The sequence below is a fragment of the Canis aureus genome, chromosome 8 (assembly GCF_053574225.1).
Source record: "Canis aureus isolate CA01 chromosome 8, VMU_Caureus_v.1.0, whole genome shotgun sequence".
Taxonomy (NCBI): domain Eukaryota; kingdom Metazoa; phylum Chordata; class Mammalia; order Carnivora; family Canidae; genus Canis; species Canis aureus.
The window spans coordinates 36,371,207-36,421,773 of record NC_135618.1 but is presented as its reverse complement, the minus strand read 5'-3'; the positions used below and the strand labels follow the sequence as shown (position 1 = coordinate 36,421,773).

Genomic DNA, 50,567 nt, shown 5'->3' with positions numbered 1-50,567 from the left:
CTTTTGAAATTTCTACATAGAAAATGATATCATCTATGAATAATGATAGACTTGTTTTTGTTTCTAAATATACACTCTAAAACAAATTTAATCTCTTTTAAAAAACTTTCTGTAAGGGCTAGAATTTTATTTTAAGAGTTTTAAGAGTTTTATTTTTTTAATAGAACTCAATACTGTATTCATAACTAGGACAGGCACAATGACAGAAGATTCTGCTTTACTGAATCAAAGAGAATTAAAGGTAGAGAAAGTTCAGTACCTGGGACACCTTACTGGAGTTGCAGCTTGTTTTGGCAGTGTGGAAACAGTTTTATCCTAAAAATGTGAGATTTGTGTAGTTGGATATATCTAATTATAACATTATAGGAGAATTCTTGCCATTTTTGGGAGATGTGGCATTTTTTTTCTTGCTATATTCTTCCCTTGGAGCTATGGAATCAACTTTATAATTTCAGGCTTTCTTTGAAACAGGGGTCAATTTTGTAGACTAGAGGTCAGAGGCAAGGTGTTAAACAAAAGGAAGATGTCAGTAAATATCAACCAGCATCTTGGAGAGTAGGGACATTTTTGCAGGATTTTATCTACTTGCCTTTGCCCAATAGCAGCATTCAGATTGACATTTTTAGTTAGAGACTATTCTAGATGTCATTAGCTAGTTATATGTGATCTTAGGATGTTATTCAGACTTCAATAGCAACCTTGATAAAAACCTGTTTTCTTTCTTCCTCCCTTCATTTCATTCCTTTCTTTTTTCTTTTATAGTTATTTTCCATTCTCTGAGGGCACTATCAGAAAAATACTGATAAAGCAGAGGAGGCCGAACTTTTAATGGTCTTGGACAAGAACTGCCCTAATGATGTTTTGTTTCAATCACACTAAATGGGGCCAAGGTAAACAAGAATAGAGTTTTACATTAACTAGTGTTTTAAAAGATTAAGAGTCTTTTGGGAACCAGAGGGATATTTAAATAGTTTCTTTTTGTAAAGTAAGTTGGCTAATCATAATTAACAAGAGAAAAATCTAAATTCTCCCAGGAAATTAAAAAAAAAAAACTACAAAGGTCTACACATCCTTCCAAGTCATGTTGCAATGAGAACAACCTTATGATAAGTTCAGTGGATTGAAGAGATACAAACAAACCTGGGTCCTTGTGCTGTCTATGATACATGATATTATCTCTGGATTGCTTACTTCTGAAGATTTCACTATTTTTTAAAAAATTTTTTAAATTAATTAATTAATTAATTTATGATAGTCAGAGAGAGAGAGAGAGAGAGGCAGAAACACAGGCAGAGGGAGAAGCAGGCTCCATGCACCGGGAGCCCGATGTGGGATTCGATTCCGGGTCTCCAGGATCGCGCCCTAGGCCAAAAGCAGGCGCTAAACCGCTGCGCCACCCAGGGATCCCCTGAAGATTTCAGTATTAGAAGAAGTAAACCTAGAACTTTTTAAGCATTTAAAAAGGTTTCTCAAACTCATAGCTAAATACTTTCCTCTTAAGAGCATACGATAGCATGCAAGGGACACCTGGGTGGCTCAGTCGGTTAAGCGTCTGCTTTTGGCTGGTCATGATCCCAGGGTGCTGGAATTTGCAAACCAGCATTGAGCTCCCTGGTCTGGAGGAGCCTGTTTCTCCTTCTCCCTCTGCCTGCCACTCCCCTTGCTCATGAACTCTCTCTCTCTCTCTCTCTCTCTCCGTCAAGTGGATGGATAAAATTATTAAAAAAAAAATAAAGAAAAGGAACATAGAGAAGAGTTCAAGTGTTCACCCTAGGCTCATCTCCTCCCATGAACACAACTAGGTAACTATCAAAACATTCTAAATACCCCAGAAATTGATCTGAAGACTGACAGAACAAACTCTATAACTAAAGGGAGAGAAGAGACCATATCAAAGAAAGTAGGAAGTGTGGAGATGTGTTTTAGGAGAGAAACAGATTGTGAGTGCTGTGGAGGGGAGGGAGCCATGGTCACCAAGAAGGGAAAGAGAAAGAGGATCACAGAGGAATGCATAGGAGAACATTTCCTCAAAGCCATTGTCTTGGATATGAGAGGGGCTTGATTTTATGAATCTTGCAACCAACTGGGCTTAAAGCCTAGACTTTTAAAGGTCAATAGGCAAAAATAAATAAATAAATAAATAAATAAATAAATAAATAAATAAATAAATTTAAAAAAAAGGTCAATAGGCTTGGCTGGGATAGAACCTGGAGGGCACTGCACTTCTCCTAAGGAGAAAGCAGACAAACAACCCAGGAATAGATAGCATGAAAACAGTGATCTGAAGAACACCTGGGGCACACAAGAGGAGATTATTTGCTCTTCTTGAAGCTAGTCTTTGGGAGACAGCATTCACAGAGAGCCTCCCTGGGAACAAAGGAGCTGGTGGGCACCATTTCCCTTCCCTAACTCTCAGCATAAGCAGAGCCACTAGAGAGAAGCAGCACAGTGCTAACACTGGCTGCCTAGTTCTCTTACACTAAGCTCTACCCCTGTGCACTCTGGTGGGACTGCCCTTCTCTGTCAGGCTTGCCTCAGTCCTGGAGTGGTAGGCTTCTCACCAAGAAGACAGCACAAACCCTTGCCCATGCCACATCTCCCAACCAGAGAGTTATGCACGGCCTCAGTTCTGGTGGAAAGGGTGTCAGCTCTCATTTCATAAGCAGACCAGAGCACACCTAATTAAAACTGGCCACAAACATGCCAGGAACCAAACACTGCCACAGCAGGCAAAGAGAGCCTCTGCAGATGACAAAAGGACAAAGCAGACAAAATACAGCAGCAGAGTGCATGCAGCATACATGAGACATTCCCTGAAGCACCAGGCCCTAGACACTACATGACTTCTTTGTCCCAAAGCAATTACTCTCAGGAGCAAGAAACATAATAAGCTTTTCTAACACAGAGAAAACAGAGACTTAGGCAAAATGCAAAGATGGAGGAATTTTTCCCAAATGGAAAAATAAGATAAGGCTATGGACAGAGATCTAAGTGAAACAGATAAAAGTAACGTGCCTGATGGAGAATTTAAAACAACAATCATAAGAATACTCACTGGTCTTGAGAAAAGAATGGAAGGCATCAGTGACACCCTTACCACAGAGATAAAAGAGTTGAAAAACAACCAATCAGGGATGAAGAATGCAACAGACAAGATTGGAAACATATTTTATGCAATGAAAAAACAGGCTGGAAGAAGCAAAGGAATGAATTAGTAACATAGAAGACAAAACAATGGAAAATAATGAATCTGAACGAAATATAGAAAGCAGATTATGCAGCCTGCACATAGATTTAGGGAACTCAGTGACTCATTCAAATGTGAGTCATATTAATAGGAGTCCTAGAAAAATAAGAGAGAGAAAGGGGGTGGAAAATTTACGTGAAGAAATAATAGCTGAAAACTTCCCTAAACTGGGGAGGACACAGACATCCAGATGAGGAGGCACAGAGAACTCCCACCAAAATCAACAAAAGCAGGCCAACACCAATTCATATCATTGTAAAATTTGCAAAATACAGTCATAGAAAAAGAATCTTAAAAGCAGCAAAACAGAAGAAGCCCCGGGTTTACAAGGGAAGACCTATAAGGCCAGCTGCAGATCTCTCAACAGAAACTTGGCAATTCAGAAGGGAATAGCATGATATATTCAATGTGCTGAATGGGAAAAATCTGCAGCCAAGAATACTCTATCCAGCAAGGCTATCATTCAGAACAGAAGGCGAGAAATAGTTTCCTAACAAACGATATTGCCAGCCCTGCAAGGAATATTAAAGGGGACTCTGTGAGTTAGGAAAGACCAAAAGTGACAAGGACAAAAAAGGATCAGAGAAAATCTCCATGAACAATAAGAAAACAAGTAATAAAGTGACAATAAATATGTATCAATTATTACTTTGAATGTAAATGAAATAAATCCTGCAACCAAAAAACATAAGCTCCCTGTGGGGAGCCTGATATGGGACTTGAGCCCAGGACCCTGGGATCATGACCTGAGCCTAAGGCAGATACTCAACCACTGAGCCACCCAGTTGCCCCTAATAGAGGACTTTAACACTTCACTCACATGGATGGATAGATCATCTAAATAGAAAATCAACAAGGAAACAGTGGCTTTGAATGACACACTGGACCAGATGGACTAATAAATATATTCAGAACATCCCATCCTATAGCAGAAGAATACACACTCTTTTTAAGTGTACATGAGACATTCTTCAGAATAGATCACTAGATCAGGGCTCAACTAATAAAAAAAAGACTGAGATCATACCATGCATATTTTCTGACTATAGCACTGTGAAACCAGAAATAAATCATAAGAAAATATTTGAAAAGGCCACAAATGTTACACAACATGCTACGAAACAATGATTGGGTCAACCAGGAAATTAAAACCTGCATGAAAACAAATAAAAATGAGAACTCGACAATCCAAAACTTTTGGGATGCAGTAAATGCAGTCCTAAAAGGGAAATATAAAGCAGTATAGGCCTACCTCAAGAGGCAAGAAAAATATCAAATACACAACCTAGCCCTAAAAAGCTATAAAAATAACAAATGAAACCTAAAGCCAGTGGAAAAAGAGACATAATAAAGATTAGAGCAGAAAGAAATGATATAGAAACTTAAAAAGCAATAGAACAAATCAGTGAAACCAGGAGCTGGTTATTTGAAAAAACTAATAAAAGTGATAATCATCTAGCCAGACTTAACAAAAAGGAAAGAGAAAGGATCCAAATAAAATCACAAGTGAGAAAGAAGAAATAACAACAACACCACAGAAATACAAACAATTATAAGAGAATACTATGAAAAACTATATGCCAACAAATTGGACAACCTGGAAAAAATGAATCAATTCCTAGAAACACATGAACTACCGAAACTGAGACAGGAAAATATATAAAACTTGAATAGACTGATAACCAGCAAAGAAATTGAATCAGTAATCAAAAAACTCCCAACAAACAAAAGTCGAGGACTTCACAGGTGAATTCTACCAGACATTTAAGGGAGAGTTAATACTTATTCTTCCCAAACTATTGTAAAAAATAGAAAGAAAACTTCTGAATTCATTCTGAGGCCAGGATTACCCTGATACTACAACCAGATAAAGACTTTATTTAAAAAAGAAAGGAACTACAAGCCAATATCCCAAATGAACATAGATGCAAAAATTCTCCGTAAAATACTAGCAAACTGAAACCAACAGCACATTAAAAGAATCATTCACCACAATCAAGTGGGATTTATTCCTGTAAAGCAATGGATGTTCAATATTTGCAAATCAATCAACATTAGATACCACATTAATAAAAGAAAGGATAAGATCCTTTCATATCATCCTCTCATATGATCCTTTCAATAGATGCAGTAAAAGCATTTGACAAAGTACAGCATCCATTCGTGATTTAAAAAACTCTCAACAAAGTAGGGTTAGAGAGAATATACCTCAACATAATAAATGCCATATCTGAAAAACCCATAGCTAATGTAATCCTCAATGGGGAAAACTGAGAGCTTTTTCTCTGGTCAGAAACAAGACAGGGATGTCTACTCTCTTCTAACATAGTACTAGAAGTCCTAGCCACAGCAATCAGACAAGAAAAAGAAAAAGCATTCAAAGCAGCAAGGAAGAAGTCAAATTTTCACCATTTGCAGATGACATGATACTCTAGGTAGAAAACCCAAAAGACTCCACTAAAAATTGCTGGAACTCAGCAATTCAGTAAGGTTGCAGGAATCAAAATCAGTGTACAGAGACCTGTTACATTTCAGTATATCAATAATGAAGCAGCAGAAAGAAAAATGAAGGAACCCATCCCATTTACAATTGCAGCAAAAACAGTAAGATACTTGGGAATAAACCTAAACAAAGAGGTGAAAGACCTGTACTCTGAGAACTGTAAAATAACACTGATGAAAGGAATTGAAGATGACACAAAGAAATGGAAAGACATGCCATGCTCATGGATTGGAAGAAGAAATATTGTTAAAATGTCTATACTACCCAAAGTAATCCATACATGTAATGCAATCCCTATCAATCTACCAACAGCATTTTTCACAGAGCTAGAACAAACAGTCCTAAAATTTGTATGGAACCACAAAAGGCCCCAAATAGCCAAAGCAACCTTGAGAAGGAAAAGCCAAGCTGGAGGCATCACAATTCTGACTTCAAGTTACATTACAAAGCTGTAGTGAACAAGACAGTATGGTACTGGCACAAAAAACAGACACAGATCAGTAAAACAGAATAGAAAACTCAGAAATGAACCCACTATTATATGATCAATTGATTTTTAAAAAGATTTTATTTATTTATTCATGAGAGATAAAGAGAGAGAGGCAGAGACATAGGCAGAGGGAGAAGCAGACTCCCTGAAAGGAGCCTGATGTGGGATTTGATCCCAGGACCCCAGGATCATGCCGTGAGCCGAAGGCACATGCTCAACTACTGAGCCATGCAGATGCCCCCTTTCCATTCATGATTATTTAAATCGAAAAAAAATTAATTTAGGAAAATGAGATTTTTGTACTCAAAGGAGTTTTTGGCATACATAATCAATGTCAAAAGACCTGCATTTATAGTCAATTGATTTTTGACAAAGCAGGAAAGAACATCCAATGGGAAAATGACAGTCTCTTCAACAAATGGTGTTGAATGCAAAAGAATGAAATTGGACTGCTCTCTTATACCATACACAAGAATAAATTCAAAATGGATTAAAGACCTCAGTGTGAGACAGGAAACCATCAAAATCCTAAAGGAGGAGACAGGCAGTAACTTCTTTGATATGAGCTATAGCAACTTCTTTCTAGGTATGTCTCCTGAAACAAGGGAAACAAAAGCAAAAAAAAAAAAAAACTACTAGGACATCATCAAAATAAAAAAGCTCTGTATAGCAAAGGAAACAACAAAACTAAAAGGCAACCTATGGAATGGGAGAAAATATTTGCAAATGATATATCGGGTAAAGAGTTAGTATCCAAAATCTATAAGGAACTTCTACAACTCAATACCCAAAAAACAGATAATCCAGTTAAAAAATGGGCAGTAGACATCAATTGACATTTTCCCAAAGAAGACATCCAGATGGCCAACAGACACATGAAAAGATGCTCAACATCACTTATCATGAGGGAAATACAAATAAAAACTACAATGAAATATCACCTCACACCTGTCAGAATGTCTAAAATCAACAACACAAGAAACAATAAGAGTTGGTGAGGATGTGGAGAAAGGGGAACCCTCTTGCACTGTTGGTGGGAATGCAAACTGGTGCAGCCACTGTGGAAAACAAGTTGGAGTTTCCTCAAAAAGTTAAAAATAGAGCTGCCCTAGGATCCAGCAATTGTACTGTGAGGTATTTACATAAAGCATAAAAAACACTAAATCAAAAAGGATACATGCTCCCTGATGTTTATAGCAGCATTATCTACAATAGTCAAATTATGGAAACAGCCCAAATATCCATTGTCTGATGAATGAGTAAGGAAGGTGTGGGATAGATAGATAGATAGATAGATAGATAGATAGATACATATAGATATATGTACACAATGGAATATTATATAGCCATCAAAAATAATGAAATCTTGCCATTTGCAATGACATGGAGGGAGCTAGAGAGAGTACGATCCTAACCAGAATAAGTCAGAGAAAGACAAACATCATATGACTTCACTCATATGTGGAATTTAAGAGACAAAACAAAAGGGAAAAGGGAGGGAGAGAGAGAGAGAGAGAGAGAGAAGAGAGGCAAACCAAGAAACAGACTCTTAACTATAGAGAATAAACTCATGGTTACTAGAGGGGAGATGTGGGGGGGGGGGGATGGATTAAATAGGCGATGGGAATTAAAGAAGGGCACTTGTGATGAGCACCAGGTGCTGTATGGAAGTGTTCAATCATTATATTGTACATCTGAAACTAAGATTACACCGTATGTTGACTAAGTGGAATTTAAATAAAAAGTTTTTAAGAAGGATTATAGTCAGTATTGTATAACTGTGTTCATTGAGCATTTATTTATTATTTACTTTCTATATGCTGGGCATTGTGTAACACCTAAAGATACAAAGAAGGTTGTTCTGAGTTTCTGAAGTGCACCTGCCTTGTCTCTTTAACTTTTGGAAGGCTGTGATGGAAGAGATATTCCTTTGTCATATCAGTCCTTTTGTGGTTGCAGAGAAAAACAGAGTTCTGTGAGTTTGGGAATTTTAAAGAGAGGTTACTTATTCTTGTCACAAGCATTCTTTTGTGTAGTAACAAGGAATTGACATACCATAGTGGTAAGGAGTATGGACTCTGGAGTCATAGAGGTTCAAATTCTGGCTCTACCATATACGACTGAAAGATCTTATTAGTAAGTTAACCTGCTAAACCTCAGTTTCTTCATCTATAAAATGGGAATAACAATAGTACCTACCTCATGGAGCTCTTGTGTGGATTAAATGATGTAATGTATACAAAACACTCAACAATGTCCCTTTGAGTTAAGTGCTCAAAATATGAGACATTATTATTACTGTTATTTAGAAACATAGACACATAATTGTCTACATGCATGAGAGAAGAGATGGATCATGGATCATTCTAGAAAATGGAGATAGAGTGCATCAGGGAAAACTTCATGGAACAGCTATACTTAGCAGCACCAATCTGATATTGGGCCAATTTGACTATCAGCATCAGGGATCTAAATAAAAATCTGTTTATCCCCATTCCATGCTAGCCATCAACTAAGCTATTGGCTGTAGTGAGTGATGCACATCCCAGGGAGCTGGAGACCAGGCCTGAGACTCATGATGTCATGTCCTCAGTGCTGTGGCATCAGTATTAGAGGGATCAATCACCAAGCTTTCTGCCACGTGTCTATGTTTTGTACTTACTGATGGTGTCTATATGAAATGTGAGTTACACTCTGTCTCCTCAAAGAAGGAAGGTCCTTAACTGGAGCTGCTCTATCACTCACAGTCCCTTGGGAACCCATATTTTTGTAATTTTAAGAACCTGCCCTTGAAAAACTATGCTTAATAATAACTCCAGTAGTGTGTAGGAGAGGAGTTGATTCTTAAACCTTAATTACATATATAATCATTGGGCCACATTTTTTCATGAAAAGCAGGGAAGTCTAAGCAAATCTACATTCCCTTGGTGTTTAACACTCTTGACTTTTAATGAAGTCCCTCAGGCTTTCAGGTCAATTTAAACAAAGAGAAAATCATGAAACTTTTAAACAATGACTCACAGAACTCATTAAATTAATTATCTAATTCCAACCCTCTCCAGTTTACCAGTGTGTTTTGAGATAATCAGTTCTTAAAAGCTGTCCACCCTGCTCTCTTCTTAGACCAAGGTATTCCAGGTTGGGAGGCAGAAATACTTGGAAAAGATCCCCACCCTCCGACAATCTTCACTGTTTGTACAACCTTCCCTTTCTGTTCCATAAGCATGAGGTAAGGATGTTCTGGATGATTATGACATTATCCCCTTAGGGTAGAGGTAAGTAGTTGTGGGATTTCTTCAGCAGTTCAGCGGTGTCAGAGCTCTGAGATGCCTTCTCAGCAAGTCTTTGGATCTTTCTTATTGGTTGTAAGATTGCTGTAGTAGCTCCACACGTTAAAAAAAAATCCCTTGAACAAGTATATACACAAAAGCAGAAATGGAGATGGAAGGTCTAGCCACATTCCTCATCAGGGAGAAAAATCTTCCTAGAATTCCTCCAGGAGACCCCCTCCTACTGTCTCAGCTGCAAGTAGGTATATCCCACATACACAGCTTTGGCACATGACTCATCAACGTAATTTTATCATTTTTTTGTATATTCTTTAATTGGAATTTGATTTGCCAATATATAGTATAACACCCAGTGAACTTTTATCATTTTATGAAAACTTCAACATCAAAACATCCTAATTTCTTGACCTCCATTTTCCTTTGGCCACTCCATCCCTGACCACATATTGCTCTTCATCATGATCCATCTCCAAAATGGTGAATGTTGATAATGAAAGCCTAAAGAATGCCTAGTCCTCTCCCTCTTACTACCATCTCACCTAGGGGCTGATCATGACATCCCGATCACTGTGCCTTTGTTTCCACTTGTCCTCAAGGTTTAACAGTGCCCTGCAATTTATACCTTTGCCCCTCTCCAGTTGAGACACCTGCTGTGTGACAATGAACCCTCTATCTGTAGCATCCTCAACCCTCTTGTCTCATAGTCTTTATGTGACATCTGCCCAGCATGGATTAGTCTAACCATCTGGCCCATCCACTCCCATTTGGACTCATAGAGAACATAACACAAACATGCAGATTGGTGTCACTTCAAAAATATGGTATCAGTTCTCCACTGCACTGCTTGGCAATTCTCATAACCACCAGAAGTCAGCTTTTACTCTTATTTTCAATAGCTATTCAAAATATTTACTTCTCTCCTTAGCCCCCAAACATCAGAACTATTTCCTATCTCTTGGCAGATAGGCTTGCTTCCATTTCACAGGAAAAGTAGGAACATCTTGTGTACTGAATAACAGTAATTATTCATACACATAATTATTTTTTTTAATTTTTTTAACTTTTATTTATTTATGATAGGCACACAGTGAGAGAGAGAGAGAGGCAGAGACACAGGCAGAGGGAGAAGCAGGCTCCATGCACCGGGAGCCTGACGTGGGATTCGATCCCGGATATCCAGGACCGCGCCCTGGGCCAAAGGCAGGCGCCAAACCGCTGCGCCACCCAGGGATCCCCATACACATAATTAATAAGATAATGTATCCACAAGAGTCTTCACTTGGTTATAGGGAAATTTTTGACACTTTTCTGAAAGAAGGTAATATACATTATATCTCTATCAGATCTCTCTCTCTCTCTCTCTGTATATCTATCTATAGTTGTCTGCAATTTACCATGAAATGCATAAAGAATAAGAAAGTTGCTAAATAAATAGATGAATAGACACAAGATAAAACAAATATTGTTATTGATAGATAGAAACTAGGTGGTAGATATCCAGATGTTCACTGTAAAAGTTATTTCAACTTTTCTGTATGTTTGACAATTTTCCTTGTAAAATATTGGAAACAATTTGTATTTTCAGAAATCAGAGATACCCATTTGAATATTATCCAAGGGTTACTGATTATTGAACAGCATGTAAAAGCAGATTTTAGGTTATATTTTATAGGACATATAGCACTAATTTCTGAAATAGGCTATCACAAAAATATCTCTAGTTTATGAACAATGGAAGATCACCTTTCATTTGTAAGTTAGTTACTAGTTTTTTTTTTTTTTTAGGATTTTATTTATTTATTCATGAGAGACACAGAAAGGGGCAGAGACACAGGCAGAGGGAGAAGTGGGCTCCATGCAGGGAGCCCAATGTGGAACTTAATCCCAGATCCCAGGATCACATCCTGAGCGGAAAGCAGAGCGCAACCGCGAGCCACCCAGGTGTCCCACTAGTTAGTTTTCTAACAGGAAAGGTAACAGAATGATTGCAAATTTAAATGTTAACACAAGTCCCCATATTGGACAAAATGGTGGGTTCAATATTATTTTAAGGTCTTTGGTCCCCAACTTTTATTTAAAGATTTTTTTCTTAGGGTGCCTGGATGGCTCAGTTAGTTGAGCATCCAACTCTTGATTTTGGCTCAGGTCATGATCTCTCTCTCTCCATAAAATAGAAAGGAAGGGAGGAAGGAAAGAAGGAAGGAAGGAAGGAAGGAAGGAAGGAAGGAAGGAAGGAAGGAAGGAAGGAAGGAAGGAGAAAGAAAAAGAAGAAAGAAAGAAAAGAGAACAATGTTTTCTTAAATGGCTTTACTGTTTGGAATTCCACTTGATTTTACATCTGCATCAATAGCTCTTCCCTTCCTCCTGTTGTTTCAGAATTTCCTTCACATGGAGCTGCTAATTAGATAGGCTGTATTCTCAAAGTTATGCCCAGGAATGAAGTTTGTTAGCCCTGGATGAAAGAGATCAAGTTTAAGGAAAACTAACTGACAAATAAATGGAAGAGGGCAGCCCTGGTGACTCAGCGGTTTAGCGCTGCCTTCAGTGGGAGCGTGATCCTGGAGACCTGGGATCCAGTCCCATAGCGGGCTCCCTGCATGGAGCCTGCTTCTCCCTCTGCCTGTGTCTCTGCCTCCCCTCCTTGGTGTCTCTCATGAATAAATAAATAAAATAAAATAAATAAAAGGAAGAAAATGAGATTTTTAAGAGATGGGATGGGGGTGGCAAATAATATTCTGTCTTCACCAGTTGGGTCAGGTCTGGAAGCAATGAGTGAAGAGGCTCCTGGGAGAGGGTGGAGGAAGGGACAAGTTTGGAGAAAGAGAAGACAGGCAACACTTTACCAGATGGATCTAGAATGATAGCTAAGCCACCCTAAATTATTTGGAGAGTAAGAACACATAGAAATAGTTGACCTTCACATTTAGTTTTGCTCTTGAGAATCTGATTCTATGAGACATTGTGCATCGACAGTGAGATCCCTTGGGTATTAGGAGTCATGGGTCATGTTAAGACAAAAAGGGACAGAATGGTCAGGAGGCCTCCCAGGCAATAATAACCTGTCCTTTCCCTCCTACGGGTGGACTTTTTGTAGAATGGAATAATTAGCTATTAGATCAAACTCCTTAATCTGTATCCTTGGGTTTTCTTCTTCTCATCTTCTATGTATACTTAGGAAAAACCTAAGGTTTTTTTTTTTAAGATTTTATTTATTTATTCATGAGAAACAGAGAGAGAGAGAGGCAGAGACATAGACAGAGGGAGAGGCAGGGTCCCTGCAGGGATCCTGATGCAGGACTCAATTCCAGGACTCAAGGTCACAACCTGAGCCAAAGGCAGACACTCAACCACTGAACCCAGGTGTCCCAAAACCTAAGTTTTTATATGGCAAGAAAAGTGGAAATGACTTAATTTCTCTTGCAAGTCTACACATTTGCAGGATATTCAGCCCTGCCCCCCACCTTGACTCTAACAAGGCTCTAAGGAGTACATCACAGTGGTTAGGAGTCCAGAGCTGAGAGCCAGACCACCTGGATTCAAATTCCAGGTCTACCACCTACTGGCTGGGTGACCTTAGGCAAGATACTTAACCTCTCTATGCCTCAATTTCCTCTGCAAAATGGCAATGATACTAGTACTTACCTCATTAGGGAGCTCTGAGGTTTAAAAGCACTCAGGTCAACAGTTGGCCATATAAAGGCTATCTGCTGTTGTTGTCTTTCTCCCCAGAAGATATATCTTGAATCCCTCAGTCCCATCACCATTTCTCTAGGGAAGAACTCGTCCAGAGTGAACAGTCTGAGGATTTTATTCCTATTATCTTAATCCTTCTCATCCTTCTGACCTAGAAGGACAGCAAGCATGGTGGTTAGGAGACTAGACCCTGGAGACCTATTGCCTGGGTTAAAAGCCTTACTTCATCCTCTGAGTGACCAACCACAAGAAAGTTATGTAACCTTCAATGCCTCAGTTTCCTTATCTGTGAAATGAGAATGTAATAATAATGATGGTACTGCACAAGAATGTAGTGAACGTTACATGAGATCATCCGTGTAAAGCCCCTAGAAGACTACTAGGCATATTGTGGGTTTTTCTTAAGATTTTATTTATTTATTAGAGAGAGTGTGTGGGAGGAGGAGCAGAGGGAGGGGGAGAGAATCTCAAGCAGACTCCCTGCTGAGCAGGGCCCCATCCCATGACCCTAAGATCATGACCTGAGCCAAATTCAAGAGTTGGACTCTCAGTCAACTGAGCCACCCAGTGCTCCTATTGTGTTTATTAAATGTTAGTCCCACGAATATGTATGATGCACCTGCCAAGTGCAAAGCACTGCTAGACACTGTTCACTATTAAAACAATTCCTATCCCCAAGGAACTTAATAGCTTCTAAGTTAAAATTTGTCAACCCTTCCTTCTTCTTGTGGAAGCTGGTCTCATTTGGAGACAGGCCCTCAGGGAGGTCCAGCTCGGATGACACTTCACTGCAGCTTCTGCTTCAGAGAGACCACCCAGCCTTGACTTTTTCCCTTGGTGGGATCCAGGAATCCTCCTGTTTGGTCAGGCTGTTCCTAGTCTCTAGCTCTAATTACTTGTGTGCATCCAGGCTCTCAGCCTCTGCTGACCTCCCTCTTTGAGTCATGATAAGTAATGGAAATAGGATAGCAGGGGAATTAAGAGATGATCTAAGTTTGAACCCCAGATCAAACTTCTGCTTCAACCTGACAATTTATTTAACTTCCCGGAGACTATGACCTCTTCTGTAACTTGGGAGTAGAGCCTCACCTACTTCATAAGGTGTTGTGAGTACTAAACGTGTAAACATAGGACAATAGCCTTAAAAAAAAAAAACAAAAAACTGCCTGGCACAGAGTAAGTAGGCACTGTGGAAGAATTTGCTGTTATGGTTTGTATTCACTATAAAGAGGGTCAACATAGCATGGAATCTCCCTGAGCAACCTGGAGCATTCTTCCCCAAAGTGTGGCTGATGACCATGTCCTTCCAAACTACGAATAGTTTTCTCTGACACTGACTGTCTTGGCAAGTCCTGGTCCTAAGAGACAGGAGAAACCTAGAGGACCAAGCAGATGAGGGGGAGGTAGAAAAAAGCCATATTAACACCGTGAGCTAGGAACATTCACTGTGCCTCTGTGGCACCACAGGACTTAGGGGGCCTACTTTACAGAAAGCCTGCCGCTGTTTCTACAGGATCAGCGCTGTACGACCAGGCGCCCACTGCAGCTCTCCCCACTGTCGCCCGCATGCGTCTCCTGTCTTGGCCTGTCTGCAGGAAGCCAGTGGGAAGAGGGCCCTGTTCTGGAGGCTGAGAGAACTCAGCTCAGGTCTGGGACTCGAGTCAGACGCTCTGGGAGTGAGGCTGCCGAGACACGGTCCCTTCCACAGATCTAGCACTGGAGGGCAGAGCTCCACCGCAGGAAGTCTGCGGTCCGCAACGGCCCCGCCCCGCCCCGCGCCCCGCCCCCATCCCCGCCCCTCCCCGCCTCCCACCGTCCCTCCATCCCCGCCCCCGCCCCGCGCCCCGCCCCCATCCCCGCCCTTCCCCGCCTCCCACTGTCCCTCCATCCCCACCCCCTCCCCGCACCCCGTCCCCTCCCCGCCCCCACCGTCCCTCCATCCCCGCCCCTCCCCGCGCCCCGCCCCTCCCCGCGCCCCGCCCCCTCCCCGCGCCCCGCCCCCACCGTCCCTCCATCCCCGCCCCGCGCCCCGCCCCATCCCCGCCCCATCCCCATGCCCCGCCCCATCCCCGCCTCCACCGTCCCTCCATCCCTGCCCCTCCCCGCCCCCACCGTCCCTCCATCCCCGCCCCCCCCACTATCCCCGCCCCTCTCCCCCGCGGTTTCCCTGTGGTGTAGCCCAGGGTCTTGGAGCTCTCTCTAGGACTAAAGGCCTGGGTGGTCCCCCAGGCGCCGCGCCCGTTTCCCGTCCCCGCTGGCCCCGCGGCCCCGCAGGAAGGCACAGGGAGCAGGGAGCCGGTCGGGCCCCAGCGTCCTCTTGCCTCGCTGCTTTCTTGGGGGGAATTACTTAGCTTCCTTTTACTAAGTTTTCCTTTCACACATCTGAAAATGACAGTTCCTCTTGAAGGGCAGTACTGATGGGCAGTGTTTGATTTTGTCTCATTTTTTAAATCTGGCATTGGTCTATCCCACTTCTAAATGATTCCTGCTCAAGCCTAAGGACCGCGTGAGTGAAGGATGAAGAATCTCGATTGGCAAGGTCACGCAAGAGGGTGAACTGTCATATCAGGTTGATTTTGCTCTCTGGCCGCACAGGCGCACGGACGCACACACTCACGCGCGCGCGCGCACTCACACACACCCTCACACTTCCCATCTCGGGACTGTAGTTTCTTCTGACACAGGAAACGTGGCACATCTGGAATATTGTTGGCTGCTATGCGAATACCTCATGTTCAACATATTATTCACCTGCTGTGGGGCTCCTCTTGTGATAATCACCTTCGCGATGTCTCATGGCAGAACGTCTGGCAGATAGTCTGCAGAGAGCAGTGTTTTAGCCATATTCACGCCCACTTCACCCATGACATGGTTCTGGGTCATTTTTTCCCCCAATATGATCTTGGGCAAGTCACTTACCCTCTCTGATTGCCATGGTGGTTATAGTATTTTTATACTGGAAGTCAGAAGAAAGTTCTTTTCTGCTCCTTTGCTTCTCTGCATGATTCTATGCTCCAGCTGTTCCCAACTACTTGTCTTCCCTGATGCAGCCTTTTTTTTCCTTTTTTTTTTCAGAGAGAGATAGAGGGGATGGGAAGGCGCAGAGGGAAGAAGAGAGAGAAAGAATCTTAAGCAGGCTCCATGGCTAGCCCATTGTTCAGTCTTACAACCCTGTGATCATGACCTGAGATGAAATCAAGAGTCACGTGCTTAACCAACTGAGCCACCCAGGTGCCCCTGATGCGGCCATTCTTTTGTGTCCTAGATATATGCAGTGCTCTCTGTTTCAAATTCCATTTCTTAAAACATCTATTTTCCCTCTAATCCCTACTGACTCTTCAGGTCTCAGCTTTGACATCACCTTCTCCAGGAAGAACCCTCAGCTGTCTCCACACCACCCCCTCACCTGGATCAGATGTCCCTGTTCCATGCGCCCATAGCACCTACATGCCCTCCATCAGACACTGACCTTCTCTAACCTTCCATCTGAACCATCAGCTTATTTTTGCCCAGCCAATATCAAGCACATGCTCTGGTCTTCATCATACCATCTCTCCTGCCGGGTTCAGTCTTTAATATAGATTTGCATGCTTCTCACCCAGGCCCTGCTTTGGATGTTAAATATGAAGTCATGGCTATGCTCTTAGGTATTCCTGCCACCATAGCAGAACTATATTCCTGAGAAACCAGTGCTTTTGGTCTCCATCCCAAAGGCTGGAGGTATTTATAAATGGTTTCTGTTGAGCACTGAGACCTTCCCACAGAAAGGAAGCCCGCACCCACCTCCTGAAGTTGACTGTGTGCAAAGAGCTTCCAGGTACCCTCTACTACTCCAAGCTAGCCTCAGATACCATTGTCTTCTTTGATAGATTAGGAAGCCGAGGCCCCGAGAGGGACTGACTCAGGGTTCCAGAGGCAGGAAGTAGTGAAGCTGTGACTAGAAGTCAGGTGGCAAAGATCTGTGGACTTCAAGCCAGAGAAAACAGTGCTTTCTCATTCTTCCCTCCATATTGCCAACACCCCCACCCCATCCCCTCACCGGTCTGTTAGATAACTGTATCAGCACCATGCCTGTAGATGCCCCAGGGAGAGTCACAAAGGCAGGATACTAAAGCAGACATCTCTGAAAGGGCCTGCCCTCTGCGGTCTCAGGGAAGAACACTGTGTACTCTTCCCCACCATCTCAGCAACACATCGATCCCACACTGGAAAAATCAATGTTGGCAAGGATAGGAGAAACTTGCTTAGACACATTCGTCATTTGAGGTGCCTTCAAACATACCCACACAGCAGTAATAGCCCTCAGCCTCTTGCACCCCCAGCAGAGCCACCTCCTGGACCAGCGTACCTGCTATGGGCAGGGCTGGTTGTAGGGAGTCTGGATCCTAGAATGTCAAGGTCAAGGGATTGTCAAGTGGGGGCAGCTTTCCACTGCCCAGGTGAGGAGTCTGAGGCCAGGAAGTGAGTGATCTGCTCAAGGTTATACACTGGGAGGTAACGGGGCCAGGATAAGAATTCAGGTCTCCAGATGGCATTCATATGCCCTCAAACCTTAATCGCATTATGTGCGAGATGAGTGCCAGGAGGCCTCCCTCCCTTCCCTACAGACAAAGCATCAGCCTGTCCTGCCTCCTGCTGCCCATCATGCCTCTATCGGACTCAGTGCCTTCATGGAGAGAGCATTGAGTAATGGTTAAGAACACAGGTTTGGGGTCAGGTAGACTTGCGATTGTGACCCATTCCTATAAGAAGATTATTTAATTTTACCTGTCTCATAGCTTCCATATCTATAAAAATCATGTCATGTGCCAGGAGTGTTTTAACTACCTAATCATTAGAATAGTCCCATGAGATTGATTCTGTTGCCTATGGTATTTTAGACACAGAGATATTCAGAAATTTGTCCAAAGTCACACGCCTGGGAAGCCAGGGGCTTCAGCAAGGGCCTTGAGATGGGGAGTCCCCACTGTTACTAGCATACTCATGCCGCATGCCATGAGAACTCCCATCTCCTGCACACCTGCCCCACCCAATCTGGCAAGCACAGGACCCGCCTGGGAATGGCAACATACCTCAATCACGATCACGTCTACTCAGCTGCATGCCAGATGGTTGGTCAGTTTGTCCCATTGTTGGTCAATAGGTACAGAGAGGGAAAACCATCAGTCAATTTGGCTTCTTTGGGGGTGGCACAGACCATGTTTCTAGGTTCTTCTATAAATGCACATTTCTGAGACATTCTTTTATCACCAGAGCCTGGTTTGCTTTGGGCTGGCTCATTTCTGAGGCTGAGAGATTGGTAGTGTTTGGGCATACCCAGGAAGGGCCTGAGAAGCAGATGGCTTTTGACCCCGTGGTAACTTGGTTCCACAGTGAGGATGGCCCAGGCTCGATATTCTCAACTCTTCACTCAGCATGTTAATTATTCATCATGTCCTTAAATACTCTTCTGTGACAAAATGCTTAGTGACACATTAAATATTCATCATGATGCACCTAGCACAGGGCCAAGGGTAGAATTAAGCAGAACAAATGTGATTTCTGATTACATCTCTTTAATTCTAGACACTGAACACCCCCAGGCAGCTAGGACTCCATCCCATTCTGAAAGAGAGCCAGGAAAGTAGATTCCACAACATCCCTTTATATGCTGCCAAACTGTCTTTAGAATCTTGGCAAGAAGTTCTTTCTTTTTTCTTTCTTTCTTTTTTTTTTTCTAACTTTTAAAAACTGAGGTATAACATATGTATGTATGTGTGCACCCACATAACCATCATCCAGATCAAGATATAGAACATTTCTAGCAGTCCAGAAGTTTCCCTCATGCTTCTTCCCAGTCAATACCACCCCTCCAACACACACAAGAATTCACTATTTTGACAAGAAATTATTTTTATATTTAAGTCTACTTTAGACCCTTCCTTCTGATTTCTGTTTGCTTCCTCTCATTTTTAATTTGAAGGCAAAGACCAAGTAGCTGTTGTCCATTGATTTGAAGTGCCCTGGAGTGAAAGTATAGACAATAGGAAGCTCTTGGGGCAGTCCAGGGAGATGACACTGGCCCAGTTTGGAGCAGGAGGAAGGTAGCTGGATGAGGGGACAGATTTGTGGGAAGTATTTTGGAAGAAGAGGTGACAGGATTGGAGGTGACAGAGAAAGAGTAGACTCAGGCATGATGAGGTGGTTGACCTGAGTTTCTTGTTCGAGGGTGCCACCATCTTTTGAAGTCATTGGCTGGAAGTAGGGAAGATGACAGAGGAGCAGATGTGGGGCTAGGGCAAGATCAAGGGCTCTGTTTGGACTCATTGAGATACCTGCTAGGTAGAATCCAAGCCACCTAGAGCTTGGGGAAAATGTCAGGCCTGGAGAGTGAGGTGTATTTGGAAGTCATCAGCCAATAGATGGATTTCAAAACCTGAGATGTCCTGGAATTACTCAGGGTAAACAGAGCAGAGGACAGAACCCAAGACAGAGCCCTGTTCTTGTTGATGCCAATACTTGCCTTCAAGAAGCTCTAGCTAACATTCAAGAGGGAAAAATAAGTGTTGTCTAATATACAATTCAGTCTGAAGGTTTAACAGATTTACTTCCAACCTGGAAAAAGTGTTTTAACAGTTTTTACATTTTTAAGTGTTCTGTAGCCTTTCATGATGACACAAGGGGATTCTGATATTGAATCCTGATCGATCAGTCATCCTTTTAGGGTCTCAGTGGTCCCTGGTCCAGTGAACACAGACCCCTAGATGATATCACAAGGGCTTTTCATTATTTCAAAAAGCTCGATTGAAACTGTATATTTGCCTACCATAAAGATATATAAGCTAACTGCAGCTTCAGATGTTTCTGCTCTGACTAGAACTGTATCGACTGGCAACACTGAATATTTTGAGATGATCACAAGTTTTGTTAGACAGTAACACATCTTCAGTTTTGCCTTCTTTTTTAACTGAGCAAATGTACAGGTGCCTAATCAATGCACTTTTGAAGGAAGAAAAAGATTTCAAAGATTCAGTTTATTAATCAGTAAAAATAAGAATGATGATGATTCCTATCTCTTTGGATTATTCTATAAAATTAAATAAGATAATGTACTTGAAGAACACATTGTAAGTGCTCAGTACATAGCAGCGGTGACTGTTATTATTGTGAATATTCTTGATACAACACAGACTCCAAAGGGGACAAATGACAAAAGCTGTCCTCTGCGTGAAAAGTGTGGGGGTCACACTACCATTCTGTTCTCTGACACATCCTTTCATGCCAACCATAATAATCCATTGCATGGAGTTAGGGACACTTGTTACTATTTTATATATTTCTGTTTATGTCTGATGGATGGCCCCATCTCTACTCAAGGAATCTTCCTTCAGGAAAACTGGCCAATTAGCATGACCACCTCTCACTTGGCTCCCAACCAGAGGAACAAATCAGTGGCCATATAAGAAAAAAAACAATTCAATCTTTCCCCAACTGGCTCAGATGGTTTATCAGAGACAGTGATAAGCTAAAGTCTTCTGGCCTTTTGAAGTAATTTCAGCTGACTGGCTATTTTGTTTGCCAATACCATTGCTTTCAATACTCAAAAATAACAACACCAATAATAATAAAAAATCAGGTGTTTCTGTTTCTGTTGTCAGGGCCATGCATCAAACTCTCTACACAGCTGGAAACATCACCCATAAAGTCTGAGAAATGGTATGGTAGGGTTTAATTATGCAGCAGAAGAAGGGAGGCGGGTGTGTCCAACCCCAAGATGACAGTAATGGCTTTTAACAAGAATATCTGATTAATGCTTTAAAGTGTTCGAGGCACTTTCACATAAATCATCCCATTCGATCTTCAAAATGGCCTTGCCAGGTTAATAGTATTACACTCATTTCAGAGATAAGAATTCTGATTCTCAGAGAAATTAAGAAACTTGTCCAACTGCTGGAGGCAAGATTCAAACCTCTGTTCCGAACCACTGCCCTCCACAGAAGTTCTCCTCAGTGACCTAGCAGCCTATGGATCTGCCTGGCTCCATCCAGAATGGGTCTGCATGGTCTGCTTCTATCCTGGTCAGAGCAGTGCTTCTATAATCAAAACAGGGGCAAAGCCTTCAGTAGGCCCCAGTAATCACTGAAACCATGCTTTCAATGTTTTTAAGGACTTGATGTCTGAATAAAAACATTTAGTCAGACAGCTGGTTATGTTACTCTGACTGAAGTCAACTACCTGGATACCTTTAAAAAATAGGTTTATATGGCCATCTCTGTTTTTGTTCTGTTTTCTTCCAAATATTTTGTTGTTTAGAACTAGAATAATTCTGTCTCGTTTTTATTTTGGCAAAAATGTAAGTGGAAAATTATGTCTGTTCACAGAGTTTGATTTGAACTATCGAATGACTGTGTGAGCTGTGGCAATCGACCCAACCCTCTCTTGACTGTGGTGGTCCAACAGAATCTTTGAAAATGTTCTATTTCTGCACTGTCCAATATGGTAGTCAATAGTCATGAGTCTGTTGATAAATTGAAATATAACTCATACAACTCAGAAACTGACTTTTTTGTCTTAATTAATTTAAATTAAAATAGCCACATGTAGCTAGTGGCTATCATATCAGATAACACAAGTCTAGGCTTATATCCTCACCTTAAAATGGTAGTATTTGTGCTAGAATCAATCCTGCAAAGATTCCTACCATAACCCTAGCATAGTGTCACATATTAGGCACTTAATAAATATTTCTGGAATAGATATTTGTAGAATGAAAGAATAGCTAAGTGAACAAGTAAATTACTAAATCTTAAGGGAACATCATAAATGGAACTACTTTAGAATACATTTCCTGGAAAATCTGGAGTTTTAAGGGATGAAGAGAAACACTGACACTGGCTGCAGCTGGGTGGCAAGTCTTGGCAGCTGTTCACATGGGAGCAGAACCAGTTACAATCCAGGTCACATTTGCTTTTCCATTTCCTCCATACCTGGAAATGCAGCTTCCTCCTTGGAAGTATTTTCATAGCCTAAGTCTCCTGGTGAGATGCAGTCTCTGTGTTGGAACTATGGGCTTAGAAGAATGTCAGGAAAGAGGGGACAATTGTCGGGAAACCCCAGGGATAGCTGCCAAGACTTCCCTTCCAACCCATGGGAAAGACTTCCTTCAGACACAGTCTAAAATAGCCACTGCCCCCAAAAGTGCTGGTCAAAATAAGTGGGTGAGTCCCAAGTATTCATCTTGGCTTTGACTCTCCTCTCCCTATTTCTGTTCTGAAATGTTTCTCCCTGTTCTCAGGCACACTTCCTCTTCTGAATGTGGATTATGGAGAGTGTTCACACAGTTTCTAGGGGGTTGCATGTTCTTTGTTGCCGGAAGACCCAGACTCCTGTCATGAGTGTGATGTGGGGTGAGAGCAAGGGCACTCCTCCACGAAGGGGCACTGCTCTCACAGAGCTCTGCTCTGAGCCAGCACTTGCCCCATTGGCGGGGATCATTCTCTTCATTCTCTCTCTCTCTCTCTCTCTCTCTCCCTTCCTTTTAGCTAACTACATGTTTCTCTGATTTATAAACTTCTTGTTTTTATTTTGGGGGTAGAAATTTTTTTTTTGATGTTTGAGCCTGACTTTTATTTTTTTTTAATTTATTTTTTATTGGTGTTCAATTTACTAACATACAGAATAACCCCCAGTGCCCGTCACCCATTCACTCCCACCCCCCGCCCTCCTCCCCTCCTACCACCCCTAGTTCATTTCCCAGAGTTAGCAGTCTTTACGTTCTGTCTCCCTTTCTGATATTTCCCACACATTTCTTCTCCCTTCCCTTATATTCCCTTTCACTATTATTTATATTCCCCATATGAATGAGAACATATAATGTTTGTCCTTCTCCGACTGACTTACTTCACTCAGCATAATACCCTCCAGTTCCATCCACGTTGAAGCAAATGGTGGGTATTTGTCATTTCTAATAGCTGAGTAATATTCCATTGTATACATAAACCACATCTTCTTTATCCATTCATCTTTCATTGGACACCGAGGCTCCTTCCACAGTTTGGCTATCGTGGCCATTGCTGCTATAAACATCGGGGTGCAGGTGTCCCGGCGTTTCATTGCATCTGTATCTTTGGGGTAAATCCCCAACAGTGCAATTGCTGGGTCGTAGGGCAGGTATATTTTTAACTGTTTGAGGAACCTCCACACAGTTTTCCAGAGTGGCTGCACCAGTTCACATTCCCACCAACAGTGTAAGAGGGTTCCCTTTTCTCCGCATCCTCTCCAACATTGGTTGTTTCCTGCCTTGTTAATTTGCCCCATTCTCACTGGTGTGAGGTGGTATCTCATTGTGGTTTTGATTTGTATTTCCCTGATGGCAAGTGATGCAGAGCATTTTCTCATATGCATGTTGGCCATGTCTATGTCTTTCTCTGTGAGATTTCTCTTCATGTCTTTTGCCCATTTCATGATTGGATTGTTTGTTTCTTTGGTGTTGAGTTTAATAAGTTCTTTATAGATCTTGGAAACTAGCCCTTTATCTGATATGTCATTTGCAAATATCTTCTCCCATTCTGTAGGTTGTCTTTGAGTTTTGTTGACTGTATCCTTTGCTGTGCAAAAGCTTCTTATCTTGATGAAGTCCCAATAGTTCATTTTTGCTTTTCTTTCTTTTGCCTTCGTGGATGTATCTTGCAAGAAGTTACTATGGCCGAGTTCAAAAAGGGTGTTGCCTGTGTTCTTCTCTAGGATTTTGATGGAATCTTGTCTCACATTTAGATCTTTCATCCATTTTGAGTTTATCTTTGTGTATGGTGAAAGAGAGTGGTCTAGTTTCATTCTTCTGCATGTGGATGTCCAATTTTCCCAGCACCATTTATTGAAGAGACTGTCATTTTTCCAATGGATAGTATTTCCTCCTTTATCGAATATTAGTTGACCATAAAGTTCAGGGTCCACTTCTGGATTCTCTATTCTGTTCCACTGATCTATGTGTCTGTTTTTGTGCCAGTACCACACTGTCTTGATGACCACAGCTTTGTAGTACAACCTGAAATCTGGCATTGTGATGTCCCCAGATATGGTTTTCTTTTTTTAAAATTCCCCTGGCTATTCGGGGTCTTTTCTGATTCCACACAAATCTTAAAATAATTTGTTCTAACTCTCACAGCAAATATCATTCTCAATGGGGAAGCACTGGGAGCCTTTCCCCTAAGATCAGGAACAAGACAGGGATGTCCACTCTCACCACTGCTGTTCAACATAGTACTGGAAGTCCTAGCCTCAGCAATCAGACAACAAAAAGACATTAAAGGCATTCAAATTGGCAAAGAAGAAGTCAAACTCTCCCTCTTCGCCGATGACATGATACTCTACATAGAAAACCCAAAAGCCTCCACCGCAAGATTGCTAGAACTCATACAGCAATTCGGTAGCGTGGCAGGATACAAAATCAATGCCCAGAAATCAGTGGCATTTCTATACACTAACAATGAGACTGAAGAAAGAGAAATTAAGGAGTCAATCCCATTTACAATTGCACCCAAAAGCATAAGATACCTAGGAATAAACCTAACCAAAGATGTAAAGGATCTATAACCTCAAAACTATAGAACACTTCTGAAAGAAATTGAGGAAGACACAAAGAGATGGAAAAAATATTCCATGCTCATGGATTGGCAGAATTAATATTGTGAAAATGTCAATGTTACCCAGGGCAATATACACGTTTAATGCAATCCCTATCAAAATACCATGGACTTTCTTCAGAGAGTTAGAAATTTTTTTGTTGTGGCATAATATATGCGACTTACCATGGGACGCCTGGGTAGCTTAGCTGGTTAAGCATCTGCCTTCGGCTAAGGTGTGATCCCAGGATCCTGGGATGGAGCCCCGCATTGCATCAGGCTTTCTGATCAGCAGCCTGCTTCTCCCTCTCCCTCTGCTCCTCTGCCCAGCTCATGCTCTCTCTGTCTCTCTTTCTCTCAAATAAAAAATAGAAAAGACTACCCTCGGTGCCTCATATAACTGGAGTCATATAGTATGTCATTTTGTGATTGACTTATTTCACTCAGTCTAGTGTCTTAAAGGCTTGTCTATGTTGTAGCACATGTCAGAATTTCCTTTCTGTTTAAGACTGAATAGTATTCCATTGTACGCACATACCATATTTTGTTTATCCACAGTTGTGTTGTTTCCATTTGGGGACTCTTGTGAATACTGCTGTTGTGAACATAGGTGTACCAGTATCTGTTTGCGACCCTGTCTTCAGTTATTTTGAGTCTATGCCTGGAAGTGGAATTGCTGGATCATATGGTACTTCTATGTTTAACCTTTTGAGGAGCTGCTTTTATTTTTAAACCATCCTAAATTCTCTTTCTTTTTACCCTTTAGCTCTTGAATTTTATTCCTAAACGTCAGGTCTCCTCTGCTTGTGTTTTGAGCTTCTCACACCTGAGATTTTAGCTTCTCATTTGAAATCTTAAACTCTTATTTCTTTTTACTTTTTAAGAATCTCAGTTTCTAGTCTTTTATCTTTTATTTTGAACCTTGTATATTTCATCCAGTTTACATGTGTTTCTCTAATTTGTATGATTTTTGCTTTAGTTTAGTTTAAAACTATCTCTGTATAATCCTTTTTATTTCTCTAATTTAATCTGTTTTGCCTAGGGGTTCATATGGCTAACTTCATATGTCTATGCTGTATTGTCACAACTTGATTATATTTCTGATAGCTGTACATGCTTCTTTTCTAGGATGCTGCATGAGCCGTGTTGGGAAGGATGCAGGGGAGGCAAGTGTGGTTGAGATATGATATGGGTCAGGTTCCCCAGGAAACAGACTCTGAGGCAGAGATTTGTATTCAGGAGGTTTATGGGGGAGGGCAGTCAGGAACAGTATTTGTTAAGAAGTGAAGGAAGCAGAACAAGGGAAAGAGAGAGAGAGAAGTTGAACTGGGATGAAGTTGATCTTGGAGACTAGAACCCTGCATGTGCCCAGAGGGGTAATATTGGGTGGGGAGTTCCTTCTCTCAGGGGAAATGCTGGGCTGATCTGAGGCTTGGATCTGAGTGTGCACTACAGCATCCACTCAGGTTCTTAAGAGAAAACAGATCACATCCAAGGGCCCCATAATCCAGTCTAAATCAAGAGATTTGTCAGTGTATTAAGATTATCTGGAGACGGATGCGTGGGTGGCTTAGCAGGTGAGCATCTGTCTTTGGCTCAGGTTGTGATCCTGGAGTCCTGGGATCGAGTTCCACTTCAGGGTCCCCACAAGAGGCCTGCTTCTCCCTCTGCCTGTGTCTCTGCCTCTCTCTGTGTGTCTCTCATGAGTAAATAAAATCTTTTAAAAATATATTATCTGGAGAGAAAATTTGAGAAGCCCTACCCACCAGATGTGTGTCATTTGAGAAAGCAAATCCAGTCATTCTAACAGTTTTGCAGCACCTCTACAAAGTGGAGAACCACAGGCCTAGGCCAAAAAGACAATACCCCAACTTCTTATAAATGGCTTTTATAAAGGTTGTGTTGAATCCATTTATATGACCCCTCAAAATGTGTTCTCTTCCTTAACTAGTCCTATGTAGGAGTAGATTCAGGTTTGGTGGGGCCTAAAGATTATATAATTTGGGGGACATCTTTGAAAAAAATAACAAAAAATTATTAATATAAAATTGGCAGATATTTCTCAGGGCCTTGGAAAGGTCCCATGTAAGTGAGCCACCCCAGAGCTAAGTTTCGTAGCTTCATCGTAAATCTCCTCTAGACTGAGGCCATTACTGCACACAACCTGGCTGACGGGTCACCCTCATAATTTTAGAGAGAGACACTTCCCAGCTGTGGAATTACCTTCTCATCCTAGGAGCACCTGACGAATTTTTCCTTGGCTGAGTCCCCAGGAAGTACCTTGGGGCGGGTGACCTCATCTGGACACCCTGACGAGTTTACCATTTCCAGGCACTGGTTGGAGGTACTCTACCTTAGACCAAAAGAAAGGCCAGGCAGAGGTGGGCCATGATTGTTTACTGGGAGGAAAAGGTAAATCATATAATAATAAAATTTTTAATGACAGGTAACAATTATTAAATATTTAGCATGTACCAGCCTTGGTTCTAAGCACTTTGTATAAATAATCAGATTCAATAGTCCTAAGTACACTAGTCGATATATGTTATTTCTATTGCCATTTTGCAGACAACAGAATTGAGGTTTAGAGAGTTTCAATAACATGCTAGAGACACAGCTAAGAGGCAGTGCAGTCATGAAGCCAACCCCAGCTCTGACTCCTGAATAATTGCCCTATAGATCCCGCTCCCTTCCCTGTGCTGTACTACTCTATGAGAAAGCTAGGGGTAGTGATCGTGATGGTGATGGTGGTGATGATAGGGTGTGTGTGTGTGTCTGTCTGTCTGTCTTGCTCCTTATTAACTAAAGGTCCTTATTTGCAACATGGCCACTTGAGGTCCTATGGGAAGGACTCTGGTGTATTTGATTTTCTGAGGGGTTTAAAGTCCTTTGCTGGAGATTTTTGAATGCCCAAGTCAAGTAAAGTGATCGGCACCACTCAACGGATACTTAAGAGGGAAGATGCTGTATATGGACCCCCCAATGGATCCAGAGTATAGTCTAAAGGATACTTTAAAAGGCCAACCCTTTGAGGGTGCCCGGGTGGCTCAGTCAGTTGAGTGTCCAACTCTTTTTTTTTTTTTTTTTTTTATGATAGGCACACAGTGAGAGAGAGAGAGAGGCAGAGACACAGGCAGAGGGAGAAGCAGGCTCCATGCACCGGGAGCCCGACGTGGGTTTCGATTCCGGATCTCCAGGATCGCGCCCTGGGCCAAAGGCAGGCGCTAAACCGCTGCGCCACCCAGGGATCCCGTGTGTCCAACTCTTGATTTCAGCTCAGGTCATGTAGATCTCAGGGTCATGATCTCAGGGTCGTGGGATCAAACTCTGGGTCAGGCTCTGTGCTCAGCTGGGAGTCTGCTCCAGATTCTCTGTCTCTGTCTCCCTCTGCTCCACATTGCCCCACACCCACTCTCTTTCTTTCAAATAAATAAATAAATCTTAAAAAAAAAAAAAGGTCAACCCTTTGTGTCCCACAAACTAACATGCCTATAGGCACCTTTCATTTTAGAACACTCTTTTTCCCTGAGTGTAGGCCATTTATTTTTGTGACTGTCAAGAGAAAGTGTGTGGGGGAGAGGGGGTTGATAGCAGTTATAATGGGCTACCCTTATCTCAGTCAACCTTTGCTCTGCAGCGTGGTGAACAGAATTCCTTTCATCTGGCCTTGATTCATTTCCCTGAGAAGATGAAGACGCTCTGGCTTCCTGTCTATACTGCCCTGTCTCTTCAAACAGCTTTCCCTTGATGATAATATGTATTTATTCTCCAGGCATAAATAGCATCTCTAGAGATCGAAACACCAGGATTGGCAGTGATTCCGGTGAGACCTTGTTTCAACCCTTTAGAGAATAGACAGATTCCCACAGGCAATTCTTTCAGGGATAGGTTTATTAATCTAAATTTTAAAAAATCCTTGCCAAACTGACTTTCCTTGAAAAATGGTGGCACTAAATGGTAGTTCATGGAATAAATCTTAGGGAATTTATATTTCTATCTATAGTGTATCTTATATGTTGTGATTAGCATTTTTTTGCTGTGGTCTGAGTAAGAAATACACATGTTACCCCTCACTTATACCCCATAGATTCCTTAGATCCCATTTGTATTTATGATTATGCTGGGGAGGCCAGGGAACTGGCAATAATGTACCAGCTATTACTATCAAAGGATCTTTTAAACCTTGGATGTCTCAGAGGAGAGGTTTCTCCTCTCCTCTGCTCTGAATGAATTGCTGTTACCTAAAAATGATTTTATTCACACTCTGTTCTAGCAAATATAGGACTTACCTTCTTGGTGTCTTGCTTGACAGGGAAAAAAAAAAACATGTAAAGCAGAAATCAGCAAAGTCTATCCAGGAATTTTTCAAATCAATTTATCTGAGACTTCTCATTGCCTAAAAAAACCTCAAAGCCACAGAAGAGCATCTAAGTGTGCTTCTTATATCCTCCATGAACAGGAATTGGTTACGAGTAAAGTTACATGATCTTGACATTGACCCCTGTCTACCGATGCTTGTGCAAAACAAGCCTTTCACTGCTCTAAGGGTTGGAGGATTTGGAATGTGATTTTGATAGATCTAATAGCATCATCCAAATGGAGTGAGATAAAGAGGGATGTGTTTTGGTCTTTGAAAAAAATTGCATACCAGTGATTTTATGACACTGGTGTGATTACTCACACATCCCTATTACAAAAAAAGAATGTAAAGTTAAAATGGGAAAAAGATATTCAACATCACTAGTTCTTAGGGAAATTCAAATCAAAATGATATCACCTCATACTCATTAGGATGACTGCTACCAAAATGAAAGAAGGGAGGGAAGGCTGGGAGGGAGGGAGGACAGAGGAAGGCAGGAAAGAAAGGTGGGCAGGAGAATAACCAGTGTTGGGATGATTTGAAGGAACTGGAGCCTTGTGCCATGTTGGTGGGAATATAAAAATGGTGCAGACATTATAGAAAACAGTATGATGGTTCTTCAAAAACCTAAAATTAGAATTATTATATGATCTAGAAATTCCACTTCTGGGTGTATATCCAGACAAATTGAAAGCAGGATCTCAAAGAGTTACTGGCACACCATGTTCATAATGGCGTTATTCATAATAAGCTAAAATATGGAAGCTACCCAAGTGTCCATCAGAGGATGAGTGGAGAAACAAAATGCGGTATGTACAGATGAGGAAATCTTATTCAGTCTTAAAAAGGAAGGAAATTCTGACACATGCTACAATATGGATGAATCTTGAGGCCCTCACGCCAAGTGACATAAGCCAGTCTTGAAAGGACAAACACTGTGCAATACCACCTGTATGAGGTACCGGGTAATCAGATCCACAGAGATGGGTAGAATGGAGGTTGCCAGGGGCTGCTGGAGCAGGGAACGGGAAGTTATTGTTTAATGGGTACAGATTTCAGTTTCACAAGATAAAAATAGTTCTGGAAATGCATAGTTGTGACGTTTGCACAACAGCATGAATGTGCTTAATACTACTGAAATGAACACTTAAAAACGGGGAAGGAGGCCCATTTTATGTTATGCAGATTTTACCGCAATTAAAACATTTTAAATGGCATTAATATTATGAATTAGGCGTACCCTTCATAGATGATTACCTCTAACATCTAATTACAGACTAAAAGAAGGTCACCTGTGCTACAACAAAAGTCACTGGTTTTGGCAGCAATCCTCTAGCATTTAACTGCAACTACTTAACCACATGTGCCAAGTTAATTCTTCAGTTCCTGAGACACATGGGCTTTACTGGAGTCCCCTCTTATCTGTGCTCTTGCCTTCTACAGTTTCTGTTACTTGTACTCAATTGTAGTCAAGAAATAGATGATCCTCCTGACGTACAGTCAGAAGGCAGGAGTAACCTAACGCTACATCATGACACCTACGTCATTCCCCTCACTTCATCTCATCACACAGGCATCTGATCATTTCACATCATCACGAAAAGAAGGATGAGTACAGAATAAGATATTTTGAGAGAGAGAGAGACCACATTCACATAACTTCTATTACAGAATATTGTTACAATTGTTCTATTTTATTATTAGTTATGGTTGTTAACCTCTTACTGTGTCTAATTCATAAATTAAACCTTATCGTAGGTACGTATGTACAAGAAAAAGCATAGTATTTGTTGGGTTCGGTACCACCTGCCGTTTCAGGCACACCCTAGGGGGGACCTATGCTTCTCAGATAAGATGGGACTCTGTAATCAGTTTATCTTGAAGGATGTGTCAAGAAGAGTTCACTGAGCAGTTAAAGGCCCTCTGAATGTACTCTTGAGAATTGTTAAGGCTAGGGCTGGAGTGACACTTGCTTAATTTTTCCCCCCGCTCTGTTAAATTTATCATTGGCTATTCTCCATGGCACTGAGTCCTTGATCATTCTGTTGACGGCTCATTCGGACCCCAGATTGTTTCTTGTTAGCAAGGGGGTGTTGTGACCATCGCCACAGATGTTCCCTTGGCTCATCTTCTAGCTAACTTAGAGCAACCTTCTCTTCAGATGCACATCTAGGAGGGTTACTCGCTCTCATGACAAGATGTCAGTCTTGCCTCCATATGGTTGATTGTCTAACTGGGCCAGAAAATGCTTCTCAGAGAAGGTGACATTTAATCTTAAAGAAAAGAGCAGAAGTTTGTCAAGCATGCCAGGAAAAGGGGGCACTTCAGTCAAAGGAAGACATTGACATGAGACATTGACTCTTGAAAGTGCTTGGAACCTTCCAAAGGAGCAGATGGGGGCACCCGGGTGGCTTAGTTGGTTGGGCTTCTGACTTGATTTCAGCTCAGGTCATGGTCTTAAGATCATTTGAGCCCCGCATCAGTCTCTGTGCTGGTGGGGGAGCCTGCTTGGAGTTCTCTCTCTGCCCTTTCCCCACCCCTTACCCCCTCTAGAAAAAACCAAGTGATCTACTGTGGCTAAACCCCAAAAGAAGTCTGTTTAAGCAGTTCAGGTTCAGCCTGTTTAGAAGTTCTTGAGCACACCATCCCTTAGAGCCTCACTCTACTTCATTCCTTACATGAAGGAATGTCTGTCTCTTACATCACTCACTTAGTCTCACAGAGAGAGAGAGTGAGGAGGGGCAGACATAGGGACAAAGAGAAGATAAAGAGAGAGAGAAGCAGAGGAAAAGAAAGAGAGACAGATAATGAGACTATGTATTACAGATCTGTGATGGCTGGAATGTTCCTAGAGAGAAATGTCACAGTCTTCACGTGGCATTTAAAGAAAGGGAGCTGTACTCCACCAGGATTGTCCATAGACATGGACAGGAGCAACCTGCTTTCTGTTAAATTTTGGATGGGCTCCAAAGGTTACCTGGTCCACTGACTCCTTACTCAAGCATTAAGCCACTCAGTGACTGAGTGAAGTAGAACTCAGAGGGTTTGGCTTCAGGGAAGTAGGTAGGAACAGGTGGGTGTATGACTTCCCCTTCCCAAAAATATCCCTTCCCAGCCTGCCAGCAGATATCGAGATATCGATTTTTTTCATGTTATGTCATTTATTTTCCACCATTACCAAGTGGTATAATTCCCTCCATTTCACTGCTGAGGTTCAGACCCAGAAGGGTAAGTGTTGCAAGCTGGTATATCATTTAAGGGTAGGATTAACTAGCTATAACAAATACCTGAAAAGTAGAAACTTAAATGAGATAGAAGTCCAAAGGCAGGTAGTCAGGGCTGACATAACCATTGCATGGTCACCATAGACCCAGGATTTTTTAGGGTCTTTGCTCCATCATCCCTGGTATGTGGCCCTCATCTTTGTGGTACAAGATGGCTGCTGGAGCTCCAGATATCACACCTATGCTCCAAGGAGCAGGATGAAGAAGGAAGAAATGACAACTATTCCAATATACGAAACCTCCAGAAACTCTCAACATTTTCACCTAGCTATCATTGGCTAAAAGTTAGTCACATGAGAAAACAGTCTTTTAGATAATAATGTATCCATCCCAAAATTAGGTTCTTTTATTTCTGGATACAGGGAGAGTGGATATCCAGAAGACAACTCGCAATCTCTGCCATAACTGGAAAGAGACTAAACAGATACAGAGAAGTTTAATTCCAAATCACATCTATTTAGCCTCACTCTACTACTTTGCACTTTAGGATGAAGGAATGGCATTAGCCGAAGCCCAAAGGTGTGAGAATGCAGGGCACTTCAGAAGACTGAAAAGCTCAGTGTAGCAGGCACATCTGGTTTGTGGCTGGATACAGTGTAGATGACATTATAAAGGTAAGGAAGTGTTATGAAGAACCTTGAATACCAAGAACCCTGGATACTCTATCCAAAAGTCAGTGGGAGTCATTGCAGATTTTTGAGAAAGGGAGGAACCTCTGCTTCTCAACGGTTGCTGAGCATCGTGAGGCTATGCTAGAGAGTCTAGTGTTCAGGAGGGCCTGCCTCTGATATTTGGCCTGTCCCTAGTATTAGCCTAGTTGTTTCACCTCATTGTGCCTCATTTTTCTTATCTGTACAAAAATTAGTGTAAGTAAAGTGCTGAAAACGGTACCTGGCATAGGGTATGCTCTATAACCCTGGTTGGTTTGTTTTTATGCTGCTTTTGAATTCCATGAGGCCAAACAGCAGGTGAGACAGGAGCCCTTGGGGTTGACAGATACCAGAAGAACGTCAGATCAGGGCTTTCTCAACAGCCCTGAGTGGTTTTACAGGGTCTGGTCATGGTGAGGGGGCCTCCTCTGTGAAGCTAGAAAAAGAGATTTTGGTGATTTTGTAACAGCACGCCACTCCACCTTTTTCCTACTCTCAGATATTTCTTGCTCCTTCCTGGTTTCAGGCTCTCGACTCAATGCCCCCAGGCTCAAGATTCAATCTGTCTTCCCTGAAAGCCACGTTGAGTCAAGTTGAGACAGTACCACTTGCATGCCCCTGTTCTGTGTCTAGTTCCAGGGGAGCAGAAGTTCATTTTGTAGCTGGAGTCCTGCAGCAGGAAGCAGACTGTTTTGCCTACCTGGTCCCCTATAGCTAGTCCTCAGGGCTGGAAAATTTCCATGGGATTCTTCAGGAGCCTCAGAAGTCCAACTTCAAGAAAGTGGAGTCTGACCTGTCAACTTTATAAGAAAAACATATTCCTGGGGGCCTTGGAAATAATATATCTTTAAAAGTAAAATTAATTTTCAAGAGCATAGCCCTTTCCCCCAGAATACTTTGGTTAGTTTGAGGAGGGTATCACCAAGATGTAAAACTGGGTCCTGGGAAGGATTTCTTCTCCAGCAAGCTTATCACTGTATTTCACGAAAGCAGCAGCAGAGGAGTGCTGTGAGCTTTATATTGTTCTCACCTTTCTTTAGGTGAGGAGATAGCCAGGTGGAAAGCGTCAGAGCTGGGTTAGACTCAGGACCAGGGCTTCTGATGCCAGAGCCCTTGAAATCCCCCCCTCACCAGCATGTGGCGCTGTTGGCCACTACTTCCACTGGTAACGCTCCTTTGACGTCTAGATACCAAGTTACTTTCTTTTTATTTCTTCCTATTTAACTGATTATTCTCCACTGTTTTTACGGTCTCCTGTTCATCTGCCTATCCCTCAGAAGCTGCTCAATCCCAATGAGCATTTTCAAAAGTATGTCTCCAATCTGTACTGTCCTCTTTTTTTTATTTTAGGTTTTTAAAATTTAAACACAGAATTTTAAAAGCAAATAGGGCTAAAATGTTTGTCACTGGATAGAGTAGTAGTCCCCTGCCCCAGTGCCGGTCCTGCTTCCCAGAGGCAGAACTACTGCATAAGGCTGTGCAGGTTGTGCAAAACTTAACTTTGCGGTTACGACTTAAACACTCTGTGGGTTGTGAAATGCACAACGACCATATATACTAGCCTAGTTAAGTTGTAACCAGTCAGTTCTCTCAGCCATTTCTTGTACAGGGTTGTGAGAACCTGTGATTCTAAATAATAAGATTGTATTGTTTTTTCTTGATTCTCCAATATCAGTTATTATGCATTGATGTCCTCTGATAATGAATGATTACTTAGCTCTCTCAGATTCCTCCAACCTTTCTATGTGACTTTTCCTCTTTTATCTTCTTATCTATAGTTAATATCACAACTTCATTTCAGTCAGTATTCAGTATCTACCTTATTAAAACCATATAAAAGCTGTTTACTGCTGTGTCAAGTAGTGTACTATTACTATGGCTGCTTCCTTGTTCAACTTTGTTTTTACACATGGTTAATAGTTGCCTTCTTTTTTTCCATTTCTTTGTTCAACTTTAGTTTTCACGTGGTCAATAGCTGCCTCCTTCTTCCCCCCAGTTTCTTAGTATTCTATGTATCAATGAGTGGCTCAATCTCCCTGTTTCCTCCAACAACTTCTTAAATGCACTTTGCTATCATTTATAGTCCCCTACCTCTCTTCCCTGCCTCCCCCACCCTCCAGAGAGTTCTCTCCTAGAGCCTTAAGTCTTCCTGTTCTATGAACTGTTTACTGTCTAGGTCAGCTACACAGCTCTTATCCTGAGACTTCCATTTACCACTAACCTGGGCATTCCCTTTGCTTCTTTCCTTTCCTGGACCCCATGCTTCTTATTTTCTTGTTTGGTAGAACATATTGCCTAGTAGCTTCTTTAGACAGAACACAGTGGAATTAGGTTTGCTGAAATTTTTGTAATTCTAAAATATCTTTATTCTATCATCACACATCGTGATAGCTTAACTAACTGTATATTCCTCAAATGGAAATAATTTTTCTTCATAATACTGAATATAGTTCTCCCTCTCTTCTAGCTTCCAGGGTAGCTAGCTGCTAATTACTAAACTTTTGTATGTAACCTGTTTTTTGTGTGTGGAATATTTTTCTATCAACTCTTCATCCTTGGGGCACTGAAATTTCATAAGGATGCGTCTTGGTGCAGCCTTTTAAAAGGGTTGTTTTGGGAGAAACACTTTTTGGACTTAATTTAGATACCTTTGTACTTTGATTTTCCAAAATATCATCAAATTATTTCTCTGTTTTATTTGTTTTCTCTGTTCCATATTTCTACAACCTCTATTAGTTTGCTATCGGGGTAGAATCCTCCCATTTCTTTATCTTTTCCATATTATTATTCATATATTTGTCTGTGTTCTACTTTCAGTGGGATTTCTCCAACTTAATTTTCCAATTCTTTTGAATTTTCAATTTTAGTTATATTGCTAATTTGCAAGAGCTTTTTCTTATTTTCTTATTGCTCCTTTTTTACAGCATCCTTGTTTCTCTGAGTATGCTAATTATTGCTTTCTTTAAAATTAGTTTTCTTCTCCTAGTTTTTTCTTTTCTCTCTGCTTTTTGTGTTGTAGGCCTTTCTCGAAATTCTAGACCGTTTTCCTTCTGTCCACAGACACTTAGGTTTATTTGTTTTAAGCTTTCTCTGCTCTGCTAAATCAATTCCCAACATCCCACATAGTCTTTGTCTAGTTTATATATTCTGGTTTGGGATTATATATGTTTTCCTAGTTTCACCAGTGATGGAACGCATATTTTATTCTAGTCCTTCTTGGTACTTCAGTGGTTTTTCTAAAGAAAGTAAACAGAAATGTCTATTTGAAACCAGAAGATTCTGCCATTTCCTGTGTCAGGTTGCATGGAGTTAGCTCCTGGGCCTCTGACACCCCAAAATTGAAAGCTTCTTCATGTCCTGGCAGCTGTACCTGGCAGCCATCACCATGCCACAAAATGAATATTGTGAACTATACCATAAATGCTATGGATGATGTTTGGATTACTATGAGAAAAAGGTAAAGAAAGAAGGTCAGAGAGGCTCATGAATGTTCAAAGAAGGCCAAAAAAATGGTCAAAGAGCTAAGCTCTGCCATAAACAGCACCATGCTGAGAAAACACAAATGAAAAAAGATGATCAAGATGCATGAAGAGAGGCACCTCAAACAAAAGAATGATGAAAAGATTCCACAAGGAGCAGTACCTGCCTATCTACTGGAGAGAGAGGGATAGTCCACGCTAACGTGATTTCCAATATGATTAACAAAAATGAAAAGAGATAGTGGGAAAATGGGAAGTCCTCCTGTCAAGAGTTCATGCCCAGGGAGACAGAGAAATGTGAAAAATTATTTGAACAGAAAGACAAAGAAGAAAGCATGGAAGAGGGAGGTTACTAAGTCAGCTTTATTGGAAACGGCTTAACTAAAAAACTACCTAAATACAAAAGATTCATTAGGCCAGTGGACTTAGTGTCAAAAAGGGCCTACAACACATCCGGAACTGGAAGCCACCTTTGCCTGCCAATACTTGGTGTAAAGAAGAATTCTTCATTCCCATTATACTATGTACCGTTTTGGGTGTTATTACTAAAGATCTGGTTATCTGAGTGAATGTGAGTGAGCTGGGTGATGTGACACAAGGAGGCAAGATTACTTAGGGAAAATATGCCCAGGTCACCAACAGTCCTGAAAAATGAAGTCTTACTGTTTGACAGAAGTTTCATACAAGGAAACTTTGTATGAAATTGTATGATTATTGGAGACTACACACCAATCAGGAAAACTGCCATTATTGTGATGTTTCTGAATACTACCCAGCAGTTTTATGTGTCTGCAATCATTGAGAGAACTATTTATTCTATTTGAAAAAGCAAAACAAAACAACCCCCCCCCAAAAAAACATTAAATAGACAAATTTTACAAACAAAAACAAAAACAAAAAAAAGGAGATCTTCATCCCTTCCTTGCCCCTTCCACTTCCACTGCTTAATTCACATCCTCATGGATTCTCACCTGTACCTTTTAAATATCCTCTAGCTGCTTTCCTGGTCTCCAGTTTCTTTCCCCCCTAATTCATCCTTCACAGATAATCTGATCTGATCGCATCTCTCCCCAACTCAAGAACATTTTATGGCTACTCACAACAGACAGAACTGTGTCCTTCCCAGTTAGGTTTCAATCATCCTTTCTAGTCTTTCATTTACCCCTAGGCTCATAAACTTTATTTTCCAACAAGCATCTATTGAAAAGTTACCATATGCCAGGTCCATACTAGGCATTTGTGAATACAAAGATATAAATACAATTCGTGCACTCAGAAACATCAGAGTCACAGACAAGTAAAGGCTGTTTCCCATCCTTATATCTATTAAAATTCTGCCCATTCAAAGTCTACCTCAAGCAACAAACTTCCTTTATCTTCATTTTGAAATTAATCTCTTCTACCCCCAGGCTCCCCTGTGCATTTCCTCTGTACTGCAACTTGAACACTGAATCCAGATTACCTTAAATATGCCTGTAGATGTGTCCTGTGTCCCTCACCTGATGTAGAACTCCTTAGTAGGGACAACAGAGATCTCTGTTACATTAGGAAAGTGTTTTGCATAAAGCAGGAATTCAGTAAAAATGTTTTGAAAACATCAAGTTTTTCTGTTACTGAATTCAAAGAAGAAATGTTCAGTGACATTTATATAGGGACACTGAATTGCTTTATTTATTCTTTTGACATCCAAACACGCATTAACCTGCTGTGGACCAGGCCCTGTGCCGTACAATGTGGTAACAGAGATGAAAAAGGCACAGCTGTGTCCTGAATAGGCTCACAGTCCAGTGAGGAGACAGTAGTGCAAACAATTGCAAAACATAAGACAGAGCTATAAGAGAGGCGGAGCAGGACAGAAAGAACTTAGAGCCCTGCCTGGGAAGGGGGCAGGCACCAGAAAGAAGGTTATCTCCAGCCAAGATGTGAAGGATGGAGAGCAGGTCCCTAGAAAGAAAAAGCATAAAGAGGAAATCCTAACTGATGCTACTTTCACTTTGGGCTCTAGTGAAGGGTAGGGGGGGACCATAGTTCTTGTTCAGATTCATCCTTTTGGTATTCAAATGCTTGTGAAGGACCTACTGTGGTCCAAGTCCCATGCTAGGCAGATATTTTTAATATAAATTATCTAAAAAGTGGATTCAATGGGGCGCCCGGGTGGCTCAGCTGGTTAGGTATCTGCCTTCAGCTCAGATTGTGGTCCCAGGATCCTGGGATCAAGCCCCGCATCGGGCTCCTTTGGTTTGGTGGGGAGTCTGCCTCTCTCTCTCCATCTGTCTCTGTCCCTCCCCTTCTTGTGCTCTCTTTCTCTCTCTTCTGTCTTTCTCTCTCTCTCTCTCAAATAAATAAAATGTTTTAACAAAAATAAATAAAAAGTGGATTCAAAAAGGAGCAGCACATTTTAATTCAAAGGGTTTTGTGAAGAACTGCAATAATTTCATCCAGATAAGTGTTCTGATGATTTCCTAATTCAAAGAAAAAGCTTAGAAGAATGCATGTAGAAAATGTATCTGTTACCCAGTTTCTCTCAAATATCTGCTGCCCCTGGAAGCCTTTGGCAAGAGCTGCATTGCAATCAATTCCTGGTTGAATTCTCTGATGAGGGTCGGAAATGCCATTATTCTGAGCTGTTGATTAAAGAGGGATTCTCATGCTGTATATACCAGATGTGCAGGAGGTGCGGCCAATGGCCTGTGCTGAATGATTAGGAGCCTGATTTATATTCTTTCTCAGAGGCAGAGGCAGTATACTTCTCATAGTGGCTGAGGACGGAAGTGTGTGTGTGTGTGTGTGTGTGTATGTGTGTGTGTGTGTGTGTGTGTGTGTGTAATACTGACTTCATGTCAGGCACCATGCTAAACCCATTATCTTCTTAAATTTTCACTCTAATCCTTTTGAGATAGATGTGTTATGGTGATATCTAGTGACACAGGAAGAAGTATTTATTTTCTTCTATTATTATTTTGATTATTCTCTTACAGTTGTAGCAGGGAAACTGCCAGCCAATTCTTAGTATAAGTAGACACGGTCACCTTAGGACATATCTTTATTTAAAAAAAAGATTTTATTTATTTATTCATGAGAGAAACACAGAGAGAGAGAGGCAGAGACACCGGCAGAGGGAGAAGCAGGCCCCATGCAGGGAGCCCGATGTGGGACTCAATCCCAGGACTCCAGGAGCACGTCCTGGGCTGAAGGCAGCACTAAACCGCTGAGCCACCCAGGGATCCCTGGACATATCTTTCTATCTATGAAAGGGTTACTTCAGTAGTCTCTCTTGCTTGTGTAAATATAAGGAAAAGTAGGCATTCCATGTCCCAGGGAAGGTTATATAACAGCACTGGTTTTGTGATTGACTCTGTTTTTCCCTCCTAGTCTCTCCAAATTTGTGGAGCTTATAGGTAGAAAGGGACTGTGAACATCCAGGAAGCTAAGGGATAAAGCCCCTTCTTTTTGAGGTTCAGCACTAGAACTTCTTTGAATGAATGCTCCCCTAACTTAAATGTTAGTTTCACAAGAGCAAAGTTCACTCTATGTCCACAGAACCTAAATGGTGGCTGGCACTAGTAGGTGCTCAATAAAAATTATTGAATGACTCTTACCTCAGTTCTTTACCCCATACCCCCACTTCCAAGTTTTCCAAACTAAACTTTTTCTTTTTGAGGGGGCTGTAGAAGGAGAGAGAATCTTAAGCAGGCTCCATGCCTAGTGCAAGGCTTGATACAGGGCTCAATCCCATGACCCTAAGATCATGACCTGAGCCAAAATCAAGAGTTGGATGCTTAATAGATTGAGCCACCCAGGCACCCCCAGACTAAACTTTTACTCTTCCTTTTTTTTTATTAACTCTGTTCACTCATATTCGTGACATTATTAACCAAAAAATTTAAGCAGCTTCTACAGCCTCATTATACATTCACTTTCAATTGAAAATGACAGTCACATCCTCAAATAGAAGATATTTGTTTTATTTGTTATAACCAGAAAATGTGCAACCATTTTATCTAACATATATGCCAAGTTATTTAAATAAGTAAGCTAAAAAGAGGTTGAGGTAATAAGAGGGTATGTTAGGCAGTCCCTACTTCTGAGTTTAGTAGTAATTTTTCTTCACTGGAAGCTATGATAAATTTATTGTTTTGAGATGGCATGTAGTTTGTAAAAAGATTTAAACCTAAGTCTTCAAATAGCTTTAGCTGAATTCCATTCAAAGTGCTTTTAGGGATGCCTGGTGGTTGAGCAGTTGTGCATCTGCCTTCGGCTCAGGGCATGATCCCAGAGTCCTGGGATCGAGTCCCGCATTGGGCTCCTCGCAGGGAGCCTGCTTCTCCCTCTGCCTGTGTCTCTGCCTCTCTTTCTCTCTGTGTCTCTCATGAAGAAATAAATAAATAAAATCTTTTAAAAAATAGTGTTTTGGGATCCCTGAGTGGCGCAGTGGTTTAGCGCCTGCCTTTGGCCCAGGGTGCGATCCTGGAGACCCGGGATCGAATCCCATGTCGGGCTCCCGGTGCATGGAGCCTGCTTCTCCCTCTGCCTATGTCTCTGCCTCTCTCTCTCTCTCTCTCTCTCTCTCTCTCTCTCTCTGTGACTATCATAAATAAATAAAAAAATTTTTAAAAAATTAAAAAAAATAAAAATAAATAAATAAAAAATAGTGTTTTAATTGGCTTTGTCATCATTATTTGATGTTTTAAAACTCTTTATAAAACTACAAGAGGACAGAACTAGACAAAATGTATTTTAGCCTGTTAATAAACTGTTACCTATGATTTGAGAGGAAACCAATGTTCTTTCAATTCAATTCAACAAACACATAATGAAAACCAACTGTGTGCCAGGCATCATGACATAAAAAGGAAAATTGTAAAATGAAGTCCCTGCTTCTAAGAAGTGTATAGTCTAATGGGGAGAGACAGATGACTAAGGAAATGGTTCTAGTCAGAGAGAAGCAATGGAACCAGATCTAAGGGCTTTTCTGTGATAGGATAGAGGCATTGTCTACCCACTGTATCAGGAGGGAAGGCAGAGCACACATTTACAAATATAGATAGTTTCTATTCTCTTTTTAATATAGTTTCTATTCTGAATTGATGAGAGTTTCATTCCATCTTAATCTTCTTTATCCACTTAATCCCTCTACTACTACTATGTGTAGGATCAGATTCAGGGCAATAATATTTAGGTTTAGAATAAGCTTAAAGGAGAAATGCTGGCCTTCAGTCTAGAATGTCTAGACTATCTATCTGAAGAATTAAGACAAGAATGAAGGACAGACAAACAGCCAATTATGCTGCTTCATTGATTAAAGATATAAATGAAATTTCTTCTCAATTTATTCTGTACACTATCATAAATATTTTTAAATTGCTATGATAAAAGGTCTTGGCTGGAAAAAAATGCTCTTAGCTGTATTTTCATCTTTTGGCCAGGTAGCTGTCTTTGGAAAAGAGACCAAAAAAAAAAAAAAAGAGAGAGAGAGAGAGAGAGAGAGACCAAGGAAGAGGAAGCTTCAGGCCAGATATTCTAGAAATCACTACTATTCTGACAGACACCTCTCCTACACTGTCAGGTCAACCAAGAGACATCTGAGACATCTGAAAAATATAAAGTTCAGGAGGGTTTTCACATTTTTCCTAACATAGTTATTTTCTATATACATTCCAGGATGCTATGCTAAGCACTTTCCCTACATTATCCCAGTTAATCTCACAATAATGCTATAAAGAAAGCTTCACTGTCTTTTCTTCATTTTTTAAAAAGATTTTATTTATTTATTCATGAGAGACACAGAGAGAGGCAGAGACACAGGCAGAGGAGAAGCAGGCTCCATGAGGGAGCCCGATGTGGGACTTGATCCTGGGACTCCAGGATCATGCCCTGGGCCAAAAGAAGGTACCAAATTGCTGAGCCACCCAGGAGTCCTGTCTTTCTTCATTTTAAATGAAAAAAAAAAAAGAGTCACAAAGCCACCAGAGTGTGAGGCCCATGTAGGCATATGTGGTTTGTGTTTGTGTGTTTGTTTGTTTTATCCCTGTGTCCCCAGCACCTAGAACAGAGCCTGGAATTGCACAGACGTTCATAAATACTTATTGAATGAATGAAAGGATGGATGACTAAATGGTAAAGAATTTTCTCAATGTCACATAGATGGTAAAGGTAGAGTCAGGACTTCAACTCAGGTCTGTTTGATTGCAAATCTCTTTCTATTTCCTATACCCTATTATCCACACATGGCTTGAAACTTCCTTTTCTTTTCTTTTTTTTTTAGATTTTATTTATTTATTCATGAGAAACACACGCACACACAGAGATAGAGAGAGAGAGAGAGAGAGAGACAGAGACACGGGCAGAGGGAGAAGCAGGCTCCATGCAGGGAGCCCTATGCAGGACTCAATCCCGGGACTGCAGGATCATGCCCTGGACTGAAGGGAAGCACCAAACCGCTGAGCCACCCAGCGATCCCGAAACTTCCTTTTCAATCCAGACACTTGCAAGATCAGAGAATCCAATGTTTCCACAGGCACCAATTGGCAAGCTGACTAAATTAGTCTGGCCAAGAAGCTAGATTGGGAGTAGAGGGAGCAGTCCTTGTTTTGAGGGGACCCAGAAACAGGGATAGTGGTTAGGTCACTCTTAGACTCCATCAAAGTTGGAACCTTTGAAGATATGTTGTGAAGATTAAATAATACCCTGTATGTCAGGGACTTTGTCCGTCTTTGAGACATAGTAAGCATTTAATACATAGTTGCAGGAACTAAGGAGGTGACTATAAATTTTGTAGAACACACGAGGTACTACTACAATTTTGAAAGCAAGTGATGCTAGAGCTTTAGACAGTAAAAACCAATGCCTGATACAGTTACCTGACTCACAAAAACTCACAAAATAAATAATCATTTGAAAGACTGCATGTGCTTCCTTCCCATTTGCCTTTGTATTTTAATATAACAAGGATATCGGAAAATGTATTTTTAAAATTCTATTCTAAGCACTTTACAAACCTGTACTCACCCTCAGAAAAATCTTTGAGATAAAGATCATCATCATGGATAATTCCATAGATTTTATTTCAGTCTGTCACTAACCGATTAATCTGTTATTTGAAAGGTAATGGAAGCACAGAAAACCTAAGTAATTTGCCAAGATCCCACAGCTGGTTGGTGCAGAGGACTTAGAAATGGCTCTCTCCTTGGCTATAGGGTAGAGGCTATATAACAGACAACAGAGTACAGATTTGTAACGCTCCTGATGGAGCCAGGGTGGGGCCATGTTCTCACCTTAAGCCTTTTTTGTACACCTGGAGTAACAATACCTGTACTACCTACTACTCAGAGTAGTTAAGAGCAGTATAGGACACTGAAGTCTATAGTAAACTTTATTTAACTAATTAATTAATTTATTTCAAGTATAATTAACATGCAGTGGGAAAGAATTAGTTGCTGTCCATTAGCTTCCTAGAAGCATGTTCATGGTCTGGATATTGTCTTAGTTCCTTGTTGAGGCTTTTAGAGTTTATATCTTTGGAAGACAAAGGCCTAATTAAAGCAAACAGATACAGGGCAGCCTGGGTGGCTCAGTGGTTTAGAGCCGCCTTCAGCCCAGGGTGTGATCCTGGAGACCTGGGATTGAGTCCTACGTCGGGCTCCCTGCATGGAGCCTGCTTCTCCCCCTGCCTGTGTCTCTGCCTCTCTGTGTTCTCATGAATAAATAAATAAAATCTTAAAAATAAAAAAAAGCAAACAGATACAAAAATCAACCAGTCCCTTCACTGAAGTGCAGCTAGCTTTTGCACATAGTATTCTTTCTTTTCCTTGCTGAAGTGATGACAAAAGCTATTTAGGATCATAGGCAAACATATCTTATTACAAGCAATCCTCCATCATCCTGCTGACACCTTCCAATTCCTTGAAAAACACATAAGTGCTCCCAATATCAAAACCTCAAAATAAATGAAGCAAAAATTGAGAGACTTAAAGGGAGCAATAGACAAATCCACAATCCAAGTTGGATATCTTAATATTCATCACACAGTAATTGATAGAAGCAAGTAGATAAAATTAATAAAGATACGAGGCTTGATCACTATCAATCAACTGAATCTGACATTTATAGAATGTTATACTATATCCAAAAACTACATAATATACATCATTTTGAAGTGTACCTGGAATATTTATTAATATAGACCATATTTTTAAAAAATAAATTTCAAAGGATCAAAATTATATAGAGTATGTTCTTTATCCATGGCTAAATTTAATTTAATCATGGACAATCTAGAAAAGCTCCAAATATTTAGAAATTAAGCAATTATAACCAAGAGCCAATGAAGTAATCACAAGGGAGATAAAATATTTCTAACTGATGATGATAATTTCACAACATATTAAAAGCTGCAGGATGTAGACAACACTGTGCATCAACCTACACTGATTGTTGAAGGTTATAAAATGTGGTTGAAATTTTATACCCTTCCCATCAAGAGCTATAATCTCTGTTTCCTCCCCTTCATCTGAGTTGGCCTTGGTGACTTTGATTGTAACCAGTAGAAGTTGATAGAAATAGCATTGCTTTACTTCTAAGGTATGTCAAAAAGATGTCGAACAACTTCCACCTGATTCTCTTGATGTGATTACTCTGAAGGAAGGCTGCTAGGCTGGAAGGACCACATGGAAGCACTCCATCAACAGCTGCACCCCAGCCAATAGCCAGCACCGAATGCCAGCCTGTGAGGAAGCCATCTTGGACATCCAGCCTATTGGAGTCTCAATGACTGAAGCCCCAGCTAACAACTCAATTCAACTACATTGAAGACACCATCAAGAACTGTTCAGCTGAGGTCTTCTTGAATTTCTGACCCACAACATTAAAGTGGTGTTTTTAAGCTGCTAACGTTAGGGACAAGTTGTTATGCAGCAGTAGTAAACCACATACAGATTAAGAACCAAAAAGAGAAAATATCAATTTCCAATATCAGGAATGATGGAGAGGACAACACTAAAGATATTACACACATTAAAAGGAAATTATAGCAACATTATGAAAAACTCCATGCCAATATATTTGGCAATTTAGATTATATGAATATGTATTTCTTGAATGACGCAGATTACCAAAACTGATACAAGACAGAAAATCTAAAGCCACATGTCTATATGATAATTGAAAGAAATTAAATGCATATTCAAAAGTCTCCCCATATAAAGACTCCTAACTCTAACAAACTTGGGGTGGTGGAAGGGGAAGACGGTGGGGGATGGGGGTGAATGGGTGACGGGCACTGACGGGGGCACTTGACGGGATGAGCACTGGGTGTTATTCTGTATGTTGGCAAATTGAACACCAATAAAAAATAAATTTATTATTTAAAAAAAAAGAAACAAAAGTCTCCCCATAAAGACAACTCCAGTCCCACAGTTCAACAATAAATTCAATTAAATATTTAAGGAAGAAATAATACTAATATTTACATAACTCAGAAAATACAGAAGCTAAATGGGAATACATTCTAACTCACCTTAGGAGGCCAGCATAATCTTGATTTCAAAGACAAAGACGTTATAAAAAAAAAAACCCAAACTTCAGACATCAGTCCTTCATCAGTCTAGATGCAAATATTATGAACAAAATGTTAGCAAACAATATTCACCTATCTATGAAAAAAGCACACTACCTAAGTGAGTTTATCCTAGAAACACAAACTTGGTTCAATAATCAAATATAAATTAAGTTCAATAGATAAAAACCAATGGATATAGTAGCTACTCCTATATCAACTGATATAGATACCATTCACAATAATATCAAAAAGATAAACTAGGAATAAATCTCATGAGAAATGTGCAGGATGTATTCCATGAATACTGCAAAACATTGTCAAGAGAAACTGAAAAAGACTCAAATGAATGGAGATATTTGCCATAACCATGACTGCAAGACTCAGTATTAACATAGACTTTCTTACAAATTAATCTATGGATGCAATGAAATCCCAATCAAAATGTCACAGACTTTTTTAAAATTTATCTTCAGGCTTTTTATTTTTTTATTTATTTATGATAGTCACACACAGAGAGAGAGAGGCAGAGACATAGGCAGAGGGAGAAGCAGGCTCCATGCACCGGGAGCCTGATGTGGGATTTGATCCCGGGTCTCTAGGATCGCGCCCTGGGCCAAAGGCAGGCGCCAAACCGCTGTGCCACCCAGGGATCCCTATTTTCAGGCTTTTTAAAAGCAACGTACTGGGCTGATTCTAAGAGTTTTATGGAAATATGAAGTATCTAGAATAGTGAAAACAATCTTTAAAAAGTGGAGAAGGGGAGCCTGGGTGGTTCAGTTATAGCCTTTGGCTCCAGTCATGATTTCAGTGTTTTGTAATCGAGCCCCACATTGGACTCCCTGCTCAGCCAGGGAGTCCGCTTCTCCCTTTCTTTTTGCCCCTCCCTCCTGCTCGTGCTCTTGGTCTCTCTTTCTCTCAAATGAATAAATAAATAAAATCTTTTTTAAAAAGTGGAGGAAACTCGGAAAACTCATGCTACTTGATTTTGAGAACTACAATAAAAATGTAGTAAGCAAGTTATGTGATGCTGGAGTAAGGATAGACAAATAGACCCAGAGGAACAGAATAGAGAGTCCAAAAATAGTTCCACACAAACAGTCAATTGACTTTTGACCAAAGCCCAAAGTTGATTCTATGGGCAAGATAATTATTTAAAAAAAAAAAATTATTTTCAGCAAATAGTGGAACAGTGATGTCTACATGGAATAAAACAAAGCTGAATCTCTGCTTCACACTGGATACAAACATAATTTGGGATAAATCATAGTCCTAAATATAAAATCTAAACAATAAAACTTCAAGAAGAAATCAGAGGAGAATACCTTTGTATTTTTCCATACCTTGAGGAAGGCATAGATTACTGTGGACCCAAAATGCACTAGGAGTATAAGAAAAAATATTTCATTAATATTAAAAAATCAATGTTCTTAATAAATATTAAAATTTTTACTCATCAAAATCACTACTAAGAAAATGAACACACAGTCCACGGACTGGAAGAAAATATTTGCAATACATACATGTGACAAAGGACTAATATCCAAAATATGTAAAGAATTCTTACAAATCGACAATAAAAGATAACAGTTTTTTTTAAACAAGCAACAGATTTGAGCAAACACTTCACAAAAGATATGTAAAAGTCCAAAAAGCACATGAAAAAGTTCTTAATATCATGAGTCATCAGAGAAATAGAAATTAAAACCACAATGAAGTACCATTTCACATCTACTAGAATAGCTAAAAATCAAAAAGATGAATAACACCAGCCGAAGAGATAAGACATGAAGCAGTTAGAATTGTCATGCATTGTTTATAAAAGAAGCTAAAATATTACAACCACTTTGGATAACTGGCTGTCCTTATAAATTTAAGTATCTATCTGTGACCCAAATATTCCACTCCTAGGAATTTATGCCCCCTTCAAAAAAAAACCAAAAAATGCCCACAAATGGCTTCTACAAGAATGTTCAGAGCAGTCTGACTTATAAGAGCCAAAAATTATAAGCAGTCATAATGTGACAGGGGAATGGATAAGCAAATTGAATTATCTTCATCCAATGGACTACTATTTAACAGTAAAAAGGAATGTACTCCTGGTGAGTGCAGTAGCATGGGCAGCTCTCAAAGACACGCTAAGTGAAAGAACTGAGGCACAAGAGAGTAATACTTCATGATTATAGTGTATGATTTCATTTATGAAGTTCAAGAACAGGCACAACTTATCTGTGGGCATAATGATCAAAAACTGCCCCTGATGAATGGAGAGAATGGGGACTGAGGGGAAGGGGGCCTGTGGTGACTCTCTGGAGTAATGGAAACATGTATCTGGTTTGGTAGATACATAGGTGTGTGTAAACAGTTGTCGGAACTCATCAGACTGAACACTTAAGATCTGTGCATTGGGTTATATGCAAATAGTGCTGTGCCGGACACACAAGAACACACGGACACACACACACACATACACACAGGCACGCACTTCGTATCCCAGAGGGATTCCCCAACCCAGTTTCAACCCTCGGTGCTGGGGAAGAGGATTCAATCTAATACTTTAGCTAAATGAAAACAAGAGAATTCATTGTCAAACAGAGCTACACTGCCCGGATCCACCACCCCACCCCACACCCGCCCCTGCCATCACTCCTGGCTCACGGGGGTCTCACTCTGGCGGGTGAGTGACTGAGCAGGAGCCCTGACAGGGCAGGACTAGCAGAGCTGTCAGCAACCCTCCAGGGTCTGTTAGGGCTCCTCCCCTGTGGTCTAGGCCAGGTGCACTGCTTTGGTCTGGGCTCACACACTGGTATGTTCCTCTTCTCTGTCAACTCCCTGAGTGATGCTGCAGCCAAATAAAAGCCTTCCTCCTTTTCTCTCATCATCACTGTGGTCTTCTAGTTAATTTCATGAGAAAATTTATTCCATTTCACTGTATCTTGACAGGAAAAATATCTTTTTAAATGTCCTCTGCATCTGTTCTCCCCTGCTTCTCATTTTTCACGTTCACAAATGTTTTTTAAACCTATTCTACTCCTGTGCTTCTCAAATTGAAATGCATATGAGTCACCTATGGATCTTATTAAAATTCCAATTCTGAGTCAGTAGATCTGGGTGGGGCCCCAGAGTCTGCATTGTGGGGGTGTTATTTTATATTTTTATTTTTGTTTAAATTTCATTTAATTGACACATAGTGTATTATTCATTTCAGGGGTAGAATTTAGTGATTCATCAGTTACATATAGCACCCAGTGCTCATTTCATCAAGTGCCCTCCTTAATGCCCATCACCCAGTTCCCCCATACCCTCACCCACCCATATGATTTCATTAATATGTGGAATTTAAGAGAGTCTGCATTTTTAAAAAGATTTTATTTATTTATTCATGAGAGACACAGAGAGAGAGAGGCAGAGGGAGAAGCAGGCCCCATGCAGGGTGCCTGACGTGGGACTTGGTCCTGGGACTCCAGGATTGTGCCCTGGGCTGAAGGTGGCGCTAAACCTCTGAGCCACCGGGGCTGCCTGAGAGTGCATTTTTAAGAAAATCCCAGGTGGTGCGGATGCATTTTTCTGAGGATCCCGTTTTAAGTAGAAGGCTGTCCATAATAATACACTAGCAGTGCCATGGATCCTGTTCTCTCCTATTTGCAGGGTAGGGTAAGTTAATGCAGAGGGTGGTGTCAGAGAAGGATGAGAGAGAAAAAAGGGATTCTGATTCTCTCTAGCTCTCATTTCCTGCATCTCAAAACCTGCTCTTCATGCATCTTGCTACATGTAACAAATGGCTCTGTTTTCCTAAGAGTTATACACACCCGCCCCCAGAGACAGCTGTCTCCTTCTAAAGATGTAGCAGAGAAGGAAGGGAGGCAGCTTACTCATTATAGTCATGATCTGTCCCACATTGCAGATGGAAAAACTGAGGCTTGAAGAGGCAAATCATCTGAGCTATGAACTAGTACCATCTGAAGCACTACCATTCACCACTAAGATCGCAAGACGTTAGAACTAGGTATGGTGGCTAGGATTTTCATAGTGGCTTATGTGTTGAAATTGGAACAGCTCCTTCCAGATGGTTCTTAGATTAAATCTGAGATAAATCGAGCCATCTAGGAATGTTCTGGATGACATGGCAAGTCATATCTTTCCACTTCATATCTTCCAGTCTCTGACTGATACTTACTGTTTTCAGTTCACAAGCATTTATGAAGCACCTGCTGATCCAGGCGTTGCCCAGTTATTGAAAATACCAAGAAGAACAAGCTCATTCCTTATTCTGAAGTGGAGACAGACACACACATTAAAAAATGAGATAAAGGGGATCCCTGGGTGGCTCAGCAGTTTAGCGCCTGCCTTTGGCCCAGGGCGCGATCCTGGAGACCAGGGATCGAGTCCCATGTCCGGCTCCCTAGATGGAGCTTGCT

The 50,567-nt window shown here is 41.0% G+C and overlaps 1 long non-coding RNA gene and 1 pseudogene across 1 annotated transcript; one reads left to right on the top strand and one right to left on the bottom strand.

Annotated features, from left to right (window-relative positions):
• Positions 1–11,548: 11,548 nt before the first annotated feature.
• Positions 11,549–14,965, bottom strand: LOC144318087 (uncharacterized). The gene is made up of 3 exons (XR_013383938.1): positions 14,707–14,965; positions 13,173–13,374; positions 11,549–11,982 (listed from the first exon to the last, which is right to left on the bottom strand). It is a non-coding gene; the product is annotated as an uncharacterized LOC144318087 (long non-coding RNA).
• A 21,537-nt stretch (positions 14,966–36,502) lies between these two features.
• On the top strand, positions 36,503–37,297 carry LOC144319171 (ribosome biogenesis protein NSA2 homolog; annotated as a pseudogene).
• The last annotated feature ends 13,270 nt before the right edge of the window (positions 37,298–50,567 follow it).